At 38.5% G+C, this 71684-nt stretch overlaps 3 protein-coding genes across 4 annotated transcripts; 1 reads left to right on the top strand and 2 right to left on the bottom strand.

Moving 5' to 3' along the window:
- Window positions 1-12631: 12631 nt before the first annotated feature.
- On the top strand, window positions 12632-29251 carry B4GALT6 (UDP-Gal:betaGlcNAc beta 1,4- galactosyltransferase, polypeptide 6). Its single transcript, XM_009076077.1, has 9 exons — window positions 12632-12719; window positions 15127-15243; window positions 15429-15542; window positions 21422-21546; window positions 22070-22186; window positions 23735-23922; window positions 26162-26284; window positions 27163-27264; window positions 28516-29251. Exons 1-9 carry the CDS (start codon window positions 12632-12634, stop codon window positions 28661-28663), a joined length of 1122 nt encoding a protein of 373 aa, XP_009074325.1. The 3' UTR covers window positions 28664-29251.
- Window positions 29252-37079: 7828 nt separating this feature from the next.
- Window positions 37080-43111, bottom strand: LOC103803515 (transthyretin-like). The gene is made up of 4 exons (XM_009076076.1): window positions 43043-43111; window positions 41209-41339; window positions 38527-38662; window positions 37080-37187 (listed from the first exon to the last, which is right to left on the bottom strand). The coding sequence occupies exons 1-4, from the start codon at window positions 43109-43111 to the stop codon at window positions 37080-37082; spliced, it is 444 nt and encodes a 147-aa protein (XP_009074324.1).
- Window positions 43112-45125: 2014 nt separating this feature from the next.
- On the bottom strand, window positions 45126-54356 carry LOC103803514 (transthyretin). Of its 2 annotated transcripts, XM_009076074.1 has the most exons (5): window positions 54290-54356; window positions 52893-52927; window positions 51978-52117; window positions 47289-47424; window positions 45126-45403 (listed from the first exon to the last, which is right to left on the bottom strand). In XM_009076074.1, the coding sequence occupies exons 1-5, from the start codon at window positions 54354-54356 to the stop codon at window positions 45296-45298; spliced, it is 486 nt and encodes a 161-aa protein (XP_009074322.1). In that variant the 3' UTR covers window positions 45126-45295. The 2 variants fall into 2 exon arrangements, with proteins under 2 accessions (XP_009074322.1, XP_009074323.1); XM_009076075.1 differs by lacking the exon at window positions 54290-54356 and having other exon boundaries at window positions 52893-53074.
- Between the last annotated feature and the right edge of the window lie 17328 nt (window positions 54357-71684).

The raw sequence follows: 71684 nt of genomic DNA, 5'->3' as shown, positions 1-71684 counted from the left end.
GGGCTGTCGCGGCGGTGGCAACGTGCGCTAATCTCGCATCTTTGTTCTGTTTGGTTTCAAATGCTCTAGAAGGTTCATCTGCCGTCGCGAGGTAAGGTGAACGCTGCCTTTGCTTCACAGGCTGGAAAAGTGAAGCGCTAAAAAAAAAAAGCGTTTCGTCGTGTTAGAAATTGATGGTAGGAACGGGGGAAAGAAGTGTAAAACTGCGGGAGTTGCTTGGATGCATTCGTCTTTTAAATCGTTAGTAAGCGCATTAATAATAAAGCACGTGTGAACAAAAATTATGAACGAGTTTGAATATTTGTTGTGTGCCTGTGTCAGTGTGGTCTGTTTTCACAGGTTCTACAGTTACTTAATTTACACTTCAGAAAAGAGACGAACAGTTGATTTAGGAAAATCTTCGTGAAATATTTGTGCAAGTTTGTGTCAGACACAAAAATGTGCTGTTTTTCTTAGTTTGCTCTTCTGCTGTGACTGGAAGACCATCAGGCTTTCTCTCACTGGATGATCCCTTCAGAACTGGTTAGCCTTACGCCAGTGCTATGGCAAGTGGTATCCTGTATGGCACTCTGTGGGGTTTCACTGTTGGTTGTCTGTTGACTAGGCAATGTTTTCCTTTCTTTTTTTCCCAGAGAGCATTGTCACTTTCTTCTGCAGTTCTTGCTTACCAGGTGCTACCTAAATACCTATAAAACCATCTCTGTCTTCATGCTCAGTGCTTAAAACTCCTCTCTGAAGACATTGCTACAAAATGTACACATTGATTCGACCACTGATTCTGTGGGAAGTGTTTCCCATGGACTCATGTCTTTGTGCTGTTTTGCTTCCTCTTGTTTGCTATCTTCTATTTAGCTTTTAAACACTTTCAAGGTGCAATTGCTTCTCCTATACTTAGATAGTTCTATATAGTTCTCCTGTACTTCTGTCGTTCTCCCATAGTTATATACTTCATGCAGTATTGACAAGCCTGCCAATTATTATTCCAGTCCAAATTCACATAAAAAACACATGAGGGAATATATCATGGGTTGGAGTTCTGAACTTTCTTGTTTGCCAGTGTTTCTCTGCTGGGAGGGATATAATGTAGCCTTGCAAATGAGAATGATACTGTTAGAGTCCATTTAGACACCTTAGTCCTATGAGACACTAGTCCAGTATCTGACTTCAATTACATGAGATTGGTGTATGATTTTAATAGCAGAGTACAGTTTCTGTATCTTTATAAGTAAAACTATTAATATCTTACATAATGCACACAGCTGGGGTTTAGTTCATTATTTAAATGTTTCTTCTTGATGTGTATCTTCTCAGGAAGCACATCTTCTTACTAAACAAGGCTTATGCAGTATCTTGTTCAGATTCAGAGCTTCTAGTGATGAGACTTTTCATTCCCGACTTCATCTTGCTGCTCAGCAATTGGGAATTACATGTGTGTTCAGTTTCCTTTGTACCAGGAATGAAATTAAATCAACAGTATGTACCAAAAATGTTCTTGGGGTAGGTTAATTAGGTCTGATCAACCTTGAGAAAAAAAAATTCGTACTCAGACTGGCCTTTCTTCTTATCTCAGACATATATACTGTAGTTAGCCCTTTCAAGCTGTGGTTCAGCAATAGAAAAATCTTGGGTAGTTTCATGAGTTTGTGAGATTACAGCTCTCTCCAGCTATTGATCAATACTGTGCTGCCCTAACTGTATGCAGTTGTGTTATGAACTCATCCAGCTTAAACAAGTTGAGACCCTGCAATATCAAAGTTATTCTTTGTAGCACTTCTTGGATCCAGTTTGAAATGCTACCATGCTGCGCTGGTCTGGAGGACCCTGGAAGGGAATATTAGAAAATGGTAAAGGAAAGGACAGTAGGAAAGTTTTACACTAGTACATCTCAGCCTGTTGGGTTTGCAAATGTGATGCTCATTTCCCAAGAATTTGCCCCTGAAAATGTTACTGTGTAGAATGTAGAGAAAGAAGGCCAAATATCTAGAAACCAGCAAGCATCCTGACAGTATTCATGGGGAAAATTTAAGTTGTAAGAAGGGCAGATTTTCCAAAAATCTATGAACACCCAAGTTTACAGGCAGATGATTCATCTAATAATCCTATCCTGTATACTCATACCATTTGTATGTTGTGATAGAATAGAATATTTCATTACACTTGCTCCTTTTCACTGAGTGTCATGAAATAGGTGTTTCTGAGTCAAGGCTGATTGTATGTATGGAGGGGAGGAGGGCTTGAGATTGCTCAGCCACCTTACCTGTTAGCAGCTTTTCATGAAATATATCCTGCAGCTAAGTCATAAATGTTTGGGATCTGTCATAATTTATGTGTACAGATGTGCTTTGCTGAAGGTGTTTTAGTTCATCAGAACACTTTCTCAGTAAGCTGCAAGGCATAGTGTCAGAGAGGAGGAAAATTTTAATTTTGTTGTAGGGAACTGGAGCTGCTCCCTGGCTGGAATTTCTTCCTGGAGGTCAGAGGAATTGGAAATAGAGGGGGAAGTTGGACTCCCAAACATTTTATGGAACAGCAGTATACTGGAAGGTGGGAGGGGAAAAATATATGGGTTATGTAGCAGAATGGTTTTCTGAGATGTCGAAGTTTATTGAAAATTTGGATTCTTATGGGCTAGTAGAGTGGGGTTCCCTCTTGTCAAAGGGAGGTGTCTGCACAAGTAAGCCCTTAGGTCTGGGAGAACTCTGAAAGAGGTCACTATCACAGTCCCTCTGTCCTTCACACTATTTAGAAACTAGAGTTACTGCATTGATTTTAGCAAAACCAGATTTTGTGACAAATTCCACTTGGGTCAACCTGAAATTGGCAATTTGTGTAGAGGGGGAAAAATCTTTATTCATTTTAAGGTGTTATTTCGGTCTAATACTTAAATGTTTTATTTGCACAAAAATTACAGATACTACAATAATGTATTTTTTTCTTTTTGGAGACCTATGAGAATGTTAGTTCTTTGGGGCATAGAAGCTTTCCTTAGTCCATAAGAGCATAGGAGGAGAGGAAATGCATTTACGTTTCACGTTTTCAGACACTGTTCTGTGTTTTGAGACTAAGATGTATAATATTCCACATAATATGAAAATATAGGCTTTAAATGGCTGAGAAGAATTCATGCACTATCTTGGGATTGGTCATGTGCCTCCTTTTGCCTTTTCTATAAGCACTGACGATTGGCTGCAACCCTACCTCAGCATCCAACTGGTCTCTTGATAGAGGAACTCAAACACAAGGGCAAATTGATTCTGACCACTAATTAGAAAAGACAGCTATTTTTCTAATTTTCATTTTTTTCCCATTTAATTGAGTTGATGTTTTGAAACAAAACTTAGAGGGATAGAATGGCAAGTTAAAATGGTAGAAAATACTGTAAATATTTAAAATTTCAAAATCTAATTTAAATTTCCAAAAGATACTTCTATGTGATAGTGCCAGGTATTTGATGAAAGCAGATAACAGGCGATGCTTCTCCAGAAAGACCACTTTTCTGACAGTACCTCATCTGGGGTTCCTTCTGTGGTACATGAAATGAAAAGATAGAAACTGGTTTCTGATTTCGAATAAGTCAATGGAGATGGCCTGTGATTCTGAAACTTCACTGAAAGTTGCAAATATCCGTGTGTTAGAGGCTGAAGAAGCTGAGGGCAGAAATGTTTGGTACCAATATGTTCTGTTTCAGTGTTGTAGATAACATTACAGATAAAAGGGACTCAAACAGTCGATGTCTGGTCCTGACAGCTATCCAAAACACGTACGGAGGTTCAGGTTTACATCATGGAAAGGTTCCAAAGGTGAGGCAAATAAGGCAAATTAACAAGGCAGTGGTGACCAAGAGAGAGCATCTGCTGGTCTTATTTCACTACCAAGCCAATCTGAACATTGCCAGAGATAATTTTTTTTTCTTTTTCCCATTCGCTATCAGCATCTTAACTGAAATAACACTGGACAACATAAATGTTTTCAGAAGATGATGTCTTATTCATCTCTGTGTTATTCCTTTCTGTCTGACTCCAGCAGAGTACCTCTACCAGGCTAGGTGGAAGAGTGCCTTAGAGCTGCCAATATTGTAGTCAATTGCAGTCTGACTTGGCTACCTTGAACATGATGACCTCTGTAGTTCTCATAAGAACTGGTTATGAAAGAAACTGTGCAGTGATCAAGGAAGACGCAGTCTGCCTTTGACATTGGTAACTAGGAATCCTGCGTGGTGAAATGAGAGGAAAACAGCTACTGTTTTCTCTCTTATGGTCTTCTGCTTCTTTTATTAAAACTTCTCTGGCAATCCTAACCAAAGGGCAGCTGTGCAGGCTAGGTGGAACTTGGAAACATCTCCATTGGTTTTAGCACACGACTTTATATAAATCTATTTCCTATTCTGTTATAGGGAAGTAGTTTCCCCAATAGGAAAGGGTGATATCACTCCTTTTTGAACTTGTGCAGTGACAGAGGAGAGTGCTGAAAATGCTCTCAGCAAGATAAATTGTTGCCAGTGCTTCCAGGTGCTGAGCCCATAAATATGGACACGGCCTTTGTGCTGATCTTCTTTGTTCCTGGCATCTGTAGCAGTTGTGGTATTTTTAAAGACTTGCTGTTTGATCATAGAATAATTTAGATTGGCAGGGTGAATATAATCTAGTCCAAGTCCCCTGCTCAAAGCAAGGCCACTGTGACTGGGGGACTCAGGGCCATGTCCAGTTGAGTTTTGAATAAATCTGGGGATGAAGATTCTGCAGTTGCTCTGAGAAACCTGTTCCAGTGTTTGACAGCTGTGAGAAAGTTGCAATATGTAATCATAATTTCCCATCTCGCACCTTGTGTTCATTGTCTTTTCGCTGTGTTCAATTTAGTCTTTGCTATATAATTCTACTGCATAGCTGAAGCCAGGAAAAAAATTCATCCTTCTCTTAGCCATTTCTACTTAAGGCTGAACAAATGCATTTCTGTTAGCTTGTGCTCGTACATAATGTGCTCTCCTTTGGAAGGTTTCCTCTGGGCTTGCTCTGGTATGTTAATGTCTGTCTCTTAGTGGGATCCCCAAACTGGACACAGTACCTCAAATATGGTTTCACAAGCCGCTGAATAAAGGCGAATACTTGCTCTTATCAATCTGCTGGTTATGCTGTTGCTAATAAAGGGCAGCATACTGTTGCCTGTGTTTGCCACAATGGTACATGGATGTTAATACCTTGTCTGAGGGTTTTGTAATAGAACCTGCGTATAGATTTACTGCAGCTGAAGGACTGCACTAAAATACTGCTAATACAACTAGCCTGGTTAAGACAAAACAAGTCATTTGTTACTCTCCTCCTCTGATGGTGTGTGAAAATATCTGATGAAAAGCTGATAAGTTTTGCAGGATGTGGCAAATGTTTGTATTTCTTTTCCCCGCTATCTTTTACTCCTTTCTAGGGAATTGTTCTCATGGATCTCTTACAAGTTTCTTCAGTGAATGAAATTTGTCTGTCCCATTGTTTAATAATTTCTGGAGGGAAATGTCTGTACTACAGACCTAGTTGTTGTTTGGGAGCTATTTTCAGCTATATTCCATTATTAAAGTTCACCTGTTATCAAAAGCTTCATTTGAAGGCAGGAGTACTTTTGTTAGCTGCAGTGTTTTTTTTCTCACTTGCATTGCAATTTTTCACTTCAGTTTCTTAAACTACAATTTTAAATGGGAAATTTTAGTCAACTTTCTGATTAATAGGGTCTTTCCTTTTTCTCTTGTGCAAAGAGGAGAATGAGTTTTTAAACACTCTTTGCCTAATGTCTGATTTCTAGTAATCAAATGATCCTTGGCTTTCTGACTAACGGCTTGAGCTCATTATGAACTCAGGCAGTTTCGTGGATAAGTTTTCTGCCTTTTTCTGGGAAGTGCAAAGATTTTTCCATGATGATGGCCGAACACAGTCATTCCTAGCACCTGATGCTGAATAAATTATTGTAGCTCAGTCATTCATGACTGTCTTTCACTTTTACCACCAGATAAGCTTTGACTTTACATGCATATTTCTTTCTGAATCAATTGTTCTGCATCTTTATCTGATAGTTTTCCTAAAGCCCTTAGGTATTAGTAGTTCTTAGTCAGGGAACTTGCCTGCATAAGATTTCAATGAGTATTCATTTTGTGATGTTGCTCTTAGAGAAGGGGAAAAAAACAGGCACTTATGGTGTGCAGCTGACTTCACAAGGACAAAGTAATTATGAGACCTCATGTGAAATGAGTTTTCACTTAGTTATTTGAATGTGTTCTTCTCATGGGTTGAGAAGGAGAGACTGTATTGCCCTCGGGACATTTATTTGAACTGTGATGCTTTACTGACAAGGCCAAAGCTTTAACCATTTCCACATCTGTCTGTGCTGAAAGACAGCTTTTCTAGTGGCTTTTCATTAATAAGACTATTTCTAGAAGCGACTATCTCTGCTTGCTTTACTACAGCTCTTGGACTGTTTTGGGTAATCTTCTGTATTCACATTATGCAATGATATTACGAGGAGCAGCATGCAATGATTGTGCATCGTGTGGGATCCAGGTACTAGATTCTTGTGAGCACAGTGCAGAGGTTGGTTTCAGGACTTTCAGATACAAAAGATGCTTCTTTGCAAGGTATTGCTAATAGTCAGTTCACTTTCTTAGATTTGCAGTTGTCTTTCTTTACCTTCAGTTCATTGTATGTTTGTTGAATTATTTTATGGCTTGCTGTATAATCAGCTAATAGTCGAGAAAATAGAATAGTATCGAATGTGTTAGAAGTTCTATTGAACATTTTATCATTTATCATGCTTAAGGGTACTGCTAGGGAAACAAAACTTTTTTTCATTACCCATAAATGGAGACTTGATCAATGAGATTCCCTCTTTTACTGTCTCCAATAAACAGCAAACTGACATTTATTCAATTCCTCAGGTTTGCAGTCAGAGGACTCATCCATTTGACATACCCTGTGTGGCAGTGAGTATATAGAGATTTTCTGAAGTATTAAAAAACCAGTTTTGAAGCCTCTCTGTTGCAGCTGACACAGATTTGTCCGTCTGCACCATATGAGTGATCCCTATTAGTCGCCAGAAACATTGGTAGTTTGGGGTATTTTCAGTAGATTGAGGTGATTTGTGTATTTCTAATACATTTTTATTACAAGGAGGTATAATATGCAGACTTGAATGCTGTCTCACTATCCCTGTGAAGTAAGGTTGGACTTACTGTTAGTTTACAAGTAGTGCAAAATTACTATTAAATATTCAACAACAAGTCAAGTATTAAGAATATATTTCAAGGCATACAGTTTTTTGCTTTTTTCATGGCTGTTGTGTCTGCTTTAAAAACAACTTCTGATTAACAACAAATGTGTAAAAATGTATAAAATCATAAGGAAGTTGAACACTTACTGTAGTATTTGTGGATGTTCATTGTAAATTTCATTTTGTGAATAGGAAGCCGTTTTCAGCACTACTTTGGGCATCGTCCTTCACTGATAAATTGTTTAATGAATCTGTTTTACAGACTAAAGTCACTATCCTGCAGTTGTGGAAAACATTTCTAGCTCCAGAATCATGGCTGTGATGCTTTAGGAGCTATCTTCAGCTGAGCTCTATTTACTGTATATTTAGATTAATTGTAGAATTTAGTCTTTCACAATTTTTGTGTCAATTTGCCGTGCATGAACTCTGCCAATAGTGTATTTATAACTCTAGTATTGCTGAGAATAGTATCACGTAACCTTGAGATGAGATCCATGTGAGTCTTGTTCTAGAAATGCCCCCATGAGATGATTCCCCATTTGCAATTACTAGTGGAGAACTTTCTGTTAACTCATTTGAATCCATGTCAATTTTTATGCAATATGTTGAATGTGCTTTTCAGAAGTCCCATGTTGAGTAGCAGAAGAGTGACTTTAGGGGAAATGGCCATTTGGCAAGACCTGTTTTCTGCAAAGCTGTGTTTATTGCATTTGAAGTTTACAGCATCCATGGATTCTTTATGGAGTATCTCCTATCGGAGCTTTTCAGCGGTCCTTTTTTGTCCTGAAAGATTAGTTTGTAATGTTGCTACAAATGTTCTGATGATTGATCATTTTCTCACCTTTTAAGGTTGGAGTGTGTTAGCTTTTAGCTAATTGCTTTGAAAGCATTCTTGCGATAAGGCTCTTTCCATGTTTGTTTTCTTTTGGTTTTTGATTTTAATTAGGATGAAAGCTGCATTTTAAAATGAAATTTGTGATCCCCAGGTTTGTTCATCTTTTGTTTGGCATTTAAGAAATCATCATTTGTAATATAATTAATACTTCTTGATGTTGTTAGAGTAATCACAGTTACTCTAACAGACTGCCTACTGTTGTTCAGAATGTCAGTCACTGATCCTGTTTCAACTTCTCTTGTTCTGTTGTATACTACGTTGGCTGCTTCTAAGTGTGTGGCACATTTTTTTGGCTTTGCTTTGGTGTATGTGTACAGCATGATAACTTACTAAGTTTCTATATAAAAATCTTGTGCTTTTTCTGTGAGGCTTAGGGATGATAAACTAGTGCAGTGTCATGTGAATTGCTTTAATTTTTGGTGTACTACTTGAAAGGAGCTTGATTCCCTAATGGAGAGTGATCTGCATGAGATATTTTTCTTTTTTTTTTTTTAAAAAAAGGTATAAATAGTCATCAGGTGAATATTTAAATAACAGAAAGCTACCTGATGTAACACATTGAGCCATTATAACAGATATTTTTATACTTTAAGAATTAATGCGTTGCCCCCTGCTCTCCCCCAGCAGTCTTGTTTTGAGTCTAATGCATATAACTATTAATAACTTGTGAGCTATAAAAACTCTAGACAAAAAATGATCCATCTGATATTTTTAATATGTCCTCTGAAATACAGGATGATCCCTTTAATGCCCTAATGTGCTTTATCAGAATGAGTTTTAAATAATGCCTTAAAACCAGGACTTTTGATGACTAATGTGTGGCTGTGTGTTCGTGGTTGCTGATACAGATCTGGATCAATTGCTAGTGAAATTTTAATCTGAATTAGTGGACTCTCGCCCTGCAGTTGCTTTAGGTGGAACATTGAGTAGAGTATTGAGTCCAAGGTGTCCTATATGTGTGTGTTGCTTTCTATTCTTTACTGCACTTCCCATTTGATTGCCTTGTAAATTGTATGACAGTCTGGGTTCTGTTTCAAGGCAGAAATTTGCTTTCTTACTTACTATGGACAGTATACAGTGAAATGAGAATATTAATAAAATTGCTTCCAGGTGGTTACATTGTTAGATGTTTTCTTTGGTTACATGTGAAATTTTGCCTTACTGCTTTGTGTGTTGCCTTTCACTGTGACATTGATGGTTGGTACAAATGCAGAAAGACAATAGTGGAAGAAAAATCATGGAGTAGTTGAGGTTGGAAGGGACCTCTGGAGGTCATCTGGTCCCAAGCCCCTGCTCAAGCAGTGCCAACTGGAGCCATTTGCCCAGGACTGTGTCCAGACAGCTTTAGAATATTTCTGAGGATATTCCCCGCAACCGCAATGGGCAGCCTGTGCCAGTACTCCTCCCAGATGCAGAACTTTGCACTCCTCCTTGTGGAACTTCATGAAGTTCCTGTCAGCACATTTCTCCAGGCTGTTGAGGTCCCTCTGGATGGCAACATGGCCCTCAGCTGTATACCCTGTGTTTGTGTCATAAACAAACTTCGTGAGAGTACGCTCTGCCTACCATTCAGGTCACTAATGAAGATACTAAACAGGACTGGACCCAATATTGACCCCTGGAGTACACCACTGGTCACTGACATCACCCTTTGGGCGTGGTCAGTCAGTGAGCTTTTGATCCACCTCACTTTGCTTGACCAGCCTGTGCATCAACAGCTTGTCTATGAAGATCTTATGGGATACAGTGTAAAAGACCATACTGAAGTCCTGGTAGGCAGTGTCCACTGCTCTTTCCTTATCTGCCGGGTCAGTTGTTTCATCATAGAAGGTTTTCAAGTTGGTGAAGCATGATTTCCCCTTGATGAAGCCATGCTGACTGTTCCTGATGATTTTCTTATTGTTCATGTACCTGGAGAATAGGTTCCAGGATTAGCTGCTCCATCACCTTCCCAGGGATCCAGTTGAAGCTGATCAGCCTGTAGTTCCCTGAGTCCTTGAAGATAGAAGTGACATTTGCTTTCCTGCAGTCATCAGGCACTTCTCCCACTCAACATGATCAGCCATTTCCTTTCATCCTTTCACTTGCGACATGTCTTATTGTTCATGTACCTGGAGAATAGGTTCCAGGATTAGCTGCTCCATCACCTTCCCAGGGATCCAGTTGAAGCTGATCAGCCTGTAGTTCCCTGAGTCCTTGAAGATAGAAGTGACATTTGCTTTCCTGCAGTCATCAGGCACTTCTCCCACTCAACATGATCAGCCATTTCCTTTCATCCTTTCACTTGCGACATGTCAGAAGAGATTGACCCCCACCTGGCTACAACCTCAAATAGTTGTCAGGCACTTCTCCCACTCAACATGATCAGCCATTTCCTTTCATCCTTTCACTTGCGACATGTCAGAAGAGATTGACCCCCACCTGGCTACAACCTCCTTTCAAATAGTTGTAGAAAGCAATGAGGGCCTCCCTGAGCCTGCTCTTCTATAGATCAAACAACTCCAGCTCCCTTAGCTGCTCCTCATAAGACATGTATTTTAGACCCTTCACCAGCTTTGTTGCTCTTCTTTGGACATGCTCCAGCACCTCTATGTCCTTTTTGATGTGAGTGGCCCAAAACCGAGCACAGCATTCGAGGTGCAGCCTCACCAGGGCCAAGTACAGCATGGCAATGACTACCCTAGTACTGCTGGCCACACTATTCTTGATACAAGCCAAGATGCCATTGGCCTTCTTGGCCACCTGGGCACACTGCTAGCAAGATCACTGTCAGCCAGCACTCCCAAGTCCCTTTCTGCTGAGCAGCTCTCAAGCCACTCTTCCCCCAGCCTGTAGCGCTGTGACCCAAGTGCAGGACCCGACACTTTGCCTTATTTGAACCTCATACAGTTGCCTTCAGACACATGACATAACAGCGTAGGTAAGGTCTGTGGAAACCTACGTCAAGCTCAGGAACATGAGTATTAGAGCACCAATGACAGCTGAAAAAGAGGATTGCTGTGGAAGTCATCAAACTCCAGCCTTTGGTATTCTGCTGTCAGTCTTCCCCCACCACACCAGCAGTATATCTCTGTTATGTTTCTGGCCTGTGTGGATTATCTTGAATGCTTTGTTGCTGTTGCTGCTGGTTGATGTAACATGTGAACTGTGCTCTCTTTCACAGGTCTTTGCCAACAAACCTGCGCCAGCAGATGAGCTTTATTTTTAGGGCTAAAGTAATATATTTGATTTTTCCTGATGCGTTTAGCTTCTGACGTAATTAATTGGCTGCTCAAGCATCTGCTGCTACCTAAGCAGCTGTTGAATGATAGTGGAATAAACTGATCAGATCTGTACTCCCTGCAGCTATGATAGTGCTGGATACCCAAGTAGCTGGGGCAAAGACTGCACAGAAAGGAAGAAATGTTTCGTCATGTTTATGTATTTGAGTAGAGCTGGATGGTGAGTTGACAAGCAGGTCAGCCAGGAAGAGGAGGTCTTAGATTGAGGTAGACTACAAGAATAACTTGATAAAAAAGTGACAAGGTTAGATCTTCCTGTTAGCAAGAGCAGCTCTTGAATACTTAAGCCAAGGTGGCAGCAGGCTTTACCTGGTCGTTTTTTTAAAATCGTGTCTTTTCATGATGCCTGCTTTTGTGACAAATGTCTTTTCTAGCTTTCTCTTTCAGAAAGGTCTTTTGTGTTTGTTCTAATTTTTCTCCTCCATGTCAGAAGGAGTAAGTTGTTCTTCAGTAATGGGAGGATGCAGGTACTTTTGCAGAAAATCTGTCTTATCAAGGTTTATGTCTGCATTATCTGGACCACAGTTATATTTCCCATAAAATTGAGAACACTTACATGTCCCTCTTGACTTATTTGAAAGTCTTAGTCTCAGTTCTGTACTGTATCAGGTTCCTAAGACTGCAACAGTAGCATGTTTGAGTTGGTTTTTCTAATATTCCTAGCAGTGACCTCCAGAGCAAGTCTCAACAATACCAGGACCTAGGCTGCAGAGTATGCTGCTGGCTGCAGAGTGTCCAATTTTAGTCCCTATGTGTGTAGTAAGTGACTTCTATCTATCTATTACCTGAAGCATATACAATCAATGTTATTTGGAAGCAGCCAGAAATAAATTCCCTAGGTTAGTTACATGGTTAACATGTAAGAAGTAACAAAAGTAGTGGTCTTTCTCATTAAGAAAGGTGGTATCATTCTTGGGAAGTTTGAAGATGATGATGAAAAACTAAGAGGCAGCAGCTAATGAAATGCTTTATGGGCTATCAGAAAGAGATGTAAGCCTGAGTCTCCACATGCTTTACTTTGGATTTGTGACTGAAACAGTGTTGGTGAACAGAGTATTTAGCTATTGCTGCGCAGTGCTTGCACAGCAAGGCTTTTCAGTTTCTCACTCTGTCTCCCTCAGAGAGTAGGCTGAAGGAAACAGGCAGATGGGAGGGAATACAGCTGGCACAGCTAACCTGTGACGGCCAAAGAAATACTCTGTACCAAGCAATGTCATACTCAGCAATAAAACCAGTGGGTTTTCGTTCCCTCAAAGTGGCTGTTCCTCGGGAACTGGCAGGGCATGTGTCTCCTGGTGGTGAGTTTGGTTGGGAGCTTTTTTGGGTTTTGTTTCTCATCACTTTTGCCCTTCTGATTGTTTCCCCCATCCTGCTGCAGGGAAGTGAGCATGTGACTGGATGGGGACTGTTAGCCAGATCAACCCACCACACCTGATATATGTGAATTAAGGTTATACTTAGGTCAATCTGCTGTTTTGCAGAGTTGAAAACTCAAGTGACTTTGGCTTTTGGTACCATGTTAAAAAGGAGAATATAGCACACATTCTTCCACAGGTTATCTCTGAAGTCAGTAGTTGCCAAACTGATTTATATTAAAAAATAACTGTATTTTAGTGCTGGAATAAGAAGATGTCAAAAAGAGGAGTTGTACTTATGGGGGGAAATAAACTTACATGGGGAAAAGAGAAGGGATGATACAATTTTGAAATGTGTTAAAATTTGAAGAATGTAATTCTTTGTTAATTAGGATTTTTTTGTCCTATTTGAAATGCAAAAATCCACATAGTTTTACTTTCAGGGAAGGCTTAAGTGTTGTAATGTTGTTTGAAGGTAAATAATTGTTCTTGGAGGAACAGATTAAATTATTTTTATGTTGATTCCTACAGGAGAAGGTTTCTTGAGTAGGTAACTTCATATATGAACTCAAGAATTGTACAGATTCCCTGAAATGTTTAGTAACAGGCACCCTAAAATCCCCCAATATTTGAATGGAAAGCTACAAATATAATTAAATAATTGGAACCTTGTATGTTACTTTACAGTGAATTGTGTTAATATTTTGAAGTTTTTCTGTGCAAATTTTCTGTAGTAACATCTGAATTTTATCTATTGTGTCTTGAATTCCAGTAAGATTCATTCTTGTGAGATTTCTTACCTCTGTCATCAGGCCAAGTTTGTAGGGTTTTTGTTTTGTTTTCTTTCTGTTTTAGTGGCCAGGGGGTGTTGAGACAATTTCAGGATCCTAGCAGCAGAGTAACTTTTACACACATGTAAACTCTTATTAACCAAAACAGTCATGCTGGCCAAGGATTTGAGAATTACATGCCATGTGTAGCACCTGACATGTTCAGAGCCTCTCTTGCAAGTGCTAATATTTCTTGTTTTAATAAGAATTTCTTTGAAAGCCAAGAGAACATCTCCATTCATTCTTTTACAAACCAAAAACATTATTGTAGGGCTTGCAAATATTATTCCTTGAAAGATTACATTGGTATCTCTGTAAGTGTCAGTAGTAGTGTTTGTTAATGTGGTAGAATTAATCACCCTATTTTCCTCTGGAAATGCCTCAGTCCTTTATACACAATTAGTTCTCTGCAGCTCTAGTCTCTGTGTTGCGCTATAAGAAGTTCTCAGTTGATCTGAAGCTACTTGCGTTATGCCACTGATGCTGGGCCAGCTGATGAACTTTCTTTAATCTTTTTATTTTTCTACTTTTTTCCCCTGGTATGTTTAGTTCTTTCCTCCAAGGAGTCGGAGCATTTTTTTTTTGTTACTGTGCTTACTAGTTACAGCGGGGCAAATATCCCCGGACAACTGGGTGCTTAACGTAGGTGAAGTGACAGATGATCCCTTTGGTTCTCTTTGCTTTCCAGAGTAAAAACTGTTCTGTAAAGGAAATTTGTTCTTCCTTCTGCAGTATTTTTTGATCTCTTTGAGTCACGGATAAACATTTGCTTACTCAGACATAAATGCAGCTTCATTTCTACCTTACTGCCTTCTGTTTAATACAAAGAAATGTCTTGGACATCAGATTTGGGGCTCTGGGTTCAAGGCTAAGACAGAGGAATATTCCATGCTCTTGTTGCTAGTGAGTCACTTAATTACTCAGAAGGTTGATTTACTCACCCTTGATGCCTATGATAAATATTTCACATGTAATTATCAACCATTAATACCTTGGGATTGGCAGTGATTTGTAGCAGTTGTAAAATGAAACAACTGTTGGGGGTGAATGAAATAGCAGTACATTTTTACTGAAAGTTGTGTTAACTAATGAGTAAAAATGGGGACCATTATATGGGACTAAAAGATTTTCTAGACATTTTTTGCCTTATATTTCATATATAGATGCGTATATGAGGGATATGTCTATGTATGCAAACCTTTTTATTGGTAAATTAAATTGTTTCTTGGTCCTGTTAGTTGCTTCTTGTGAGTTAAAGAGAAACAAAAGTCATGTAAAGTATCTATTGATGCTTTATAATTTCGGGGGTTTTATAGAGCCGTGGTTATGAATCCGTTTTATTCTTTTGTGTTGTTGCTGTTAGGTTTAATTCTTTGAGATCAAGATGTACAGAGCGAATGTTCACTAACCATGGATTCAGACATAGTAACAGGCATTGAATATGTTATGAATGTGTGTTAGAATAATTTGGAAGTGCCTTATTTCAATTCAAATTCAAAATTGCTCTTTTGTTTTATCAGCAAACACATATCTCTTTATGGTGCAAGCTCGTGGTATAATGTTGAGAGAAAATGTGAAAACAATAGGACACATGATCAGATTGTACACTAACAAAAATACTACACTGAATGGCACAGGTAAGATTATTTCTTAATTAGTAGGAAACATTTGTGATAGCTGTAACAAAAATAGCTTCGTTGAATTATTGTTTCTTTAGTGTAGGAAAATGCTTTTATAATCATGCTGCTAGGAATGTTACTTAGAGAGTTACAAATTGAGTGAATAACATAGGTTTTTACAAAAATCAATTCTTCTTTTTAAGATTATCCTGAAGGAAACAATTCAAGTGACTCTGTTGCTCAAACAACAATGTATCTTCCAGAGAACTTCACCTACTCTCCTTACCAGGCTTGTCCAGAGAAGCTGCCTTACATGAGTAAGTTTTAAACTGACCTGAATGCTTACCTTATAAATTGAATTGTACTTTAAACAGAATACATTTATTTTAATAAAAAATAGAATTGTAGGATCCAAATATATAGCAGAAAATAATGAATGAAATATGTCAGATAATGGACAATGATGCTTAACAGAAATTTGTCTGTAACTAGTGTGTTACTAAAGATTTTGACCTCTTTACTATTCATCTAATGTGTTTCAAATTTTATTTACAAGTAGTTTTGTTTTATATCAGTTAAATGCTAAATGTTTTTATTAATATGTAAGAATACTCTAACTTTATTAAAAGTGCCTGTTCAGAGTTGCATATTTTGAGGAAGAGTTAAAAATTTTCTTTTTGGAAATGGTATTCCTAATAAAAAGATTCATGAGTCAGAGACCAATTCTCAAATCTTTATCAACTTACCACAGTTACGTCAATATGCAGGAAACTGAGCAAGATGGTGTAGTGAAGTAAGGATTGAGGGAGGTAAGAAAGTGCCAAAGCCCATAGTGAGCAAACAGTACTTACACAACATGTGAAAAGTTGTGATCCTCAGGAAATTTTAAAACGAGACTTTCAAACCCTGATGTTTAAGATCCCAAGCTATTAAATAGGTTAGGTAACCCTAACTTTATTTGTCTTTAAGCCTAGAATCTAAACTTCTGATTACTCTTTGACAGTTGCAGAGCAGTGTCATACAGAAAGAAGAAACTGAATTGAGTACTTTGGCACCATTGCTGTTTTGGTTTGCAGGGCTTTCATAATATTTGTAATATCATAGCTGTCCAGAGTGTCAGTATCCCAGTGTATGTAGAAGGTCTTATAAGCAGGTGTTGCACAATGAAAGCTGTTACACCAGCTGAGATTGGAAGAGTTCCTTGATGTAATTCACTATCCGTAACCTGATTTAATAATGTGATGGAAAGCCTGTTGGTGTGACTCTTTTTGTCTTCTTTCTGTAGACGAAGTGTAACTTTGTTTGGGGATATTCTTAAAACTTATTGTTAAATCCTGTCAATTTTCGTATGAATCTCCCTTTTCTGCAGACTTGCCATTGTTCATATGCAGACAAAGTTCTGGGCATTGTTTGCTCTTCCCCAGCTTGTAGAGAAAGCAATCCTTAAAGAACATGAAGTGTTAGGTAGGAGACCTAACACCTGTTAAATACTGACCTGTTTCAAACTCCACAGAGAGAGACAAATCAGTTCTGGTGGTGACTGCTATACCCTGACCTTCACCACTGATTGTTTGCTATTATAAATAGTTCTGATATTTAAGCTTAAAAAAATTGCAGTCCCTTGCCTAAAACAAGACTCCCTTCTTAGAAACCACTAATGAGTTTTCAGCTTTTTTTCTCTGTTAGTAATTGTTGTTAAGTTATTAGAGTTGCTGTAGGAAGCAAAGGATGATTAAATATGTTTTGTGTGTTTTGCATTTGAAAGAATTCAGAATTTGAGTCAGTAATCCATGGAATTACTTCAGTTCTAGTAAATGTTTTGTGGACAAACAATATTTTTGAGTGAAGAACTAATGGTAGCATTTGTATAGATCTCTAAGATAATTACTTAAATTGGGCTGTCTCATTTGGTGTCAGAATGTACCAACTAGAGAAGAAGAATTAACAACTCTCTAAGTGTAAATATGTTACTAGAAGTGACTTTGTTAGTAACTGACAGTATCTGTTACACTCATTTTACTGACTGTATTTAAAATAAAACAAGTAAACTACTGATTTGTAAGAGAGAAAATTTGAAGTAGTTTCTCAAGTTGTGAGAGGCATTCCAGGATTCTAACCTCTTGTCTGTTTAGACTAACATCTGACTTAATCTCTAGGTTGTTATTCACCAGGAACAAGTAATTAAGTATTTAATATAGCAGTTCAGATCCATATTATACCAAACAATGTTGCTGTCAGCCAAACTGAATTCTGATCAGTTTTCTTCAAAGAGAAATAGGGGATTTTATTAGGATAATCTTGATTCTATTATAACTTATTTTTGAATGTCAACTGAGGAGTTTATCTGCTGAAGAATACAGAAACGAGTGCTTGTTACCTATGTTTCTTTTCAATGCTGCCAGATTCTAATCTTCATCTCTTACATTGTAAATATACAAACATGGAGCCAAAAGTGTAGATCAGTTGCTGTTTCTTATGAAACTTAATCACATAGAAAAGTGTCTTAAGCCAAGTGGTAATTAGCCACGGTGTGATTATATCTTTATTTCAGCTTCTTTTCTTCCAAAAACCGGGTTTGACTTTAAAAACCACGTGGATCTTCTTTTTTATAATATTTCACATATAAACAAATAAAACTAAGTTATTCAAATACTAAATATTTCAGGTACTTTGGGAAAGTGATGAAAGGTTCAGAAAATATCAAATCTGGATAATCAGAGAAATAAGAATTATGATTATGCTGATTGAAAAATGCATGTGAATTAGTATTTTTAGTGGGAGTTTCAAGGGATGTGGCAGTTGTAATTCTGTCAGATTAGTTCAAAACTGTATTGGCTTCTACTACCTGTTCTACTTGTGTATTAGTCTGCTCTCCAGGAGTGGAGAGATGAGTCAGGTTAGAAGGTGCTAAGGTACCTTAGTAGGTCAGCCTACTTATGTTATCTTAGATCTTTGATGCAGATTCTTTAGAATTGCCATAGTAGGGATGCATTCTGCTCCACCATCCTTGCTATCAACTGTGTAATTCTATCAGGATTTCTCTATAGGTCTCCTTGTTGCTGCTCTCTTTTTAACTGTCGTTTGAGGGTTTTTGCTAGTAATTGCTTTGTACTCAATCTGTCCTGTTTAATTTAATAGAGATATCATAACTTTAGCAGAAAATAATTCACAGGATAAGTTCCTGTTTAACAAAGATATATGTTTCACCTTTTGGTTTTAATGTATTTTTTTTAAATAATCATCTGTGTATTTAAGTATAATCTAAATAAAGCTTCTCTGGAGATCATTTAACGCAATGAAGTGTTGCAGGTAATCCTGAGATAGCCAGGGAAGAAACATTCTTGAATCCTGTATATTTTGACATGCTTAATAATCTAAGGTTATTATGGAAGTCAAATTCTCTTCTTTATATTAACTTGCCAAATTTATATCATAAGAGGAGTATGGTAAAATCATACACTGTCCCAAGTACATATGCTCCTAAAATAAGAAGACCTAGTGCCTTTTGTGTGTGACTCAGTCTTTCAGGTTATAACCCACGGGTTCAGCACTGCTGTTGTAATTCATAAGCAAGACAGCTCTACTTCAAGGTAGATGCAGTACAAGAGTCTGTCTGTCTCTTCCTGATTATTTCAACCTTTCTAGACTGTGTAGTTTCTAAAGCTCATGTCATTTGTGATCTTTTTTTTGTACTAGAGACTGTCTCTAATTTGATTTATTTTTGAAGCATCATAACAAATGAGTAATTACCTAGTAATTACCTTCCCTGTCTTTCATATAAAAGCAGTTAATGTATTCCAGGATTAGATTTTCCATTTTTGTGCAATTACTTGAGAGGCTTTTGTCTCATATTAATAGGCAATCCATTATAAACTGTAAAAATATCTTTCTGCATACTGCAGCATAGCCAGATATTTCCTGTTTTGCCTGTGTATGCTTCATTTCTCCTTCAGTAACAATCCATACTTTTTTTTCTTCTTACTAATTTCACTCTATTGATTTATGTATGTATCTGATTTGTTAAAATAATTCCATTTTCTGTTTCTGTTCTTCAAAATGCTTTCTGCTTCTTCAGCTTTCTTTTTTTGCAGGCTGTATAAATATGTTTTATTGCAGCATGCTAGACACTAATGGAAATAGTGAATACTAAGCCCTGATATTACAGAGATGCCTTTTCCTGCCCCCACCAATGGCAGGGAAAAATGCTGATTTCTCTTCACCCATCTCCTGTGTACACTTGGTAGTACCAATACTTCAGGTTTTGCTATAGCTATTTTTTAAACAGTGTGGAGGGAATTTCGTCATGTCCCATGAAGTTAGAAGCACCTGCCTTATCTAAATACTGTTTTACCATTTGGTGTTTTTTCCTAATTTAAACTCCGTAAGCATCTGAACACATCTAAACTTGTATCGGGAGACTAAGGCACCTGAGTCACATCATATCATGTGTCATTTACTCCCTTTTCTAACCTTTATCTTTATTTTCCTGTTAGATTCTGCAAATAATCTGAAAGGCTCTTATAGCTTCTGTCTCTTGGTGTAGTGGAAATTGCTTTAGTGATTTTTATTTTTTTAAAATTAATTTTGTACATGTTTATGTACTGATCCTTTGTTGATTGACTTTAATTCTACATTTTGTAAGGTTTTTTTTTCAGGTTATTGAAGAGTTTCAAACACAATCATAGTGATCATATAAGGGTTTTTTTATTTCAAATTATTTCTAATTTTTAATTTAGATCTCTGTAGGATTAGCTTGTTCTGGTGTATATTTATGCAGTCTTTTTCTACTGCCTGGTTTCCTTTTTCTTCTAAAATAGTTAAGTGTCATTTTCTTTAAATCTGCTCTTGAAAGACCTCCATATTGCACTGTTCTTGATACTTTTTTCCCTATAATGTAACTTTTTTTAAAAAAAACAATATTGACATCTTCATTTACAAGCAGTAGTACACTTAATCATATCCAAAACTAAAATAGGTCTTGCTGTATTTTCTGCCTTCTGAAAACAATAGTTATTCCTAGTATGTTCCAAAAATTTTGGTCTTTCCAAACAACTTAGACAACTAGTCAGTTCAGTGACATGAAACAATCTTTTGGGCATGAGTAAGATCTTTAGGGTATGAGCACATGGGAGAAAATTCAAGTGATTCCTTGAATTACTGTAATATCCCAACCCTCACCAAAGCACCACATTTTTAGACAAAAATAAGTAGAATATTTTATGGTGTTTGTCAGACACTTGTTGCAAGATTTTTATTTGAAGACCTAGAGCATAGTAGTTGCTGAAGAACAACTTGTGCTTCTGGTTAATGAGGGTTACACTACTCTCCGCATTTTCTTGTTTCCTTCTACTGCTTTTGAGGGTATTTACTATAAATCATTATTTCCAGTTTTGGAATTCTTACACATACATAAGCTAATGACCAACAACTTTTAGCTATGAACTAAGTGTTAATATTTTCTCGTAGTAAGTACTAACCTGGTATTTTTTGAAACCATACTGTGGTCTTTATTCAATAACTTATTGAATTCTACTGTCATCAGTAGCCTTTTGTGATTGCTTTTCCTGTTGGAAATGCATTAGTAAAATTAGTTTTGAGGTAAAACTACTCATTAGTTTTACCAGTGGTAATTCTGGAATCCAGCAGCTTGCTATGAATTGGTTTGAAGTAGACAGCAGTAAATTAGTGGATGAAGAGTGTACATGCAATGTGTGTAATCATCTAGAATTTAAATTGAGGAAGTTTGTTCACTGGAGTGATGATGCATTTTCTTTTAACATGGAAGTGCAGGAGGAAGGCACACAGATTCTGAGTAAAGGTTCAGTAGTGCGGATGATGCAGAATTGTTAACAGTGGTACTTGAAATGAAAGGTGACCCCAATTTTCTGTAATAGATACAGAATTCAAATTACTTTGCTGTGTCATCTGAAATGAGTATTTTGTTTATAGGTTTTATGGAAGGAATGTTTGTATTGGGAGATACTGAAATTAATCCTGTAAAAACTGAATATTAAAAGGATAGTATAAAATGTTTCTTTATCTGTAGGCAGTGTAACTATAAATCTCTGATGCCATTTGTCTATGATATACCTTAGTTGTCTTAATTAAAATGAGTAAAAAATGGCATTTGTCTATGATATACCTTAGTTGTCCTAATTCAAATGAATAAAAAATGTTTTTTCCCCCCTCTCTTTAGGAGGCCTTATCGATGTCAATATGAGTGAAATTAGTTTTGATGAAATTCAACAAATGTTTTCAAAAGATTTAGACATTAAACCCGGAGGACACTGGAAACCAACAGACTGTAAGCCACGGTGGAAGGTGAGATGCTTATTTTCTGTTTTGGTTTCTTTTTTCCTGTTGGTGTATAAGAATAGTTTACCATTGCAAGCACTTTGTCTTTTGCTGCAATGTATATATTATATAATATGTAGTATGTTATGGCATATGTATTTTGTCATCTGTGCTCAAGAAGAAACTAAAGCTTGGTGAAAATGTTGAAGTGGATCATCAAGAACTTTTAAATGTTTGTTAACTGTTGTTAGTAAACATTTTATCCTATGGTTCCAAACCTGTCCTTTGTGTATGTTTCTTGAAGTAAAACTAGAATCAAGCAAAGTAAAAGGAAAATTTTATTTATATTTTACTCAGATATTTTTCTTAATTATTTGAGCAAAATTCCAATACACTTTCCTAGTGGGAACCAAACTATGAAACGCTCAATTTAAATGTAAAAGTTGATGAACCTATGTAATCCATGGGAAACTTGATCTATATTGAAATATTAGACTTTAAAAATGCTGATAGAATAGCTTAATATGAATATATATATCATTTTTTAAAGGTAGCGATCCTTATTCCTTTTCGGAATCGCCATGAGCATCTTCCAATTTTTTTCCGTCATCTGATACCTATGTTGCAAAAGCAGAGACTGGAATTTGCCTTCTATGTTGTTGAACAGGTAACAGCATTCACTTGAAGCTCCTCAAGATTCCTTGCTAAAGGCGATTTGATATTCTTACCAAGATTTGGATGAATTCAGAATTTAAAAATTGTTGCTCTACTCTTCTGCTCCTCTGAATGAAAAACTAGAGTTTATCTCCATTCCCCAATTTAAGCAGTGGCCAGATACATGTTACTTTTCATCAAATACAGGCTGACATTTTATGGATGATAACATGGCCTTTTTGAACTATTGTGTTTGTAAGTTTTCAGGGGAAAAAAATAGGGCTGCATGTGCCTGGTGATCGGTCACCAGCAGTGTTACTCAGGGCTCAGTTCTAGGGCCAGTTCTGTTCAATGGATGCAGGAGTTGAATGTACCATTAGCAAGTTTCCTGGTGATACCAAAGGATGGGCTGCCTTGCAGAGGGATCTAGATAAACTGGAGCATTGGGCAGTGATTAATGGGATGAAATGTAGTGAGTCAAAATGCTGGATTCTGCAGCATTTTCCTGAGTAAAGCTGGGCACAAGTATAAACTGGGAGAGGAGGAGCACTTGGAGAGCTGTTCTGCACAAATGGGTGTGGGATGCTGTTTGGCAGCAGGCTCAGTGTGAATCAGCAATGTTGCCCTGGCAGCTGGGAGGACAAACCCTGTCCTGGAGTGCCTGAGTATCTGGCATGACCAGCCTGTCAAAAGAGTTTATTAATCCCACTGTATTCAGCACTGATGCAGCCTCACCTCGAGTACTGTGTGCAGTTCTTGGCCCTACAAGCCAAGAAGGATATGAAGGTCCTTGAATATGTCCAGAGAAGGGTAACCAAGCTGGTGAAAAGGGCTGGAAGGAATGTCTTGCGAGAAGTGTCTGAGATCAGTCTAGTTTGGAGAAAAGGAGGCCGAGGGGTGACCTCATTGCTTCCTACAGCTTCTGAGGAGAAGAGTGGAAGAGAAGGTGCAGATCTCTTCTTCCTGCCATAGAGTGATAGGACATGTGGGACTGGCTCAAAGGTGTGCCATGGGAGATTCAGACATCAGGAAGCATTTCTTTACCAAGAGGGCAGTCAAACACTGGAATAGGCTTTCTGGAGAGGTGGTCGATGCCCCAAGCCTTGTCAGTTTATAAGAAGCATTTAGACAGTGCCCTTAATAACATGCAGTAACTTTTGGTCAGCCCTGAAGGGCTCAGGCAGTTGGACTAGATAATAGTTGTAGATCCCTTTGAAGTGAAAGATTCTATTCTATTACGTTCTGTTTTAATGAGAAACAAAACATAATGTTTCTTTGTTAATTTGTATCAGTATTTCTTTAATTTGTAATGTCATGTTGTATTAATCCAAACCACCTACAATTTGGTACTTCAGATTTTCTAGTGTTAAAAGTTGCTAAGGTTGTGGAGTTCTGTGTAAGAGGGGAGAACATCTAGTTTTTTTCATTCACTAAATACGAAAGAGGAGTAACTGGTGTCAATGCTTTTTTTTGTGTGTCTGGTGGAGTATGTATTTCTCATAGTATTGAAATTTTGTCTCTTCTTGATTTTTACAATGTCTCCGTTGTTTTCTGTTTGAAGACAGGTACACAACCTTTTAATCGTGCAATGCTCTTTAATGTCGGCTTCAAAGAGGCTATGAAGGATGCTGTCTGGGACTGCATAATATTTCATGATGTGGATCACTTACCTGAAAATGACAGAAATTATTATGGATGTGGAGAAATGCCACGCCATTTTGCAGCAAAGCTGGACAAATACATGTACATGTAAGTAATTAGTTTTAGTCACATTTCATAAATACCTAGAAACATTTTTAAAGCATGTATGAATTTTGTGACCTACAGTAGGTGAAAACAATAAAACAGCCTCCTAATATACTGTTTATGGAAATGAGTATCTACTTATTAAAGGGAAGATTTAAGTTTAGTGTCTACATTTGATATGTTATTAATTAGAAGATGTTATTTATAGTTTCCAGTGTTGAACTTGTTGCAGTGAAGTTATCTTTAAAAAAAAAAGACTGTGTGTGTCGAGGGGGAAAAACTTACTTTGCTTACTAGAAATGCTTTCTGGCTACATAAGCCCTTGTGCTGGCTGTTAAAAAAGATGCAAATGCTACAGGAAAAATGTCTTTCTTAATTTTTTCATAAATGTGCAGTTTATGTCTGCTTTGTACTGCTCTTTTAAACAGAAGATTTTCTTACTGCTAGACCATTTTATATATTGCATTCAGTTTCTATTGACATTTGATGAATGTGGTGGGACCTGCAGTTCTGTTACCTCCTTTCCTTCTGCCATTTTGCATTAATGATATTTCACTTGCTTTTTAACGCTCTGCTATCTCATGACATTATTTGAATCACTTCACATAATAAGCTGTAGCTTATTGCTTTCTCTTTTAAATATTTGCTATCCTGAACTTTGTTTGTGAAGTTGATCAGTTTGACAGCCTGGTCAACTAATAGATCAAAAGCAATGCATTGAAGCCATGGCTCTGTGTTTGGACTTTCAGGTTGTCAGCTGATCAGCAGGCAAGTGTTTAAAGCTTTCTAAAGTATTTAAAAATATATAAATTAGCACATATAAATATAGAAGGGACTTCGTCTATCTTCATACGATTTATAAAATACTTTATGTATTTATATATAAATTTATAAAATATCTATTAGGTAAGTATTTACAAAATTGATAAATGTATAAATAAAACCAGATTTGTGAAATACAAAAATTTTTATATCTATACAAAAAAGTGCGCGTGTAGTGCACACACATACATAGATATGAATAAAAACCTCAAACAGTCCCATTAAGTGTTGTGTTCCAGTTAGTTTTGGTTTTAGTTGTTGGTGGATTTTGTTGCTTGTTTTGGAGGTATGTGTATAGCACTGGATTTTTGGGGCTGGGTCCTTTAAAACACCTGTTTTTTCAGTTAAGTGTTGAAAGGGATATATAGCAGCAACCTTCCCAAAGGCTATTAAGATTTGGTTGAATCCTCTGTTTCCACAGAGATCAGAAATTACATGACTGTGTATTTCTTTTTCTTTCCCCTTGCATTCTGGAGTTATTTGTCCTTCAGTGTGGCAATTATGTCCTAAGCAATGGTAAATCTTTTTGTAGATAGTCTTAACTCCTCGAAGGTTACAGATTTGGAACTGTCTCTTGAGAATTATGTTCAATTACTTTTGTTTTATGAAACCATATGCTGTTTCTGAAAGGGGGACACACATGTAAGTAGCATCTTCTGGGTTAAAGATGAAAGTCAGTATGGACACAAGTAAATACAGATGCTTAAATATACTTTTTTTTTTAGATTTACCAAGTGTTTTGAGACTGGAAATTGCATTGCCTGGGGCATAGTGTGTTACACAGATACAGTGGCTGTTCACATTGGCCAACTGCTTATAACTTATATTCGTTAGCAATTACAGTATGGTTGCTGAAAAAAAGAGCATATGATCCTTTTGCTTCAAATATTTATCTTCTAAAAACTGGAAAATGATTTTTTAGCAGTTGTCTTTCACTGTATTTGAATACAGATGGTTAAACTGTTTCAAGTTTTAACAGTTCTGTAGAATATAGTCATGAATTAAAGTGGTTTGATTGATGCATTACTGATTTGTAATTTTTCAGTTGATTAAAGAGGTGTTTTTTTCAGTTGAATAATGTCAAAATACAATAGTTTGAGGGTGTCACTTAACACTTCAGCTGTGGCTCTAAATCAGCTGTCTGAAATATGTGATTGACTTTCAGTTTGTATGGTGATACCAAACTGTAGCTCAAATTAAGAGCACCTTTTTTGCAAATCAGACATTTCTGCAAACATTTTGTTCAGCTTGGTGTATGCTACTTATTGCCAGCAGCCTGTGGACCAGATTCCTGTAGTGAATACATTCAGTGTCCCTTCATGTCCGTAGTGTGGGATTCTCCTTTTTTGGAAAGGTGTTCAAAGAGAGGGCTGCCTATCAACGTTCAGCTAATACTATAGAATTTATCTTTTGTTTTCAGCCTTCCATACAATGAGTTCTTTGGTGGTGTAAGTGGCCTGACAGTGGAACAATTCAAGAAGATCAATGGGTTTCCAAATGCCTTTTGGGGATGGGGTGGAGAAGATGATGATCTTTGGAACAGGTGAGTGTTAAGTGCTTAGGTCTTTCTCACTGTTCTGTAGTATCCACCTTTTGAGAACAATTAGGTGTTTTTTTTCTGTCATTTGTTACCTTATACCTTTTCGTAATTTGTTGTAAATGAACAAGTTCTAATTCTAAAGATTTCGCTTCAGAAATATCAGAACATAATATTTGAAGGGATAAGTATGGTGTTACTTATTCTTGGCCTGGGGACAGTTAGCAGTTTTTAAGACAGGTCTTGTAACAAATAACAGATATAACAATAAGTAACAATACTAAGCATATTTCATCTCATTCCTTCCAGTCTTCTGCATGTTACTTGTAATTTGAATCTCTCTTGCTGCTAACATTATGGAATACCATCCTGCAGACATGTAGAATAAGCAGGAGTTTCATACCTTAGGAGGAGTGTTTGAGAGAGGTGAATTTGTGAATATATCACTAGTCCCAGATTGGACAGTGCACAGGAATGCTCATGGCATTGCTAACTGTTCACAGTAAACAAGTGTAAAATGTTCCAGTTGAGCTGTTGAAACAAAGTGTCTGCATGAGTTTATATATAAGGAGATATTTTTTTAAAGGAAGAGTTTGTTTTTATTCTTTTTATTTCTTACTGTTTTCATGTTTCTATACTGCTGTGCTTTAAGAACAAGCCAGAAATACTAAATATGAAATGATTATTATTGCTATTTCACACTTTGTCTTGCCAGCTTGTTTAGTTATTGGGTTAGGAGTGTTGTAGGTTTTTTAGGGAGACTGTGTCAGTGAATGCAACAACTTAGCTCTAAAATATTTGATGCTTATTTTTCACTTTTGCTATGACTTCTATGAGGAGTTTTAAGAAGACAATCTTACAAATGTTTCTGTACTATACTGCAGGGTTCACTATGCTGGATACAATGTAACAAGACCAGAGGGAGATTTAGGAAAGTACAAATCCATTCCTCATCATCATAGAGGTGAAGTCCAATTTTTAGGACGGTAAGAAAACCAGAGAAATGTTCAAACAGTCAGCTAAAGATGTAAAATTTCTTCTTACATCCACACATATGAATAAAGAGTCAGTGCTTATCAGTGTTACTTCCTCTTTGGTGCTAAATTTTGTATTTTCTTAAACAGATCATGTTTGCTGTTCAGATATCTCTAATTTAACCATGGGAAAGACTGAGTTTGTGTGGCAGAAGATATTAGCAGCATGAACTTTGATGCAGAAAGTTAGTGTTCTATGATAGTTTGGGCATTAGTGCTGACAAGGCTCCATTAGTTGGTTAATTTAGCTGTTTTGCAAAAGGAAGCAGTACAGTTAGGGCAATTGACTCCTGCATGAAACCAGACTTAAAACTCCTCAGGGATCGGTTTCTTCCATCAGATTTCATTCTTTTCTGAGATACAGGTCTTCTCATTTCCTGCATACGTTGACAAAACTTTTTCTTTGGGGATTCCTTTCTTTTTCTACAAAGATGCAAAACACTTTAACTGGTGAGTAGGTTCTGGCTGCCCTAGACAGGAATAGCAACCAGAATGCAGCAGATGAGCTACACTTAAAAATTAGAATGTGAAATGCAAAATAAAGGGTTTATGGTATGTGTTTGAGATAATTAGAACTACTGCTCAATTCTGTTAGCAATGGCTGTCTCTTTCTCGTAACATCATTTTTTCCACTTCATTTGTAGTTTTCAAATAGGCATGTCCAGTTGACATGCATTGAATATGTTATATGAAACTGAAATGTACGTATCTATAAACTTTGCAAGGGGAACTGTTTTTTTTAATCACCTAAATTTAGAAGTTTGCAAGTGCAGGAGTCTCAAGAGTGAAAAAAAGAACAATTCAGGCATCTAAATGTATAATGATGAACAGTGAAGGTTCCTAAATCTTCCCTGAGCTCCCTAGTTGAGTTTTATAGCAAAGAGCATGAAGAAATTGAATTATCTTTAAAAGCCTCTTTAGTTAGGGGTCATAAAATGTATACCTATTAAATGCCTCTTTTGCTGTATAGTCTTAAGGTTAACCTGTATATGTGACCATAAAATCTAACTGTATGAAAAAACTATAAAAGGTTGCTTTTAAATCTTTGGTAGGTAATTTGGTAATTTTAAAGGGCTGAAGTTTCAGAATTTAAGGTGTATTTCAAAATGAAATGTCTGTTACAGTGTCATATATCATCCAACATCAATTGAATTGCATCTTGCAAACCTTTCTCATGTTTTCTTATTCCAATTTCCTCTGCAGATATAAACTTCTGAGGTATTCCAGAGAACGTCAGTATATTGATGGGTTGAACAATTTAGTATATACTCCTAAAATAATTGTCAGCAGATTGTATAAAAATATAACTGTTAACCTCATGCCAGAACTTGCTCCTGTTAGAGACTATTGATTGAAGTGGAGTGACAAGCTACCCTACCAGAATAAACTTTTAACACAGGAAGCTACTAATAGACACTGTAAAACAAAGTAAAACAAACCCAAGAAGCAGCAGCTTAGAACTGGAGGTTTTTGACCATTTGATGATGAATATTTGGGATGAAAAGTGATTGTATGTACCATGCATTTTGTTCTGAAAGAAAAGCCAGCAGCTACCACTCAGATGTTTACAGCATGAGACTACTGTTCAAGCCTTCATTCTTCATATTCTCTATCTTAACCACTCAACTAAATAAACTGCAGAAAACAGGCTTGTAGCTTCTCTGGAAGTAGGGACAGAGGCCTCTTCCAGGAATTTTTTTATATTAAACTGCCCCCCCTCATATTTAAATGAATGCTTTTATTTCTTTTTAAAATGTGTTTTGTAAATATGTGATGTAAATTAATGTGTGTACATTGCTTTTGAACTGCTCAACATTTTATGCTTCAGTATGTGTTTGACTGTGTTCTCATTTGAATTCTATAGGAATGTTTTTATTAGCATGAAAGAACAAGTGTAAAATGTAAGTATGCTTAAAAAAAGGTTATACCTTATGTGAAATGAAGGAAACATTAATTGTTGGCCAGCTATGACTGTAAACTGTTATACTAGTTTTGAGCTCTAGGCCTTCGGCATATCTATATAGAAAAATCAATTTCATATATGAACTTGCTAGAAAGAAAGCTTTTAATTTTATTTATTGCCAGCAAAATTGTACGATGCCCTGCCTGCCATCTAAATCCTATTTATATGCATATTGCATGTGTATTACAGAAAATCTTGCGGTTGTTGCATATTACGATCTACAGGAACTCTAACTGTTTCCACGTGTGCCACTAGTGTCAATGTCAGGGATTTTAATGCCTAAAACAATGTGTCTCGGTGCGTACAGTATTTTGGTATTGTTCTTTTTAAGAAAAAAAAAATCCTAGTAAACAGCACTTTTATTCCTCCAAAATCAGAAGAGCCAAAAATGTGTCTTCATTGGAAGAATATTAAAGTTAGATTTTTAAGAGAATAGTAAAACATAGTTCTAATAGTTCTAATGCTTGCAATGTGGAGTTTTCAGAACCATGGTATTGGTCATAGTGTTCCACTGATGAGGATGAGTGTGAATGACGTTAAGTGGAACGGAAAGGCCAATCTCAAGTGCTTTTGGGAATTCCACTCATAATATATTATTCAATATAGCTATTTAAGGGCCTATTTTGGTAGAGTGCTGAGTGCTTCCATGATGCACTAAGTATCCTCAAGTCGATGACTGTCAATGAGATTGAGGTTGCGCAGTTCCGCTAAGGTTTGGTCCTGTCTGTTTCTCTATTTTTGTGGTGTTATATATATGAGTAACTAGCCTCTTTCTTTAGCTTATAATGAAAAACATATCTTCTTATTTTCTCTTTGCTTGTAATATTATGCTACCTAAAAGTATCCCACTGCTAAGCATTATTATCTTTTCCCAATATTTTTTTACATCCCTTGTTAATACTAAGGAAAAGGACCGGGTCATTTATTTTCTATGTTATAATACAAAGATATTGACCAAGATCCACTAAATTGTTTTGTTTGTCACAGTTACTGAACTCTTTAGGAACCAAAGACTGACTTCTGCTCCCATGAAGAATGGAAAGCAGTATATATAATAAGGATTGTTTATCCATAGAGTGTTCTGTAAGAGTGTTGACAAAGAATACTAACTTTACTATGTGTTGGTTTCCTGAATTGCTGCCATGGGTGGTGTGGTGCTTTGTATATTTTAAGTTTGTTTGCCATAAACGCCTTTTATTTCCTTGACATCCCAGCAGCAAATTTTGCCCTTAGCCATTCTTCAGTAAAGTTATGAGCTTAGTTGTAGGCATCTCAAATATTTAGTAGAAATATAATTATTTTATTTAAGTAGTTGAGAACAATTGTAAAGGATATTTTATACTGTATTGGAATTGTCTTAAAATCTACCAGTTAATCTAATATGCTTTAGGAATGATGTAGTACAATGAAAATAACTAAAAGCATAAAGTGAAGAAAACATCCTTCAAAAGCATGCTTAAGTTGTTTGATCACCTCCTGATATATTTTTCTATAACTAAGTGTATAGAATATTCTGAAGCATATGAAGAAAGGGGAGATAATTAATACACTGTATGAACAATTATATCTTCAAAATAAAATTAGTCTTATTTCATAACAGACTAATACAATTCTTTCAGAACAGCTGAATAAATTTTTTAATCCTTGATGTAATTTTGAAGTGATTTCTGGTTTTCAGTACAATTTCACTTACAATTTAACACCTGTGATTATGAAGCATCCATTGGTACTGTAGGCCTGTACTGTTTTCTGAAGTATGCTTTTATGCCCGTTTGTTGGACATTCTGTGAAATTTATGTGCAATTTAAAAAACTTCTAATGCATATATATGTATATATACTTATATATATACATCCTATATTACACATATGCTGTGGCCGAACTAATATAACTTTACACCTTTAAGTGATTGGTCATGTATGGTCCTAGAAAAATGTGATTTAAACCAGTATGTGAATGGATTGTGACACATAGGTGAGTTCTTAAACAGTTTACATTTTGGTGCCCCAAAGTGATGGATGTTAAATTATGAATCGTTGACCAACACTCATCTCTAAATACCTTTTATCACTTTGTCGGGAAGTTTTACAAGTTGCCATCTTAAATTACATCACAATAGTGTTTGTATACTACCTGCTTGAGCTCAGTACTCTTCTGTAGTGAATTTTAACATAGACAGTGCCTTGAAACAAAATAAATATGATGCAGAACTAAGAGTTGTGCACATTCCTTTTGATATTTTCATGATTCTTGTAAAATCTATAGAGGAGCCAATCACATTGGCTTTTGGATTGCTGACAAGGCAAATTAAGGACGTCTCTTCAAGGAGTGAACATGGAGGGAGAAGAAAGAGTATTTTACAAGATTCTGAAGGTCTTGCGAATTAACAAGTAAAAATGTTGCATAAATATTAATGGTTGAATCTGGACAATATGCTAAGATACTCTTAAGCCCATTTTCTATATTTCAAATTTAAGTAGAATATAGAACATAAAATCCATTTTGCAATAGACAGGATATTGAAAAGCAAGTGCAAAATACCCTTTTTCTTGGATCTTGCCAGTTTATTTTTCTATCGTTATGTTTACTATGACTATATTGCAGTGGGTTACTAATGAGCCAGTTATGTAAAAATATTAAAAGGTTCCATTACATATCAGCAAGAGGAAGTGTACTTAAGATTATTTTATTTGTAGAGATATATAAGATAGGCTTAATGAAAAATGCACTGAAACAAATGCTGGGAATTTCCTGTGTACTATCATAGTTTTGGGGTTTTTTGTTGTTCATGAAAATGTTTGTACTTTTTTATCATTGTCTTTTATGAAATATAATGTTCTAAAGATTGTGTTGGTTTGTTTATTCTGAGGTTCAGTGGAAAACATATCATCTTTGTGTTTTGTTTCTAGACAAAGTGCTCATTTTTCTAGTGCTCAGTACCTCAAAATAACAGCAAAAGGAAGGGACACACCTGTCTAAATACATCAGGTTAGGTTGTGATGGGATCAAGCCTTAGGCTAGCAAAGTGTTTTCCCTTTTATGGTATTTGTATGCTTTCAGCTTTTGGTTTTATTAGGCTAAATGACTCAATGTTTTTGCATCCTTCTCCAAGACAGATTTTCTAATCTGTTGAATCTCCTAGTGGTTCATCCCTATGTGTGGATTACTAGAATGGGAATAGAAGGATTCATCCATATTTCTCCTGGCATTAAATAGGAAGCTGGTTTTCTTGGGGAAGCATCAGTTATTTTTATTTGTATGTTATTGCTATTACAAAAGTGTCTGATGGTTAGAGGTGTGCAAGTAATTTTTGGGAGTGCTTCAAGTAGGGACAAATCTATTTGCAGAATTTTCTGAAAATGCATGAATAAACTCCTTCAGGTATGTTTGATGGATATACTTTTCTGCAACATTGGCCATGGGCTGTCCTTGAAAGTGTCACCAGTTATGATATATTGGAAAACAGGAAAGACAGCACTTTGTGTAGCATGCTTGGCATCCTTCAATGTTGTTCTGCCCTGCTGTCACTTTGAAGCTGTTTTTGATACCAAAGGGTTAACCTAGAAATAGAGAATGTGTGCTCTTAGATAATGATTAAAACAAGACATATAGGCCATGCTTACTGGGCTAGAAATGGGGAACTGTGTGTCTTAGATTAAAGCAAGATGGGCATGCTCACTGGGCAGGAACCAAGGGTGCTCTTAGATAATGATTAAAACAAGACATATAGGCCATGCTTACTGGGCTAGAAATGGGGAACTGTGTGTCTTAGATTAAAGCAAGATGGGCATGCTCACTGGGCAGGAACCAAGGATGGATGGATGGAACAAGAAGATAAGGGAACAAAGGAACTATCAATGTATACAGCAGGCTTAAGCAAAAGTAACACCATTAAAGGGCTAAAAGTGCAGGGAGGGCCACAGACTAAGCTGCTTGGATGGCCTCAAAAGCGCACCCCGGGAACCACCACCTCAATTTAGTAAGCTTGCGTGATATTATAGTGAAGGGAGGGGCTATGATAATGATTTCAGGGAAGTGATTAGCCTATTTGTATGGAAACTATTGAATATGTATGACTTGTGTTTATAAAAGACTGGAAGTGTTTGGAGCTAGGTATGAATGTTTGGTGCAGTGATCCCCCATGCATCCGGCGCTGCAATAAATAATGCCTGATTCTTAACGCTGCTTTGGAGCTAAGGGGTTTCATTCCCAATTTCGTTGACAGTTTCTAGTGACCCAGATGGGACCTTGTTTCTGAGCCTTGGTGGATCCAGGGTTGATGTATCTCCAGCTGGCACTGAGGGATTCTCAGGGAATCTCTGCGGCTCAGGGGCAAGATCCCTGGGTAGGTAAGGCATTATTTAATATTTTGGGATTGTCTGAGTAAGGGAATTTGAATCTCCTGCAGGGTTTGAGTCCCTGGGTAAGTTTACCATCCACATGGGTTTTGAGTCCCCAAGGATTAGGGGTTTGAGTCCCTTGCATGGAACTCTCTATTGGTGCATTGGAAATCGTTTTTCTTGGTGTTGCTTTTGTTGAGCCTCTATTGATAAATGTGGGAACGGTGGCCTTGAAAGCCATGGTGGGGAATGATATCCCCAGCTCACCATTGAAGTGTATATTGAACCACTGGAAAAAGGTGGGGGGAGACCCATTCCTAAGTCTAAATTAAGTATTGTATTCAGTAGTGGCCAGTGTACAAGCTGGAGGATCAAAGAAAGTGGTCTGAGAATGGCACATTGGATTACAACACCATTTACAAAAACTAGGGGGAGAGGGGTTCGAGAGATTTGAGAAAACTCCTGAAAGTAGCGTGGAAGGTTTTCATCAATGGAGGGGAGGAGGAGGAAAACAGGAGAGAAAAGGAGAAATGGAGAGATGCAAAGCTTATTGCTGCCCTCAAGGGGGCACCAACAAACCAAAAAATGAGAAGGGGACCCCCAAAGTGGGGACTGAAATGTAATCAATGTACATATTGTGAATGGTTTGGCCATTGGAAGTGGGAATGCCCTCACAGGAGGACAGAAAGGGGAGTGATGGAACTGCCAGTACAGCAACAATGAAAGCACCAGGGGTGGAAACCCCAGCTGAACCCCTGGTTACAATAGAGCTGGGGAAACAGAAATTGATTTTTCTTTTTTTTTTTCATTTTCAATAGATATTGGGGCCACCTGTTTGGTGTTGAATACAAATCAAGGGAAAGTCAAGAAATTGTAAGTGTCGTTGGGGTGACAGGGAAGGCTGAAAAGCAAAAATTTTCCAATCCTGTAAAATCTGGAAAACAATGGATAACTCAACCAATTTTTATATATGCCTGAGTGTCTGGTTCCCTCTTAGGAAGGGACCTCTAGAGCAAACTAGAAGCCCAAATTGTGTTTAAAGACAGAGACATGCAGAAATTGTGATGGGATGGGCAGAAAGACTGCAGAAAAATTGACTCTACCAGTTGTCATCCTGTTTTCTTAGGATGGGAAGGCATATCATCAATTGCTCATCATACCAAATCCCTGGGTCAAGGTTAGCATCAAGTTTTCCTCAAAACCTTGTCTTGTAGACAAAATAACACAAAATATTATTAATCTAGCTTCTATTTTTTTGATTGGATGACGGTCTCATGAGTTTCATGTGCACAGGGTTGATGTTTTCCACAGCCCACTCCTGGTCTGCTGTCTTTTTGACCCTGTTACAGTGTATCCACGGAGAGATTCCTTTACCTTCACAGCAGTCCAGGTGGTCAAGAAAACCAGGTATGGTCCATTCCACTGCTCCTGTAGTGGTTCTGATTTCCAGGTCTCTATATACACTTGACCCCTGGGCTGAAATGAATGAACTGGGGTATCTAAGGTTAATGGTTCCAAAAGAACAATAAATACCTTTAGTTTATTTAAAGATTTTCCAAGAAAAACTAAATGGTTCTCAATTTCCTGACTTCCAATTTGTTCCGTTGGCCCAGGGAAGATTGTGGCCTGGAACAGTCTTCTAAACATAATTCATATGGGCTTACTTGTTATTTTGTTTGGGGTTGTACTCTGATTCTTAATAATGCCAGTGCTAAGGCCTGTGGTCATTTCAGGGAGGCTTCTTCACATATTTTACTATATTGCCTTTTTAACATCTGATTCATTCTTTCAACTTTTCTGTTGCATTGAGGTCTCCGTGGGGTATGGAGGTCCCAGTCAATACCTAATTGTTTACTTAGTTGCTGTAACATTTCAGATACAAAGTGGGGTCCCCTATCCATTGATATCCCAATAGGTATCCCAAATCTGGGTATGATTTCTTTGAGAAGCATTTTAGTTACCTCTCTAGCTTTGTTGGTGCAGCAGGGAAAGACTTCTGGCCATCCTGAAAAGGTATCTACCAGTACTAAGAGGTACCTGTACCCTTGTTGGTGTGGTAGCTCAGAAGAATCAATTTGCTAATAATCCTGGTGGGTACCTTTTCCTAATGGTTCCTTGGGGTGGCCTTCTTAAATTTTGAGGATTGTTTTTGAGGCATGCTGGGCATTTTTCAGTGACAGATCTTATAATTTTAGTCATCTGTATGCTGCGTATTTAGGGTTGTAAGTTGGCCATCATTGCATCAATTCCCCAGTGGGTTTGCTGATGTTTCTCCCTCACAATCTGCAACATTAATTGAGGAGGAACTATGACTTGATTGCTTGGAGTCAACCAGCCACCCACTTTCTTGATTTTGGACTTTCAAATATGTGGCTGATTTCAGATCTGCTTGACTGTAGTCAGGCTTACCTTCTGGGTTTGATAGTCTTTTCAGGTACTAATGCTAGGATGCTTTGTTGTGCAACCTCTTTTGCAGCCTTATCAACCAATTTATTTCTGAAGTGGATTGGGGAATTTCCCTGCTGGAGCACTCTACAATGTAGTGTGGCTACCTCTTTGGGCTGGTGAACGATGTCAAAGAGTGACAGGATTGCTTGTTTGTATTTGATCAAGGATCCTTGTGCTGTCAGCAAGCCTCTCTCTTTCCATGTGGCACCATGAGCAAGGATGACACTGAAGGCATATTATGAGTCAGTCCACATATTTGTTCTTTTCCCTTCTGCTAGCTCTAGAGCCATCCATAGGGCTAGAAGTTCTGCCTGCTGTTCTGAGGTGTCCACTGGCAGAGGCAAACTGGAAGTTTTGGAGCTTGGTGGAGAGATCCTCATGCATCTGGTGTTGCAATAAATAATGCCTGATTCTTAATGCTACTTTGGAGTTAAGGAGTTTCATTCCCTATTTTGATTACACTTTTACTTCTAGATCTCAAAAATTAGAATTGAGAGGTGAGTTTATCTGATGATTATGTGGGGCCCTTAGTAAGTAATCCCATTTGTTGTGGGCTTCAGTAATAAAGAATAGGAGATGGTAGCGCTGGATTGCGTTTTCTGTGTGCTTACTTTTCATGAGATGCCTTTCAGATGTGTTTTGTTTACCTCCTTTGCAAGAAGAAATGTAATTTATTAACTTCATGGAAGACTTTGGTTTATCCTCAGAGTCTCAGTAATGGAATTTCAATGCATTTTTCCTAAGCTTAATGTGTTTTTTTCAAACCCCAAACTTTTATTCAGAAGGACAATACAGGCAGTATACAGAATATATAGATTACCTTTTTCAGGAGAGTATTTGAAAACAAAGTCAATACACGTTTTTCCTAAAGCTAACAAAGAGAATAAACAACTTGACTGTTACTGTTAGTGATTTACTATGAAATCTAAAGCTGTTGTTACAGTCAGATACTGAATTCTAATAATTTAAGAAAAATTTAATGTACACATCTGAATTTTCATGCTTAATGTCAGCATCTATTCCACTGGATCACTGACTACTGCTGTAGTTGAGTAAGAAAAGGGACTGAGGACAACAGCAATGTAGTAATGTCGATACCCAGCATCATTAGCTGTGAACACTACCTGGAAAACGAAAAAAACAATACAAGACAAATGAGAAGTGACCTCTAGATGCAAACCTTGATGGAACAATTCTGATCATTTTATATAACAGTATGCTACAGTAACTGGCATTAGGCCAAAGTATGAAACAATGCATTCCTTTGTCTACAGCATGATAATAACCTTATGTATGAATGATTTGCTACAGCTCTATTAACTTTGCCCCCATCAACACGTCCTGTCCTTTGATTTCTCACCCTACATAGTAGATTATTTTGTGTTGTGAAATGAGTGCTGACTTTTAAAACAGACGCAGTTTAATATTCTTCGATGCAGAGCTTGTGCTCCCTTCACCATTAATAAAAAAAAAATTCATATGAAACAACCAGTGAACTGAGCAAAATGTGATCCCTACTGAAGCTTGTTTTTAAGAAAGAAGGCCCTTGCACTCTAGATAAAATTAATTTCTAGTCTTGAATATAGACTTAAAGATTATCTTGATATATAATCCATTTACTCGCATATTGTAAATCTTTCATCTTCGTGCATATTTCAGTTATCACAGAAGACAAGGCTATCCATCATTAACCTTCATAATTGTCTAGTATAAGAGTGTCATCATCCATTTTGGGAAGGCAGAAACATAATTTAACTCAGGTGTTTGCCACCTTTTCTCCAAGGAGATGAAGAATGGCTGAGCAGATCTGTCACAGTCCAGCAAACAACTAATATAGCACTGCTACTGCTGAAAGGTCATATGAAAACACTGATGATGTGGAGGGGAAGGGGACAACCCCCAAAGGGTCCAAAACCCTGCAGCAGGCCTCACTTGGTATCTGGTTTGGAACACCTTTCTCTAACCAATTTATTTGTCCTGTGCAAATTAAAAAGGCATGTTATACCTTTTCTTTCTGTTACAAACTGAGGATCCAAGCATCCAGAACACAGTACATACTTCCATTATATTTACAAATCTATATTATACACTTTGTCTGTAGCCATACAAATACTGGGTCCAAAAGGCAGAGAAAACCTATCCCAGGAGACTTAACAGTATACTCCACCTGTTATTCTCCCTCAGGTGTTTAGAATAGTCACGATAAGAATCACAAACTTAAGCGGAATAGAAGGATAGAAAATCTCTTCATAAGAGATTACTGAGAGTAACAGGGAAGCTAGACCTAGGTTCTGTCATGAGTATGTTGTTACAAAGCTTTGAGACTGTGGATTTAAAGTGTTAAGGTGAGAAGATTTTTGAAGTGAAAATAGAGTTCAACATGTCCTGTTAGTAACTGAAGCCTGGACATATAAAGTATCTTTATTCTTTGCAACTAAAGTATAGGAGAAAGTGAATACTCACATCAGCATGGTGATGGAAGGGATTCAAGCCCAGACTCTTCCAATAAGAGGCTGTGTCAAGCTCAATCTTGTATACTCCTGCTACAAATTTTTCTTTAGTTGTAAATTCAGGGAGGCCTCCTTTGTCATTGGTTTGTCTGTGTGATGGGAGAATAATGCTCTTTTATGTTTTGGTTAAAAGCCTGAGAAAGATGCAGTTTTTAGTAATTGAACTCGAGCAATGCGTAGCTTAAGTAATATGATGAATACTTCTATTGCTCTGGAATGGCTTAAGTCCATGTGCATTACGGATGCTTCAGAGCTTATCTTGGCATTTGCTACTTCCACAATGACCACAGCAGATGGCAGTCTGCCATGTCACTACTCTGCATGGTTTGGGGGTGAGCCAAGAACGGGCATTGTTGTTCATAGACTCTTGGCAGAGTCTTGGAGTTAATTAAATGAACCCACTCAGAGGAAAAACTTCACCACTGCTGTAAGCAATGTGGAAGCTCTATGATGCACTTACTGTGCAGCTAAGTAGGGCCAACTCTCCTGATTTTTCCACAGTTTTCTTTCTTATTTAAATGTATTGAGTTGTTTTATCACTATAAATGCTTTTTACAGTTGGCTATTAGAAATTTGAAATCTGCTATTTGAAATGACCGTAGGTCAGCTAACAGAGTCGCCTTATGGAATTCCCTGTGGTTTGTATTGACCAGTTATTTTCCATCCTCAAAGAACAGATTTTTTTTTTATTTTATTTGAAGATGGTATCAGTGCTATCCAAAACTATAGTACTGGTTTAAATCTGTGCATTGCTGAATACCAATGCATTTAGGGCTCCATAAGCAATATTGAATGGTGTCTCTCAAACTTGGCTCATTTGAAACCTATTTGGGTTTAAAATTGGGTTCATAGTACCCCTTTTTTATGGGTTAGGTTATCTGCAAATAACAGTGCTGCTTGTGCCTGAGTTTAGTAGCTACAAACCACGGGTTTGTGTTCTAGCTGCCAAATCTATTTCTGAACATGTTTTATTCAAATTGCATGCAGAGAAAAATAATGTCATTGTCCAGTGCATTACTTAGGATTTGTTCTTTGAGATAGCTTACAACTATGAAGTGATAGAACACTATTTGTATCTTACAAGATGCTCTCTAGTCAGTTATCAGAATTCTTTTAGCCATTCAATTCTCTGTTTTTTGTCATAGATTGATCATTGTTAGATAATTAATCACTTCTCAGTTAATACCAAACGTATCTTTAATTGAGAAAATTTATTTCAGAATCTCTTGCTAATGTTCAATTATTTAGAAATTAACAAGGCTGGAATTGATTTAATGTTAGCATGACTTTTTCTTTCCTTGTGTTAAGGTAACTTTGCTCTTTGTTTCAAAGGTTAAATATGATTTTATGGCTTCAGTCAACATCCAGCTGTTTAGAGAGTATCTTTGTAAAAAGTCTCTAAGCTCAGACTTGAAGATAAGTAAACTAAACACCCTCTTACTGGAAAATTTAATGCATTTTCAGTGATAGAATATGTGTGAAGTTGTCTTCTCACTTGAGGGGTTTGAGGCAATTTAAGTAGGACTGTGAATAAATTGTTTTCCCCATGTTGTACAATTATGTGTGGCATTCACTGTAGCTATATTTGTCAAGGACGCATCTGAGAGCACTGTTGCTACTGCCAGCTCACTGCTTCAGGACACTAAAGAGCCACTTACATACCGTTTCTTATGAATTTCTAGAAATGCATCTGAGTCTGGGATCCCTATATCGTAATTTCTGTGCTATGTCAGCTTTAGCTCTTAGGAGCCCTTTCTCACCTATTTATTTTAGGTGGAATAGACTCTTAACAGATCTGGAAAGGTCTCAGGGTGAGACTTTGCAACTATCTTGAGAAGGCTAGTGTGGACGGAGAATATTACTTGTTGAATAAAGAATGCTCAGTCTGTGTATCCCCTAAGAATGTTCCCAATTTCGTTTCAGATTATACTCTAAGTAAAAATTGCTTTTTAGTTTTTTAAGTGTTCTATACTAAAGTTGAGGACAACTAAAAAAGCCATCTACATTTGAAATTCTGCAATTATAATTTTTTAAAACACATGGCCATGCTTAAATATCTGGAGATTGTTTTTGTTATTTGAGATGTAATTGCTTCTCTGTGGGGTTGGAAGTGAGAAAGCTTTATCCCAAATTTTCTCTCTTTTTCTGAGTCCTTTATCTTGAAGCAAGAAGACTATCAAATATGATGTGGTATATGTTCAAAACAGTTTCTTTTTAAAGCTGTGGTGTTGTATGAAATGAAAACCCATTTATAAAGAAGGAAAATAGCCAATAAAAGTAGGATTCTTGACCAGAGTTTTGGTTTCAAACTATAAGAGTCTGTCTGATTCTTCTGGTAACAATGCAGTAGTTCATTGCTGAGTACTAAAAAGTAACACAAAACTTTGTAAAGGAATAGAAGTGGTGACAGTTTAAAATACTTTCTTGTGCTCATAGGAATGATAAACCATTATAAAACCATTTTGGTAGTTGAAACTGTAGTACATTTTAAAGACAGTCTGTAGCATACTACATTATCTTTCCTCTGGGAAAAAAAAGGAATCTCATGTTAGAGAATGTGGAACTGGTCTTTCAACTATTTGGCTTCTTCCCATTGCCTTTCCCTTCTTTCATTCATTATTTTAGTATGACTTACTTTGAATTTAACAGTTCCCAAGCTCCGTCTGCAGATTCTTTATACAACTTAACTGGAACATTTGGAGCTGGACTTCCTCGGACCGAATCCAGAACTTTTATGTAAAGAGGCTGCTTGGGGTCAGGAGGGTCCTTCAACAGGAAGAGAGAGTTTTTACTTTGCAAGAATGGTAAGCAGTGGCACATCATAAAGCAGCAAGGAGTATTATTCTTTAGATCTACAGTATAGACCATATTTTCCACAGCAGGATAGCTGTTGTGTATGTAGCCTGAATCTTTCTGGGGGCCAGATATGGTGAAGCCAGGGAGTAAGATGTCCAGAGCTGTTGGAAGGAGCACAGCCATGAACACCAGGGAGGCACTGTGGCTGTGAGACTCCATTTCTATTTCCTCTTTGGCATGGCTTAGCTACACATCATCTCTAGCATGAAGCTGGAACTAAATTGAGGCCTCAACAGGAAATAATTAAGCCATCAAAGGTAATAGGAATATTTAAAAATCTGGCAACTCTTCCTCTGTATTTTGGAGTGGCAATTTGAGCACAGCTCTCTGGATTTGAGAACCTCTGATATCTTGTTGCCATAGAGTTACCTTGATTCTGCTGTAAACCTGATAAGCACCACATATAGACTCTCTCCTAACAGCATGTTGGATCAGATTTGTCAGCCCTGGCAACTGCACAAGGATAGGAGAGGAAAACCTTCTTTTAAAGATGGGTTGGCTATAGTTTCACAGCCAATTTGTTCATCACGTGTAGTGATTATGCCCTAATGCTTTACCTATTCAAAGGTGGAGTTGAATCAAGGCTTTGACCTTCCATTACCTAATTCTGCAGATGAAAAGTGAGAAAACAGAGCTTTGTAGAAGGTGCTAATCAGGGATGATCTCAAAATAGCAGTCACTGATATCCATTTAATCATTGCAGAATGAAATGTTATGTAGACAGTTAAAAACTAAGAGCCCTCTTTTACATCCCCTCCTGCAGTCTGGGATGTACCGAACATCCCATCGGCCAGGAATCCTGCCCTGCTCCCTTTCTGGAATGCAGGGGCTCCTCACTGGTGTTTCTTGTGAGGCCTTGGCAAGGAAGGCTGCACTGCCACCGACAGTTTTCCTGACTTTTACATTCTGGGAGCTTGACAAAAGTATATTTCCTCAACAAGGTTGGTCAGGTATTAATTTTCCCAAAGATCCAAGCCTGAGAGGAAGAATGAGTAGTTGAGGGGAGAGAGAGAGAGAGAAGACTCTTGTAGGAGAATTTCAGGCAGAGGCATCTGTGTCCTTATCTTGATCTTCTGGAATAAGTTAGCCCTCTGGAAGAGAGATCCTGGCTTTGGCTCTGTCCTTTGCTTGCATCAATGAGTCTGGAGATCCGTTCTTGCATACATGGGATTGAGCTGTAGTGGGTAGAGCAGTAAGACAGAAAGCCTTTCTCCTGTATGGATCTCGCAATAGGAAACAAAATCCCTCATCACAGTTTGTTTGTTGTGATATAAAGGCTATACTTTTCAACAGGCTCAAGGATTTTGTGTAGTGAGTATGATAATTTTTCCTTTCTTATGTTGTTTCTCGTGGAGTTACTCAGTCTAATGACAAGTACGACTTCTCAAACCATAAAGTCCTCTCACTAATTACTAAAGAGAAAGAAAAAGAAGGGGCAGAAAAGAGCAGTAACAGAGAACACAGCTACTACCTACTGTAAAATCAAAATAATTGCAATAAAATAGATTCTCTTTTTTTTTTTTTTTTTTTTGCTTACACTACTTAATATATAATAAAAGAAAAAAAAAGCTGGAACTACATCAGTAGAAGGACCACAATGCTGAGACACTTACCGATGGTGCAGCTTCGGAACAAAATGCCAGGCCAGCTAAGAAAACAAGAAATACAGAATGAAGAGCCATTTTGCCTACCACTAGGAAGCCTCAGTGTCAGCAAGCAGAAACTGCTGGGATCTGTGATTTTTATATCAAGGCCTCTAAAATGAAGCTACTTATCAGAAAAACCATATGACTTTCAACATGCAGATTCATACTATTTACTTAGTAAACAATGAGAAAATAAGTAACTCATACAAACATGAACCTTGTCTGCAAAAATAAGTCTCTTCTACCCTTGTCTGTGGAAATATTGTGAATATTGCCTAGTTCAACAGCAGTGATCAATTTTCTTGTAAACAATGTCTATTCTGTTATATTTTTCTCTTTTAATTGAGGAATATTGCTGTATTGATCTCATATAGTTGAGAGAAATACAAATTTTGTGTCAATTCGGCAATTCGGCAATTTCAGTGAGAAATATTCTGTGGTTATGGCTTGGTTTAATTGAGTCACATGTTTATTTAAGAGTTTTCACTTTGTGGTGGCCTTCTCATAGCTAACAAAATGTAGGCAGATAATATGAGGGCAGTCTAGTTATCTTATAAATTCCACTGGAAGAAAAATATATTACTTTTGTTTACCATCACGATAACAGGATACCTACACACCCATTTCTGAAGCACAGTGTTCTAAGTCCTATCACTTTACTTGTCCCTTAGATTCAGTACAAGTTCAGGACTTTCCCTGTACAACTGCAAGTCAGATCCTACCAGAAGCATCTCCTTCATTTTAGGGAAATGTTACTTCTTGCAATTAAACATCTTTCAGATCTTTGGTTAGGCACCTGTATCTATATTCACTCTTACCAGGTTTATCCTGCCATCAGATGGACTACTGGCAGAGTATTTTTGTTTTGTGACGACTACACCTATATGAACATATTTAAGTTCTATTTTGAGGGCTTGGCATAGCCAACTACAAGTCAAATGTACTGATTTTCAAGCTCCGGGAACACCAAGATCTCATGAAATCTCCATGCTTTAAGATGGGTGCTGTTTTGAAACAATTTGCACTGTTTACCAGAGTTGTGTAACTATGGTCATATCCAGAAACCTGGGAAAAGTGTAACCCAATAGTGAAACGTTACAGGCAAGCTTTTGTAACTTGTGAATTCACTGGGTATGCAGTCATCCCGCAGGCTCTGGGTGTAGAGATAAACTCCAAGGTCGGTCGCAGCTGAATGTTGACAGTTTCTGAAAGGCATGATTTCGATAAATTTCTCTGTAATTTCTGTAATCCAATTAAAAAGAAATTCCTCTGCTTCAGGATATTTTAAATGCAATAGGCCATCAGTCTAAAGAAATCATTGCTAAAGCCCTCAAAGTCCTTGATCAGTTTATCAGCAACACTGCTTGAATCACAGTCACTCTACAGCTTACTTTTTTCTATTCTTAAAAATATGAGAATATTAAGATGATGCTTCTATTTTAGGACTACTTTATAATGATGGCCAGAGATTTGACTTATTAGGGCTTTAATTGAAATGCACCTGAGTAGGGTAGCCAGCTGGGTTATATCAAAGAATCACAGCAAAGTTGTTCAAAACGGTGCTAATTGAAAATACTTCAGAGCTTCCTAGATTGATTGAGAAGTAAACTTTCCTCTTGAAACATCAAAGTGTTGAGGTTTACTTGAGGTTTTGAGTAAGAGTACAAAGACTTTAACTCTTTCCACTCTCTGGACATATGTATTTCATCAGTTTCTGCATTGCTTGTTCTGCTGCTAGATATTCAGAATTTCACCTATTTCCCCTGCGACCTAGTGGGTAGTGGGAACATTTTTCTGTGTGTAAACTAAGGGTAGCACAGATGACTTTATTATTTTGAGTATATTTTCTTGGTAAAATATTTTAAGGTAGCACAACTCTATAAATTTCTTATGTTGGGCCAATGCATTTGGTGAGACTTTTTTAAGGTACTGGAGGAAGATAACAGAACTGAATCAAGTGCCATGCCATGTATGTTTTTCAGATGTCCTTTGCACTTCAATGCAACTCATGATACCTTAGAACACAAAACTTCACCAATAAAATCAACACTGTTTTAAAGAAGTAATGTTTTATTGACTTGTCTGAAGTTTGCCAGGTTACAAAATGGAAAAAAAACTAATGTTGCAAAAAGCTATGCGTTAGCAGTAGGAAAAACCTTCCTCCTGAAAGCCTACAATAGTTCTAATGGAGGAGAGTGTTTGTGTAAGGACAGTACATGTTTATTCCTGGGGATCAGTGACAACAGCAGTGGTGGAATATGAGAAAGGACTGAGGAGGGCAGCAATAGTATAGTGACGGTGACCAGAATCATTAGCAGTGAACACCACCTGGAAAAGAGAAATTGTGTGATCATGATGAACAACATACATTCAAAACTACCTTATCAAGAACAAAGAAGCACGCTCCATGTCATCTGCAGGGTACTTTGTCAGTTCTGTCCAATTATTTGACCCTTCTGAAGGGTAATGCTCTCCATTACTTTGTGGTGCTTGCTGAGGACTGAGAAATTTGTGAGATTTGGACTGAAGTCCACAAAGAGCCTCAGCTGCACTGCAGCTAGGTGGAGATTCCTGCCCCTAAGCAAGGCAAACTGCTTTGTGATGTGGAACGGGAGGATGAGGGGGAGGTATCTCAAATTACCAATACGAAAGACAGGGGTGAAATTCCACCTGGTGAATGTAAATACAACCTCTGTGTGAGGTTTCCAAGCAAGGTAGGCAGTTGGAGCCCAAAGCCATTTTCTGTACTTCAGTGCCCCCTCCTGTTTTAATCTCCACTTGTGATAGGCCAGTTCTTCCATTAAGAACTGAGTGGCTAGACTTGCCAGAACAAGGAGAGACCCTTACCCTAAGAAAATTCAAATTTGTTGCTCTCCAAATCAGCCTCTGGAACCTGAGACACCCAGTTCCCAGGAAGGTGTTGTTACCTGGGTTAAGCTCCAGCTTTCTTTGGCTTTCCTTAGCCTACTTTTTGATCTGTTTTCTAACAAGGACATACATTTTACTAGAAGACTGGAGAGTTCCCTCCTAACATCCCAGTCTTGCTGACAGATAAGCTACTGGGATGAGAGGACTGTAGGCTTCAGTTACCTTGTACACAGTCAGTCATTGAATTCTACCCACTTCCCAGGCTAATTTGTTGACCGGTAAATTATTGGGTCAAGGGAAAGCTTCTCCAACAGCCAAGCTGGAATAGTCATAACCAGGCACTTTTAAGCAACTTTTGATGTGAAGCCCTTACAACTTTCAGAGATACAAATGGTTAGGGAATATTTTTGAAGTTTGTTTATTTGGCCAAAGTCACCCAAACTGCATTTCAGACTTTTATAGACCTGGGTCTCCATAATTTAAGTCCTCCACAGAGCTTAATAAACTTGTGCTTTAAAATGTTCTACAACAAAATTCCACACTACTTAAATTGGTGAAACTTAAGGTTAATGACAGATTGAGCCTGAAGAGTTTATACAAATTTTTGGATGTTGTAGAATAGTGGGCACAATAAATCAGTGTAGAACTGAAAGCAAAGGGACATTATGAGGTTGCTGGTCTGCTTATGAAATTTTAGTGTTGCTGAAACAGACAACTTTTTCTTTTCCACTATGGTTATTTCTTTATATTTTTATGCCTTCTTTTAAAAAAATTGAATGTTTAGTACTGAACATAATTTTAAAAAGGCATAATGGAAAGAATTGGGGTTTTTTCCTGTAATTATAGCTCACACTAGAAATCAGGGGTTTTCAGGAGTCTGATATGGGGGAAATACCTCTGATTCAAGAGTAGCTTATACCCTGTAAAATTAGGGTTTTCAAATCCCTATATTCCTTCAGCAGCAATAAAAGTAGTCTTTTTCCCTTTTTACTTTTTATTTTGGGGGGGGGGGTTGTGTGTGTTTGATTTTTTCTTTTTTGTTTTTACCAGCAGTCTACTTTGGAATAATGTCGTTCTCTTAGAACAAAGATCCCTACTGGCAAGAATGGGTGAATGGGCAGAGCTCCTCTTTGAAAGAGCTGTGTCAGTATTTGCAGGGAAGTTGGCTTCTTCCTTTGGCTTAGCCTGTTTACTGCTTTTATTTGCCCTATGTTGTGTGGCAGTGAACCATACCACAGAATGATGCTGCTTCTCCAGTATTAAAGAACCGTATTAGTTCTTTCCAGCTGATGCCGCTACAAAAGGCATTGTATACAGATAGTTAAGTATATTTGCAACTACTTACATCAGCGTATTCATGGAATGGAGAAAGCCCAAGCCCCTTCCAGTAAGAGCTGGTGTCAAACTTAACCCTGTATATTCCTTCTACAAACTGTTCCTCTGTTGTGAGCCCGTGGATCTCTCCGTACTCTGTGGTTTTCCTGTAATGATAAAATAGCTACATAAATATTTTATACTGTCATTCAGATGCTAAACAGAACCAGCCAATGTGGAATATTGAATAGCAGAGATGCCAAACTCTATATTGAGTAGTTTCTAATCATCTGGCATAATTCCATCCTTCCATGCAGTGTGTGTTTCCATGTTGCAGAGCCTGTTCTTGCTAACAACTCACCCATATACATCACAAATCAAAACTGTTTTGCCCTTTTCTTGTCATTTCTGTTGCAAAGGCAGGGATTATAGTTAAAGTCTCTCTTTTAATGTGATGTTTGGCTTGTACCTGGTACACTCTGGAACCAAATGTTAGTGGCTTAGGAAAAGGATTGTAGTGATGAAAGGCAAGATGCCAAATCTTAAAATATAATTAAGGAGAGAAGAGATATTTTAATGGAAAATTATTTCATTCTCTAGTTATTAGCACCGAGGCTATAGGTTTTTTAACCTATACACTGATGTGATTTTATGTGACCTGACCCTGAGCAGTAATATCTTGGAAAAGCAATTTAGCATCATGAGATTTTATTAATTTGAATTACAAAGCCTTGGTCAAAGAGCAGAGGCCTCTTCTACTGGGCACCATGTAAATGAGCAATAGGAATTCCCATTTCAGAGTAACATCTTAACTTGTAACAAAAAAAGTGGGTGAAGGAAGTTCAGAAGCAAGAATATAGCTGGCATTGCACCCTATTTGTTTCAGAAGGAGCAAGATTTGTACGACAGCTGTTTAAATATTTACATACTTAGCTCCTAAACTCCATTTATTTATGTTCCCTCATTTTATTCTATTTCTGGTTTTTACCCTTTTTTATTTGCTTGTTTTTGTCTTCTTTTTCTGCTGAAATATATTTTCGTGTTTATAGCACCTCATAACCACATGATGTAGTTGAAGGAAAAATGAAGAAAGCCTTGACTTGAAAAATTAGTGGAACTTTCCCATCTTATGGCAAGGAGTAACTGTCTAGGAAGAAACCAGAAAAGCTTGAAGAGCAAAAGACAGAGGGGACAAAGCAGTGACATGCCCCTCCTCCAAGACCAAATCAATCGCACTATGGCAGCTTTTCTTCCCCAGTCACTGCCTCCTCCTTCATCTTGTTTGTTATCTTTGGTTAATGGTGGTGCATGAAAAAGACTGAATGATGGAGTTTTTCTTATACTAAGAGGTACAGGATTGAAGATCCCATGCTAATTTTCATATTTTCTTATATGTCGGTACTGACAAAAGTCTCACTGGTTCAATACAAGAGAAATCAGCTGTACCCAAGGCAGATCAAACCCACAGAAAATCCAAGCCCTATTTGAAACATGTCTCACAAGTAATTGTGAAGTGTACACACCCATTTTCTTTTGATTTAATAGTAATTCCTGAGTCAATCTATACTGCTTTAATAAAAGCCAATAGGTAAAAGGAGCAGGAATTCATTGGCAAGTGTCCTTGAAGCTGTGAAACCGAATAGCTGAGATCCTGCAGAAGTGTTCAGAGTACCAGTTAGCAATCCACATATTTCTGCCTACAAGTTGGACGGTCTAGACACAAACCAATCAAAAGGAGAAATGGTGTCTGCCTCACAATCTTTGTTCTAGCAAACATGTAAGTTTTAGTTTGAGAAAAGCGTGTATGCAGCTTGCATGGTGCTCTCCCTAATGAAAGCTGCCCCAGAGCTGCAGATGTTAACCATCCAGAACAGCTGAGAAACTGGAAACAAGAGTTTACTTGAAGAGTCATGAACACTACCAGGACTTAATGGCACTTTCTTTACTTTAGTTATTAAATGGTAGCCATTCAATGCAAGTGGTCTCAGAAGGAAACCCTTCAGCATTACTGCTGGATTGACAGCCAACAGGACAGCATGTGATTCAGAGCCTGGAGGGGATTAGCAGAAGGCAGAGGATGCTCTGCATTTGACGCTGGTAGCAAAACGCTTCAAGTGAATTCTTCTGAACAGCACTTGTATTTCTGTATGAGTGGGGGAATAAATATAGTATGGTTGCTTATTCTTAATAAGCTGTGGACTGCCAGCATCTGCTGTAAGATGGACAGTTAAGTTAAAAAAGTTGTGCTTTTCCAGTTAGTTTACTGTGGTGCCAGCATAGACTGCAATCCTAATGCTCTTTTTCACTGTCTGGACCTCAGTTGTATATTGTGGTCAGGTTAAAACTACACTGTCTGTACAATGATTTTTATGACTCTTAGGACAAATACCGCACTGAGAGAAACTCTGCTCTCAGAGGCAAACTGCTAAGGAAATATCTCAGGAACACGAGCTATTATTTTGGAGTTAAAAAAATAAAATAAGAGGATTGGGAAACACTTCAAATATGCTGCAGTCTCTTTTTTTATGATTTGCAACCTAGGTCACATGAATACTATGTTTGGTGACAGCAGCTCTTGAACTACATGATAAGATCTAGATTCCCAAAAACACGAGAGGAGTGAGAAGGTCAAAGCTAGTCAAGGGAGGAGCTCATACAGAATTCAAGTCACATGCTTCCCAGGTCTCTTCCTTCTCAAGCTCTAAAGCCTTCCTCAGAATGTGTCTCAGCTCAAGTTATCTCTTCTTGCATATTTCTGGATAGACTAATTTTGAAATAAGCCTCTTAATAAAGTCAGCTGTTGCTATGCTATCTCCCTCCCTTCCCCTTGAATACCATTACTCCAAATTCAACAGTTGCTAGGTGCATTTGCTTAATTACATAAAGTGTGCTAGCAAAGTAAAAACAATCAGGTGAAAAAATGACTACTATAGACACTTGTGCACCATGTAACTTTTCCATATGTATCTGCTAGCTTCAAAATATTATTCACCGGGCAGGAGTAGTTACAGATTGTGTCCTGGACTGCATTCATATTTTCACCTGGTTTAACACAGGGAGATTCTGGCATCCCCAAAAGAATAAAATTACTATCACATGGGAAAACCTGTTTCAAACAAGTGTCATCAGCTAAAGTCAGTGGTATCACTGAAAGCAGCCTTGGTTAAGATGCAAGCCAAAGGAAAGTTCAAAATCTTTACCTGCAATAAAAATTATAATTAAATGTTCCTCCACTGCCACCCCCAGAAAAATGGTTCTCACTTGCCTAGGATTAATGTTCTCTATTCATACTTAAGAAGTGATTTGGTTTCCTGGATATAGTGAACTACTGTGTCAAAAGAAGTTGGTCAAGAACTGCAGGACTTGTCTCGTTAGGTTTGTTGAAAGTAACATTGTAAACGGAGCAAGAAAATACCATTATGCCCCTAAAGTGGGGGCACTTAACACTGATGTTGCATTTATCTTTTTCCTCTGTAAATTTTGTTTTGTATTAGATGTTCAAGAGCATGTGAAACATTTGAAATAATTTAATTTCCTAGTAATGGAAGAGAAACTCACCAAGGGTGACATTATCCTTGTCTCTGCTTTCTTTGAAAACCATAGGTCATTTTTTTTTCATGGAGTTTCTCTGTTTGTTAAAGTATATAAATCCATTTTTAGAATCATTTATTCCTAGATTTGTCCCTCAGAATTTGGGAGAGGATGTGTTTGTTCCCTCTTCAATCTCATAACCTTTCTTGCTACTTTGTGATGGGGAAAAGTATTTTTGTTTTGAATTTTATGAAAAGAAACCATTCAGATGGAGAGACAGGTATCTCTGTCCTTGTAGTCTTCTCCTCTGGGTTGTTCTTTTTTTTTTTTTTTTTGTTTTCCTACAGTTTTTATGTAAATCATGCTATAAAAAATCCTGGTAAAAGACAGTTGGGTACTCTGCTGCCTCCTGTCTGTCCTTGTGCTTGTCATTCTGTGCCTGAATATTCTGCTGGCACTAGAGATTCCTCTTGACTTACTTAAAAATCTGATTCAATGAGTTGCTCCAATGAAAGTTAAATGCCTGTGTACCTCACCTATTTGAATTTTAGTAAACTCTATTCTTCTGTTACCCATGCATTTCTCACAGACAAAAGATTGCCTGACCCCCAGTGATGTTCTAAGGATGCTTTGTAGGTATTAAGCTGCCATTCCAGCAAAAGCCATGCAGGTATAGAGAAATGACAACAAACAAATGCTGAGATTGTGCTTCTGTGTTATGTTACAATAGGAATCTCTAAAACTTTCTGGTCAAGGAGTTTCTTCCAAGCTGCATGTTTGTTACACAAGACAAGACAACTAAGGCGCTTATTGTTTGCATGTATACAAAGCCTACAGAGAGAATTTTGTATATGATTGCTGCAAATAAATCTCTATATCCATTGCATATGAAGCTAGTAGGTTAGTCTGGATTACCTGCAAAATGCTGGTAAATAGACTTTTATTATTACTACACCTATTCCCTAACAAAGATGAGTGTCTCAACGTATTTTTGGAATTAGCATTTCAGTCACAGATAAGTTCCACTTGAATCTGACAAATTTACACCAGAATTTGTGTGTTGTTAGTGGTGACAGTGTGGCATGTGTTAGAAAACATATTGATTTTTTGATCAGAGTTTGATTCCCTTTATTTCTCAATTGTTTGTCGAGGCACCCTGAAAATGGGTCCATAAGACCACACAACTTACCCAGTAGCAAAGTCCTGCCAGCTTCCATCTTCAGCCTGTTTAAAGACTTTAACAGCTACATTAGCTGCAGGACTTCCTCTGACTGCATCCAGCACTTTCACCATGAGAGGGCATTTGGAATCAACAGAGCCATGGGAGACCTTGGGGAAAGGAGGAGAAGTTGTATAGGAGCTGTTCACCAGCCCTGCAAAAAAACCTTCTTCCAAAGAAAAGATGGAGTTTTATTGCAGAATTACCATTCACTTAAAAGCAAGTTCTTTACCAAACAGTATTCAAAGCTAGTTCACAAATATCTGTTACTCGAAGAAGAGTATCTTAGAGCTTTATACTGATAACACACACACAGAGATTGCGTGATAAATATTTAGAAATGCATATGACCCTAGGAAAATGTTTAAAAGTATAGCTTTTTTTTGAGATCACAAATAAGAAAATAGTAAATTCTGGTAAGTGCAGACACAGTATATTAAGCAGGGAAACCAACAAAGAAATACCTATTACATCCTAAGGCTGAGAGAACATCCATTTCTTAAGTTTCATTATACTATAAGGAATCCTTAGTCATTCTTCAAAAATATTTTTTAGGGCTTTAGGGAAGCACTTGTTTGATGAAGAATGTAAAGCTGCCTCTATATTGAAGACACAGGATATGAGTCATGAACAGACAGGAAAAGAAGGTCACATCTCCTAGAACCCTGACTCTTCAATAATATCCTAAAATAGATGGGTAAATGGAAAAAAAAAAAAAAAGAAGTGTTAAGAATTCTGAAGATGCTACTTAAAAAAAGTAGTAAAATAACATTCCAGCCAAAGCCTAATGGTTACAGAATTTCATGGATGAGGAGGATGCTAGTCATCTAGAAAATCTAGATTATCATTCTTGTAATGATTGAGTTTGAATACAAAGAGACTCACCAGTGGTGCAGCTTCAGAGAAAAATACCAGTCCAGCTAAGAAAACAAAGAGCACGGAGTGAAAGGCCATTCTGTTTGCTGTTAGTGAGCCTTGGTGCCAGCAGCTAGGGGCTGAGGGGATTTGGGATTTTATAGCCAATCCAACAACAAAACAGGCTGGTTATTGGGTGCCCATATGACTTCAAAACTGCTGATTCTGATTATTTGCTTAGTAAATAGCCTAATCCTAGAGTCAGTCCATGAATAGCACTGCCATTGAAGTCAATGGAAGGACTGCAGGATCACTAGAGCAAAGAAAATAAGCAACAGACACAAACATGACCCTTGCCTGGGGAGATTAGGCTCGTAGAAAGCCCTCCAGAAAATAATGCAAAATGACCTTTGTTTGCCCAGAAATTCAACCAGTTCTAGGAGATCTCCTTTACCTTGCTCTCAGGTTGTGCATGATAATGTCCCAATGCTTTCTGTGCACCTGCCCCATGTTTCTTCTCAATAAGTTCAGTACTTTCTGAAGACCAGATCCCACATACAGATGCAAACTCAGTACATGAGTGATGGAGTTTGTTCATTGTCTGGCTCAAGCAGTGCTAATGGTCGATGCTGGGAGACAGATTCCCAAGCAATCACCCTGCTTGCTGGAAAGCAGCAATATTTCTTTTTTGAGACCCGGTTTAGATAGGATGTCCCTCTCACCAGAAGTTTCTACTGGTTCATCTTGCCTAATCTTCAGGAAGACATTGAGGTCTCCTCTTTGTTACCCAGAAAAGACCTCGAGAGATCTGTCCTTTGGGAAGCTAAAGGTCTCAGAAAAGTAAGATGAGTGCTCTCTTGTACCATGTACCCCAGAAGGACTAAGGCAGCTAGCATAGACGAGGTAGCTTATGTTAACATTCTAGTTGACAAGCCCTTATTATGCTGGAAATGTTATTATTATGCTCTGAAATGTACATTTTAGAAGTTTTCGGGGGTGAACTCAGCCCCAAGCTAAGTTAGGAGAAGTCAGCTCAGGGATTTAGCATGGTATGGCTGGGTTTCTTCAGCTGCATCACATAGAAATTGTCCATACTGCATCCTGTCCTAGCTGAAAGACAAAGAAATAGCCCTGTTTGGCATTTCTTTCTCCCCGTGTCCTAAACAACCCTTAATCTACACTTCTCAGGAGTTGGCACACTTAGTTTTTACTGATTTCGTAGTATTCAAACCAAAAGCACTTTTGCACCTTAACTTGAATAAGATTATGATGGTCTTAGAGAGAAATCATTTATGGTATTCTCCAGTGGCTTTCATGCACGCAGGCTGCTTTATGCAGCTCTTCTCATTAGGCAAAGTTGATTTTTGAAAAAAAATCTATATTACAGTTGTCTCCTGAACTGGGATAAAAGTGCTCTTTGTCCTTACAACAAAGCAGGCTGATACACTTTGCCTCCAAATAGTCAGTGCAAGGTGCCCAGCAGTAACAAATCATGCTGCAATCTAGTACTTGTGGGTTATATTCAAACCTTGAGAAGGTAAATGCTGCTCTTAGATCTGTGCACTAACAATTTACTTCATTATTTAGCTCTCGTGGTTTGTAAATATTTCTTTGAAGCAATGCAGCTTTGTAAATCAGGAAGAGAAATTATCTGTATTCTAGAGCAGGTAGACTGTTATGTGTTTTGCTCTCAGTTGTTCTGTAAGGAAATGATGCCAAGGAGCATTGCAAGGAAATACTTGCCTGTATGGGAAATTGCTCTCATATGGGAGAATTACTTAAAAAACTTACTATCTTTTCCTAGGTTTTCCTGTCAAGTAGCAGTTTCTGAAAAGTCAGGTCTGTGGAGATAGTACATTTCAGCTGTCCATATTATCGATCTTTCTTCCTTCTTTTATAACATTGACCTTTTGGCAGCTCTTTTTTAAAGTGAACACAATTTTTTTTCTTGCCCTTCATTTGTTGTTTTTATCAACTTTCACCATCCCATATATAACCCATATAGGGATTCTTTGACTATTAGCATGGACAGGTGTCTGAGCGGAAATTAGACTTTGTGTATTAATGAATCTTCATTCACACATTTTGCATGTAACTAGATTATTTCTGTAAGTGGACTCAGTGAGAAATTAAAAAAAATGTATTTATTATATCTCTGATCTGGAAGGCCATGAAGCATCTAGAATTTTTACATACTTCTATTAAAATCCCATATGAACCTAATTTAAAATTGCTACAGCCTACTAAAGCCAATGCTAGGTAGATCTTTTTCCTTCTATTATCAGGCTCAACTTATCTCAATATGGTAATGTTTTCTGTAAAATGTATGTGAGAGCTCAGGAATTTGGAAGAGCTGGAGGAGAAGAATGCAATGGGATTCTGAGGCTTATTAACTGAATGACTTACCCCAGATAAAAAATAATGCAAATGTGAAATGCAAAGGGTCTGAGCACTGAGATGTAAGTGGGACTGGGAAACTCTAGGCCTTCTAGGCCTAGGGGCAGGGAAGCTGCCATGAAGAGCAGGAAACAGGGCAGCTCCCAGGCTGGTAGCAGGATATATGTAGCAAGGAAAGTGGTGCAACACAGAGGCTTAGTGCAGAGCAGTAGCATAAAAAGCCCTTTTGTATGGAAAGAGTAAACAGTCACTGAAAAAACATCAGAGATATTTAGGAATATTGGTGTGGAAGAAGCAGTAGGGTTACATAGCTAATACAGAGATAGCATAAGGCTATCTGGGAGCTAGAAGACATAAAACCCAGAAGAGAGGGTGGTCACCCAGTGTACAGTGTGATTAAAGGGCCAGAGAAGAGAATGGCAAAGAGCGCCTGGTATGCACAATAACCTCAGCTTTATGGAAGCCAAGAAGTATAAGACCCCCAGTTATGGAAAAATTTAGATAATCCTCAAATATGTGAATCCTTTAAGGCTTATCTGAATTCCGAATCAGTTGAAGTTCATCTCTGAATAATTAGGATTAATGCCTATTTCTAATGAAAGCACGTTCCCTGCTTGGAAGCATTACAGTGTTCAGGTCAAGAGCAAACATGTCCTGCTAATACTCTTGTTTATGTCAAGGATTTTTCCCACTGTGCTACAGTATTTTTCACTCTCTTCCATGCAGTCTCACACACTTAGTCTTGTTTTACATAGATAAGCTCCTTATTCTCTACTGCATTCCTTTCTATTTGACTTTATTTAAAAAGCCAGCTGCTTCCAAGTGACAAAATGCTCAGACAGGCTGGAATACCTGACTTTGAACATAAGCTTCTCCTGTGATATTGGAATGAAAGGGGCTGATAGATGGTAAGCCATTCAGTAATCTGGATAGAATACCCTAGTATTGTTCAAAGAATTAATGAATTCCTGAGCTCTGAAAAAATCTTTTCTATAATATAGAGACCTGAATGTGATACCTTTTGCTTCTCTGGAGTAACATTCCATAGGGATTTACAGGAAAAGACCTGAGAGTTACCTCTCAAATAAGTTGCCTGAATTTTCTGAACTACAGTCAAGAACTCTTTGATATTTACTCCCAGTGTCTGTCACCTGAGTTGCTGTGGTAGTGTTCTGATGTGTCAGTAGAGTGCTCAATGCAGTAACTCCTGAAGCCAGTGAGAAACTTTCTGTTGCTTTCACTATTTGCTAATTACATAGCATTTCTGCTCTCTGCAAAGCCAGGGATAATGCTTTTCTAATTAATCGACCTGCTTGGGGAGGTTCATGTTTGAGCTTGAATTTCAATTTGTAAAGAATGGCATTAAAAAATGGTGGCATTTCAGGTATGTCTGTTGTTTGCACATTTCTTGGCCTGCTGCCCATTTTGATTTTCTATGAGGAGTATTTCTGTACTTAGAGTTTTAATAACTATTCTCAGATTTCTTTGTTCATAGCACTAACACTGCATGCTTTAATGAGCAGTAAGGAAAAACCACTGATCTCAAGCATAAAAATCAGAAAATCATCTTTATTTCATATCTTAAATCAAATCCAGTTAATTAAAAAAATGAGGAAGCATACATTGTTAGAAGTATACTGTTAGAAGACTGATGAGTTGTGTTGGTCTTGATGTATTAAGTCACAGTTTTTTGATAATTTCAAGGTTCTGCCCAAGGAGCATCCTGGGACATAACCCAAATTCCAAAAAGAGAATCAGCTAAATAGATGATTGTTGCTTTGGGGCATTTGTAATGTATGAATTCACCTGGCACCTGCTCATCTCAGCAGGCTTTTGCTCTGAAGTGTTCAAACTCCAAGGTCACTGGGCACTGATTATTACTACTTCATTAGCTACCCCTATAGTCCCTCAAAAACAAACTTCTGTTCTTCAGCTTTAATATGTATTCATGTCTAAATACTAATCCATGAGTCTAGACAAGTGATTCAGTTTGTACACAAAGCTAACTGAATAGCCTTGTGCCAGCCTGGATGCCTTAATATGTCCCATGGCTGAAAGATGCTTGGAACTTGTCATGAGGTCAATGTTTTAGAGGTTAATTCATTTATTAACAAAATGATTAGGTGGTTCATATTATAAATTTATTTTTTGTCCCCTTCTTATAGTAAGGTGTACAACATGATGCAAATGTTTCTGATAGCAAAAAGTCATTATCAGATGCCACTATTTTCATAGGGTTTGGGCTGGGCTCTTGGAAGTGTATGACATTTTGAAAGTGAATTTCCATAAATTATAAATTTATTCTCAATGGACTGCAAATACCAAATGATTAGTCAGATCAGACATGATAATTAAAATCTTCCCCTAGCTATAATGACCATTAAAAAGGTTCTGTAGGGGTGAATGATAATCTTTCCTTAGGTTATATATATTTGCTAAGCTATTGCAACTATGCACTTTGCTCAATATCTTGCTGTTTAAGATTGTAAAATGCTGAGTCTAAGGCATTTTGTTCTGGTACCTGAGTACAAATAGGTGTGAGGAAATGCCTGTTTTTCCATCATGCAGAGCCACCTGGGTGGGCTCTTCAAAAGCTTCTTTAAATTTACACAGGGCCAAATAAGCCATTGGTTAATGGCTAATCATCCTATAATGTCATTTGAGTTACTCAAGTCTTTCTTTAGTGGAGAATATAGGTATATTTGATACAGGTAGATCACCACATCTGGATGCAGTTTTGACGTGAACTCTGACTGGTGTGTCCATGAGTGCCTTTGCACTCTGTCATGTGTCCTGGGCTACCCAGACCATATATCCCTCCTGTTGATCTGCCCCACCTCAGAATAAAATCCCCATTTGCCCAGGAATAAAATCCTCTGGGCATGCTGTTGAGTAGGAAGATACCAAGTTACAGTGACAGTCTCACATTTATGCCTTTCTTTATACTAATCATTTTATCTCATCAAGAGGATTCCCATATCTACCATGGGAAACAGAGCAGATTATGACCCTTATGTACAATACATTTATAACATCTGGATTTCCTTTTTCTTTTCTGTCTTTTTGCTATTCCTTTGCTTTTAAGAACAAGAATAAATGATATTCCATTTCAAGGAGAAAAACGTGAAGAAGAGCTAGATGCAGTTAATGGCTATCGTACACCAGGCACTGCTCTTAGTCTGGCTTCTCTGAGCCAAAGTCTCTTGCTGGCTATACCTGTAGTAGATATGAAAGTCAGCTCTGTGAACAAGGTAGGAAACACTCACTGAAGGCACACTATAAAAAATATGAGTGGCTTTGAGATTCCTAGCGCTTCTCACTATATTGCCCAAGAAGTTAACTGGCAGTCATGCCTTGGCATATTGTAAGGGAAAATCTATGCTTTAACATATGTAAATACACAGACTCTCCAGTGTACTTTCTGCCTGAACTGCTGCCTGCCTTACATAATGGCAAACACAGATTGTTCCTTTAAATGAATGAACAAAGGCAACATGTGTATGCTTTTCCATGATTAAGCCTCTATGGTTATATCACCTACCTACTGCCAGCCAAGCTGGGAGACTGAATTCTAGTCGTGTAAGAGATACATGCTCAGGTTTATAGAGTGCAAGCTTGTGAATAGTGCAATGCAACACTTGCTGCAGATAAAAATAGAAGTTTCTCTGCTCACTGTCTGTGAACTAGGTTCAGAACACCTCCTGTAGCACAAAAATAAAGTATGAGCTGAGCCTACAGCTTGGCTGTATGTATGGTCATTGTGTCACTGTTCTAGGTCTACAACCACAGCTATTACAAAATCTGCTTTTTGCAGTTGTGGTATGCATTTTATCCCTACCTTGTGTCTGTGTATGTTCTTCTTGGGGAGCATATAGCCTCTCCTTATTGGTTTGCATAGTGTATAGGCCCACCACATATCATTGCTGAGAAACTGCTCAGTCTCAGGACTATTCAGAACTTTTTCAGCATCCGTGCATGCTTTATCAATAATGGGAACAAAGCAGAGGCCTGTTATGTCTTTAGGACAAACTCAGACATAATAACAACCACCTTATCCAACAGACCTTCTATGTGTTAAGCAGTACGCAGTGTCCAGGAGGTGAAATAGTAGGTGACTTACCTCAGCCAGACAGGTCTCTGCTAGTGTTAGGAAAAATATTATTGCCTGTACTCCAGTCAAAGAGGTAGGAAGTTTGAACTCCTGACTCTCAACAGCTTGTTTTACAAACTGGAGTCCATATTGAGATTTTAAATATTTTATAAGAAAAACACCGTGCAAGTGGAGTCATCTACAGTGTTGGATGAGCACGGAGCTGTTGGGGGATTATTCCTACTGCTCACTGTCACGGGATGCAACTTTTTATGAAGGCTCATTTTCTTTGCTTGTAGCAACTCCAGCTAGTAGCAGAACTGTCCAAAGAATCCCTTGAAGCTGGATGTTTGTCCACTGAATGCTATCAATGATTTAGCTTCAATAGAAGTTCACAGGCCTTTCATATTCACACAATTAGTCTAAACCCTTCCTACTTCACTCTAAAATCTGCACATTCTATAATGCAGATTATGCTGTAGAATCTACCAGTAAAACAACCCTAGGTTGTGTTTTACATTTTGGGACATTTTTTGCCTCCAGAGGTTGAGTTTGTATTTTTTAAATCTCTGAGGAATTTAGTGTTGCTCAACTAAAGTAATCCAAGAAAATCTGGAGTCCTTATAGTATGAACTGTGATTGCTGTACTGGCCCTTCTAATAGCAGTTCCCAGACCAGAGCTCATGGATGACTCTTGCTTCTCATAACCCCAGGATTCCTGCAGAGCTGCTCTGGGGGCCATATGAGGTCTCTTGCCTAAAGGAGGCCAGGTACTGCCCTCCCTGTTTGCAGGGCAGCACTATGGTCCCTTTGCTACTATACAATGCAGTGCACAGCATCCCATGTCTTCCTGAAAGTGCATTGCAGCCCATAATATTAGAACCACTGGAAACCAGCTTAGGGAAATATGTACTGGTAGACTAAATTCGTTTAATCCCCTTCATCTCTGTGATTTTCTCCTCTAAGCGTGATTCAAAAGAATTTTAATCCCTTTCATGTAGGCCAGAGAAGGCACTGAGGCTAACGGCTTGTCCACACCTAGCAAAACTGTTGCTGCATTTTATGTTCACATACTGCCTTAACAAAGTCTCAAGTGTGGCCAAATAGACAAGTCCTTAGAATTGCCTGGATGCCTCAAAACACTTTGAAACATCAGATCAAAATCCTTACCCGCACTTGCTAGCCAGCATTCCTCCTCAACAGGGGACAAAAGACTTATGCACTCTGGATGACTTTATTCTGCTTTCCTTCATGCAATTTAAAAGATTCCCTCTGTCCTCAGTATTAGACTTCTGTACGCTGTTGGCTACTGCTTTGTACCAGTGATTTCCAATGAGCTTGACATCATTAGCTATTGGGCTCCTGGTGACAGGGAAAAAGCAAATTTTCTTTAAAAATGATACTCAGGAAGTAGGCGCTTTAGGCTTTGAAAAATGATGAAAGAAGCATAGCCTGAGGTGGGGAAAACCAGCAAATAACTCCAGCCTACGACTGTTATCTGGGGAATATTTGGCTATAAACAGAATTGTGGATCTTATATTAGTATCAGCTTGATGAGTCTATTGAAGTTCTGCCACAAAGTACAAAAAGTCACATAAAAAGAGGAACACATACTAATTTTGCTCCTTCTTTGTACCATTATGTGAGGAAGGCTGGAAATAACAAAGTGTGTAATTGCTAGTCACACTCTTTTCTGTTGAGCAATTTGTCTTTCTTTTTTTTTTTTTTTTTACACCCGGGGTTGGCATGCAGAAGTTGGGAAAATCTCAGTGCATGAAAGCTCTGAGCTATACATGGCTTATGAGACTTTTTTCCCTCTCTGCCTGAAGTGCATGCACAAATGCATGCCGAATGCATCCAACTGGCTTACGGATGGGGGGTTTATTTCTGAGGTCTAGCAACATCCACCAACATAGTTATAATTGCTTTGAAAAACCACCCCCTTGGCTCTTTTGAAAGTCAGAACTCCTCCAGCTGTTCCTTTCACCCAGCCACCCAAAACAGTAGAGGAGAGGTGGCAGAGTGCCTTATTCGACCCTTCTTCTTTGCGGGCCCATCAACTCCTTCCAGAGGGGACACTGGCTCATGGCCCATGGCAGGCCACACAGCAGTCATGGAGCTCTGCAGTCCCCTTGGTCAGACCCATGCCACTGTGATTGGTTTGGCCTGGGAAGAAAACCTCCAGCAATCTGGAGCAGAGTCATGTCATGGCACAAAGGGACTCTGTCAAACAGGGTTCATAGGTCTAGCATAGGCAGGTCTTTGCTGCTCAGTTTCAGAGCAAAACATTACTGTAAAAACAAAACAAATCAAAAAGCCATGTCCTTGACTGAAGATAAACCCACCAAAGCAAAGTTAATCCTTTTAAAATGTAAATATTAATTCAAACTTTCATTCTGACAGCACCCTTGAGTCTGTTGCCCTTTGGCTGGAATACCTCCCCTCTCTCCTCCACTGCTGGGCAGCACTACTGGGATGGGAGCCCATCCTTTCCACAGTACAGGGAACAAATTGCTCAAGGTGGGAGGAAGCTGTTGTCGTTGGAGTCTTGTCTCTGAGGATCATGACACGTGCAAAGGAAAAGCCATCTAAGTTGGACTATGGGGAAGAATCTGCTGAATGCCAAGCAGGGCTGTGCAGTTTTACCAGCCACTCCAAGATGCAGCTGAGTCTGGCTGTTAAGCAGCTTACAGCATGCCTTTTAGCTGCCTCTCTGCCCCCAGACTCATACTGAGATTGCAAAAGATAATGTCTTGTCGGGCTGCTTGACTCTGCAGCCAAAAAGCAACGAGAAAAAAAAAGGTGAGAAGAAGAAGAAAAGACAAAAGGTAAGAAGGACGTGGAAAGAACAGGAGGCACCTAAATTGACACTTTTTGCGATGTTTATGAAAATAGCTGATCCTAGGAGAGGGCTGAAGTAGGCTGAAGCTCTGGTGGGTGCAGAGTGTCTCAAAGATAGGACAAAGAAGGCCAGAGCCTTTGCATAGGAGTCACTGGAGTAGGATAAAATCCTTCTGCATCACTGTCTGAGCTTCTCTTTGACATTGTGGATCCCCAAAACTATGATGATTTCTGTTTTGACCCATGAGTTTAGAGCCATTTCCAGTGCAGCAGTTTTGGCCCACCAGTACCTTCTTCCATTGCCCCTTCTTATGGGGTATGATTTTAACAGTCTCTGGATGTGTGTTTAGATTTATCGTCTGTTTCTGTGAAAAAAAATTGCTCATTCTTATAAATGATTTTATTTGCCCAACAGAGCTGGACTTTGGGCAAATTGAAATTCAGGTGACTGCATAATGCTGTTGAAAGGCACATAACCAGTACCTGGAAAAATGTGGTGTGCCTGCCCAGAGAGGGACCTTTTCTCAGCTCTGCTCAGCAAAGAGAGGAATTTTAAGTCAACCTGGCTTTCTATCCTCAGTTTGTAATTCTGTTGCTAAGTGGCAATGAAAGAAGATTATCGGATCACAGATTAACAGCAACCTCTATTTGGTGCTCTTGTGTAATTATACATTTCAGTTACTTATTTGAGAACTGAGTTCTAGCTGCTGCGCTCCTACCCCAGACTCACCCCTCCATAGATTTTTATCCTCAGTGACTGCTCAGGATCCTGATAAACTGGCCCTTCCTTTCCATGCTCAGCCTCTGCACCTTGGGTTGGCTCTGCCTACTAGGGTACCCCAAGGGTCTCTGTCTTAGGGGGTCTCGGAAACAAAAGGCCTACCCTAGTTACAGAATCACAGAATCTTCAGAATTGCAAGGGATCCACAAAGATCATCAAGTCCAATTCCTGGTGCTTCACAAGACATCCCCAAGAATCACACCATGTCCCTGAGAGCATTGTCCAAATGCTTCTTGAACTCTGTCAGGCTTTGTGCTGTGACCATTTCCCTGGGGAGCCTGTTCCAGTGCCCAAACACCCTCTGAATAGTGAAATCTTTCTGAATAGTTTATTTTGTGAAAAAGCAGGAAGAGTATATAAAATGATTTAGAAAATTCAGACCTTTCAGAGGTCACCCATTTGCTTCCTTCTTTGATAAATACCCTATTTCTTTTTCTGTTTTCCCACATAACACATTTCCAATCTCTCAGGCAAAAGTGGTCAAACAGCTTCAGAAAGCAGAGGAAGGCACAAACGTGAGTGGTCAAGGTAATTCTTAAATGTTAAGGGTGAATCTCAGGCAGAAATTGCTTAGAGTGGTGTTTGAGAGGAACACAGTGAAAAGGGCATGGAAAAATCAGGAAACAGCATAGATGTCTAGTGTTGGGAATGCAGACAGAAAGGGAAGGAGAAGTCTGTGAAGGAGATGTAGTTTGTCATCTGACAGGAGAGGGTGGTAGTACACAGCATATACATTCACAGAAGAAGGGTGAATCTCAGGCAGAAATTGCTTAGAGTGGTGTTTGAGAGGAACACAGTGAAAAGGGCATGGAAAAATCAGGAAACAGCATAGATGTCTAGTGTTGGGAATGCAGACAGAAAGGGAAGGAGAAGTCTGTGAAGGAGATGTAGTTTGTCATCTGACAGGAGAGGGTGGTAGTACACAGCATATACATTCACAGAAGAATGCAAAGGTTAGGGAAACAGTTTAGATTATTTTAGGTAGAAAAGCTGCACCCAGGAGAACTATACAAGGAAGAGGAGACAGAAAGAAGGGCAGAGATGTGTGGAGACCCATCCCTGGGATTGAGATGAAGCAAAGAATATGAGCCAAGCATTTAATAGGATCTGGGAAGGTGGGGGAGAGGAATCATCTGGCTAAAATGGAAGTCAAAAGTTTGGCATGATGAGAAACAAGAGCTGCAAAAACAACAGAAGGGAAGGCAGTGTGGAGGGAGAGAAGATACACTTTCAGGAGGTGATGAACACAGATGGTCATGCAAATAAAAGAGGCAAACAGAAAGTAGCAATGTATAGGAAAGCAATTGTGTGGGGAGTGGAATATACCTGCCTTTCAGGGGACTGGTATTTTCAATGTCTTATGCTTGTGTCCCCCAGGGAAGCTGGGAACAAGCCTGAAAAAGTATTTTCTGAGGCAGTATCTGTGTTTTAAACTGTAGCTGACATTAGACATGTGCTGCCCCTGTGCCTTCTCAAGGTTTTGTATTTGCTGGACATCGTGTTTTGCAGAGCTCCTTACAAAGGACACACATCTTTTTTGTTTCAGATTTTAGAAGGAACAAATATACAATGTCCTTTTCTTTTTTCTTCTTTTTTCTTTTTTTTCTGAAGAGCTTGTGTAATTCTCCTGCCACCCCACTTTGCTGTAGCTTTGCATGTAATTTCTCTTTGTAGGTAACTGTGCTGTTTTCAAACAAGACACTGTGCTTGCTAATATTGGTTTTAGCTCAGTGACGACAGCAAGGTACCTAATGCCTTGAGTTGTAGGTCCAAAAATGGAACTCCTCTTGCTGGGATGTGCTGAATCATCAGCTGTTCAAACACAAGGTGAACACTCACTTTGCAGTTCCTATCTCAGAACAGATTTTTCCTATGTAAGTTATGGATCTCCTTCAGTCTCCAGGAAGAGAAACAGCAAGCCACAGGAGGTGTGTGCTGCCTTTGAGGCACAGTACCTTTGATGAGGACAGGGCATTACTCCTTTTCTTTCCTTCCCATCTGAAGACAGGAATATGAGACACAGATTTGGGGGATTTCAGTCCGAACAACAGGTAGTATTGACATGGCAGTGCCCAGGGACCACTCCAGAAGCAAGGGCCTGGGTGGAAATCAGAGAAGTGGGCAGGCAGATGAATCAATGTGTACTTCTGAGCAGTGAAACACACAGCCTCTGCTTTTGATGGCTGTCCCCATGAGCAGCCTGCTTCTGGGGAAGAAAAAAGATTTTGCCTAAGATCAGGTAAGGTCTTTCTTCTGGAGTCATTCTGGAAAGAAGAAAAATACCCTTCAAAAATAGAGAGCATTTTCTTTTCACTTCTTCAGACATCTTACTGTTTTTGTGATTAGTCATCTGCAGTCTAAACTCCATCTTTGACCAGAGTCAAAAGCTAGATTGCTTGTACCCATGAAAACAAAATTGCTAGGACTATGGCAGCCTTGTTATTTGTTAGAATATTCAGTTATGACAGGGTGGCTAATTTATCCCTCACCTTATAGCTACATATGTTCCCCTATATGACTGCTGTGATTTACAGAAACTCCTGTTAGAACTACACTCACCTCTCATCCCAGGTTGAGCTCTGCTCAGAAAGAAGAGAAATTTCTGTACCCTCTCATGGTGCCCTTGCCTGGATGCTGAGGAAACTACCAAGTGAACTCTGATGAAGCAAACATAATAGTGCCTTCATGGCAAATAGGGTCTAGTCTTGACCCTAGGTCATATTTAGTCTCCTCTTATGAAGACTCCAGCATGGTGAGATAGAAAAAGAAAGAACTGATAGAAGAAAAACTACTTTCTGTGGAAAACCTATGAAGCACAGAGATGTAAAAGGGGTTGAAAACATACTATATTGCAAGGAACAAAACAGGACTGTTGTCTTTCTGAGGGGGCAACCTGTGCTGTTTTGTGCAGTATTTTTTCTTGATCCCTTCTTAATTTTTACTGTTAAAAAAATCAACATCCATAATAGATCTCATTCTAGAGGTGTCATTGGTGAGTTGTTCCTTTTGACTTAGGGTGACAGCCATACAGGAACCACCACAGTGAACTGCAATGCTGGGATGTCTTTTTTCCTCATCCTGTAGTTTGATTTATCTCCCATGTAAGCCTAGCACATAGGTAGAGCTGTCTCAGGTGAAAACTGCAAAGCTGAGAGGAAGAAGGGTGAAGAAAATGAGGACAGAGAAGTGCTGCTAGAGACTCTGCTCTGGCATTACTTGATGGTAAGACCAATAAGCAAAGTACTGCTCCCCCAGGGCACAATTCCTTTGCTGCAGTTCTATTAACCAGGTTGAGTATTGTTTCTCTTTTCATTACAGAATGCATGGAAACTTCTGAAAGAAAAATGACATTAGTGCTTCCTAAGGGATTTATATTTTGAGAGCAGGAAAGTGTTGATACGTTGTCAGAGAACATCTTATTTAAGAGATCAATGACAAAGCTGGAAAAATAATTATTATTTGGAAGGCATTTGTTACCTGCATGAAAGGAAGCACTAGATAAAAGAGGCTGTACTGCAGCCCAAGACCTTGTTCTTTATTCCCACAGGCTTTACTGAGCACAAGTGGTTACCTTTTAATGCCACTAATGATGTCTTTCTAACCAAACCAAAAACCTTGGAGACGCAATGGGGCTGGAAAGGCTTCGCTGAGTGTCGCGTGGCGCTGCGGGTGCGAGGGAGGTTTTGCCAGCCTGAAAAGGGCTCTGTGCCACCCGTTCGGAGCCGCCAGGTGACCCTGCGCCCCTGAGCAGGACAGGCGGGCTCAGCCTGACCCCTGCTGGCGACAGACTGCGCCCGCCTCGCCTCCCACCGCGGGAAAACACCTTGTCTGGTTTATAGACGGCTTTCTCTGTTTGCTTGTTGGGAATTTTTTGTGGTTTATTTTTATTTTTATTTTGTGTGTGTATTTTTTGTTGGGGTTTTTTGGTGTTGGTTTTTTGCTACACCTTTACTAGTTCTTTGCGTGGGAAGGGGTAAAGGTGTAGCTGAGGGGTTTTATGTCAAATAGTGCTTGAGCTGTTTATGAACCAAAATATTAGAACATTTTTCCATATGCTCATACATGTCTCTTCTCAAAATGTCTCCTAATTCAGAACTGAATTTTCTAGTTGACCTAAACCTTTTTTTTTTTGTTATGGTATTTTTGGGGGTTTTTGTTTCAGTATTCTTTTTGGTTTTGTGGGTTTTGTTTTTGGGTTGTTTTTTTTTTTTGGTGGTTTTTTTGTTTGGTTTTTATTTTTGCTTCCGAGGAGGTGGGGCAGGAGCTTTCCTACGCAGAAAAACTTAATGGTTCTGCTTTGCGAAACGCGTTACACCTTTGGTGCCTCCTGGGAAGCAGCTGGTCATGTGTTGGTCATAAAAATAATCGTAGAATCATAGAAACATAGAATCAGCCGGGTTGGAAGAGACCTCAAAGATCATCGAGTCCAATCCTACCATCCTTACTAGACCATGGCATTAAGTAATAAGCCAATTCTTTTTCCAGCAGCACCAGGGAAATTGTTAGCCATTCCTCTGTCTCTGTGACTCAGAAGCTTATCTGTGGTGGTAGATAGGGCCAACACAAAACAAAACAAAAAAACCCCTAAAAATCATTCTGTCACAGAAGTAAACAAACAAACAAAAAAGCTGAAGGCACATTTCCCTTCCTTTGCAAGCCTGGATTTCTTTTCTAATGCTCTGCAGACAAACTTAATGCACTCAGATAGATACTGCCTAACTCCACTTCTATAAACAAAAAAAAGCACCTAATCTTCTGGATGAGCAAGTGGCACAGTGGAGTATTTTGATTCCTGTTGATCCTTTAATCTGGTTGCAGAGCACAGCAGGAAAAGGTAGATGTGGGAGAGAAGCAGAGGGGTTATCTGAGGGGCAGGGCTTTCCAAAGGAGGCTCTCTTTGGAATGAACCCTGGAGGTACTAACTGCTAATTTATTTGTGGTACAAATTCCTTCCAGTGCAGCAAAGATTCCTCAGAGTATTTCTCCCTAACACACAGCAGATAACTTTGTAAATTCAGACTGAGACGTATGTTCAGCACATTCTCTTCCAGAAACAATTTAAAAAATAACAGTTTCTCTCCTTCCACACCATCACATATTGTGTCACATTGTCATTTTCTGCTAATCCCAAACTTCAGCTGTTGCAACAGAGAGCTTAAAATTGTGTTTACAGCAGAACCTCACCGCTTGGAAGCTTTCTACTTCAAATTATTTTCTTGCTCCTCACACCACATCACATCAAGAATGTTTCTGTTCCATATATATGCTTTGAAAGCATTCTTCTTTTTCTTTAGAATGTTTCTGTTCCATATATATGCTTCGAAAGCATTCTTCTTTTTGTTCTGTCATAGGGCAGAATACTCCTTCTCAGTGAAAAACCTAAATAGGATATCTGAAAAATAAGTAAAAGACACTCTGGGATAGCACCATGTTCTGCCCTTCCTTTTGGATTTTGCACTGTGGATGTAGTGCCCCAGCTCTGTTCCCTCCCAGCTGACTTGCTGGCAGGGCAATGTGAGAAGCAGAGAAGGCCTGGTCACTGTGCAAGCCCTGTTCAACAATAACTAGCACATCCCTGTGGTAGCAACACTCTTCTGGTCACAAGTGAAAAATGTAGTCCCAGAGGAGCTATCCCAGCTAAAATGGTGGGATGCCAAACTGCACTACAAGTTATCAGTGGGATTTGCAGGAAGGGGATCACAACAAAGTGGTGAGATCTTTGGTAAATGGTACACAAAAACACCTCTTATAAGTGAGTTAGTGAGTGTTTTGAAGGTTTAGGATTTTTTAGCAGAATGTTTAAATATATCCTTCAAAAGACTTACTTATTCCTCAAACAGCTAACTATAGTTCTATACTGACCTGGATTGATTTACATGTCCAATTTTACTCTAAGGTCACTCTGCTTGGACTTGCTTCACATAGTGCCAAATACTTGAACACATTAATTCAGAGAACGGAGTGTGAGAATGATATTGAGCCTCTTGTTCAGGACATATTCTTGAGACCTCTTCCAGCTTGTTTACCTGCTGTAGTCTGGGCTTCATCTGTCCCAGCTGACAGACATGTATCCAAAATGTAGTAAGCTACTAATCAATTCCACTAATATCACCTCGGGCTTTTGGGGGACAACCACTCTTTCACCCATCTGACACTAAGTCTAATTTGCTTGTTTTTTTAGAGAGGTGCCTGAAAAACCTCACACAAAAGTCTGACTGATACTGTTTGGTTTGTTTGTGTTAGGGAAAAATACTTTATTTAATTAAAGCAGAGTGTAGGGAGTCCTAAATTACCATGACTATAAAAAATTAAATATTTGTATGGATCTTTTTTTATCTCTCCCACATCTTTCACACAAAACAAAGGCAGGATGGACGACAAGAAAGCTTTTTTTTAACAGATCTACTGTTTTGACAGTACCTCTCTGGGGTTCTGATTCAAAAACAGTGTGAGAGGATTTCTGTCTTTCCCACTGTTGCAAAAGTCAAACTTGCTGGCTACAGAAGTGTTAGATGTAACACAGGATGATAAACAGCAAAACAGTGAGTGCCCTTGCACACAGAGAAAATCTGCCCCTGTCAGCACTAACTGTGCTATCAGGTGTGAGTTACATCAGGTGCAATGCATCATCTGGGAGATGTCATTTGGCTCCATCTAGAAACTGATGCCATAAGTACATAATTCCTTCTACTTGGCAGCTCTGCTTTTACTTTTCTTTTCAAGAAAGGATGAAAGAAGTTAATGCTTAAAGATTTTTCTTAAAAAAAAGTAAATCTGCCTCACATTAGAAAGGCAGTTCTGGGAGTTTTTCATGAGGGGAAAAAATCAAGGGAAGCAAGGAAGGCAGCAACTTGATCATAGTGGGTGTCAAGAGAAGATGGTGAAGGCACCCAGCCAGACTCAAGGTTTTCCAGGGTTATTGCAGACCTCCACCTGGTACCCAGCTCAGGGCTTGTACCCTCCTGCAGCCCACTGCCATGTCACTGCCACCCAGCTACTCCCAGCAGCTCAGTGTCTGCCACCATCCTGTGTCCCACAGCTGCTCCCAGATGCCCCAACCCCAGGAGAAGAAGGGTAACTGCCTACATTGGGAGGCTAGATTTAAGACCTGAGGGAGACCCATGAGCTGATACCAGCCTTGTCCTCTCAAACTCTTGCATTCCCCCAGGGTTTAAACTTTAGCCATGCTCCAAAGATCTTGGATAATCATTAGCCAGTTTGTTGCTTAATCACTGTGAGGTGATATCTCTGAGTACTATTTGCTAGAGATAACAGATCTAAGAGAAATAGTCTGATGAAACATTTGAATCATAGGTCAGAAATCAGCTTGGAGCTGAGGTGGGAGGGCTGTAAACCCTCCCATGCCCTAGCACCTAGCTGAACAAACTGTTTGTCATGTGGTTTCTCCCCCAGCATGTCCACAGCACCTTCTGGAGGCATTCCCACCATATGACTGAAGACATTTTATGTCATAGGAAATGAGTTTCAGGGCAATTTTAAAACCAGTGCTACCACTTTGTACACATTTCAGTATCTATTAGAAAATAATGAAGTAGAGGAACATCTGCACAGTGTGAATCCCTCTCTCCCTGGGCTTCACCAGCTAATACAAGATAATGATGTAAGTTTCTCTCAGCATGTGGCATGTAAAAATTTTGCTTAATATGAAATAAAAATGCAATATTCAGCTGTGGCCCCTACCCTCATGCCCCCTTTCATTACAGCCTCTGTGGCTCTATCAATGGGGAGCTGTAAAAATGAGCATAATCTCCTCACACAATAGGGAACAGGTACCCAGCTCTGCTCTGCCTCAAAATTAGGTTTTTCCTACTTTGGTGGTTTTTTTGACTGTAGAAATAAAGCTATGGTACAGTGAGTAAGATGGCATAGGCCACTGGTACTATGTACTGGTACAACTTAATGCAACCCTGTACCATGTGCTCCAGGATGACCCTGCTTAAGCAGGGAGGTTGGACCAGATGACCCACTGTGGTCCCTTCCAACCTGATTGATTCTGTGATTCCATAGCTTATTTTGTCCATATCCTCTCGGACTGTAAACCCTGAGACCCTCCAGCACTCAGTACTGCCCAGGGAAATGTCCTTCATGGCAAGTAGGCAGCCATGGCAAAGTGATGCTCTGTGCAGTAGCACCTGAAGGCAAATAAAGTGCTAATTTTGAGAGCAGCATCCAGCACCTGTTCTGTACAGATGGTATTGCCATCTATCCCTCTGTTGGAGTGATGGTCCTCAGTTTCATTTTCAGCTGCCAGGATGCTGAGCAATATGATGTGCCAGAGAAACCTTATCACCTGCAGTGCTGGTTCCTGAGATGAGGCCACAGGGAGAAATGGAGCTGGAAACTGCAACCAGTTTGCGTGGTTCAAGAGACATGCTAGCTACATTTGTGCAGTTGTTCCCTGGCAGCAACACTTACCAGAGTCTTAGTAGAAGGTTGGGGCACTGGACATTATTGCTTATTGGGCAATCAGGGTCCTACCCCACATAATTCTTTTTTTCAGTGATTTCTGTCTGTGCTGGTTTGAGCTGGAGTTAACTTTCTTCATAGAGGCTATGTTTGGGTTTTGTGCAGAACACAGAGTTTATAATGCAGAGATGTTTTTGTTATTGCTGAGCAGAGCTTACACAGAGTCAAGGCCTTTGCTGCTTTCCATACTGCCACACTGACAAGGAAGTTGGGGATGCATGGGAGA

Source organism: Acanthisitta chloris, unplaced genomic scaffold, assembly GCF_000695815.1.
Source record: "Acanthisitta chloris isolate BGI_N310 unplaced genomic scaffold, ASM69581v1 scaffold3416, whole genome shotgun sequence".
NCBI lineage: Eukaryota > Metazoa > Chordata > Aves > Passeriformes > Acanthisittidae > Acanthisitta > Acanthisitta chloris.
The sequence above is the reverse complement of the archived record's forward strand: the minus strand, read 5'-3'. Positions and strand labels throughout refer to the sequence as shown.

Coding starts and splice junctions, on each gene's coding strand:
- B4GALT6 (XM_009076077.1), top strand. CDS start 12,632: ATGTCATACTCAGCAATAAAACCAGTGGGTTTTCGTTCCCTCAAAGTG. Junction 12,720..15,126: donor AGGGCATGTGTCTCCTGGTG/GTGAGTTTGGTT, acceptor TTGTTTTATCAG/CAAACACATATCTCTTTATG. Junction 15,244..15,428: donor TACTACACTGAATGGCACAG/GTAAGATTATTT, acceptor CTTCTTTTTAAG/ATTATCCTGAAGGAAACAAT.
- LOC103803515 (XM_009076076.1), bottom strand. CDS start 43,111: ATGGCTCTTCATTCTGTATTTCTTGTTTTCTTAGCTGGCCTGGCATTT. Junction 41,340..43,042: donor GTTCCGAAGCTGCACCATCG/GTAAGTGTCTCA, acceptor TTCCTGTTGAAG/GACCCTCCTGACCCCAAGCA. Junction 37,188..38,526: donor CCTTCCATCACCATGCTGAT/GTGAGTATTCAC, acceptor TTCGTTTTCCAG/GTAGTGTTCACAGCTAATGA.
- LOC103803514 (XM_009076074.1), bottom strand. CDS start 54,356: ATGATTTGTTACTGCTGGGCACCTTGCACTGACTATTTGGAGGCAAAG. Junction 52,928..54,289: donor GTGTATCAGCCTGCTTTGTT/GTAAGGACAAAG, acceptor TTGTTTTCTTAG/CTGGACTGGTATTTTTCTCT. Junction 52,118..52,892: donor TCTCTGAAGCTGCACCACTG/GTGAGTCTCTTT, acceptor CCTTTCCCCAAG/GTCTCCCATGGCTCTGTTGA.